Raw genomic sequence first — 52,372 nt, 5'->3', positions numbered from 1 at the left:
AATGCACAGCCATTTAATCTTACATGTTATTTGTATTTGTGGGCACTGTAACTAAAGGTCAATAAAGCTCCAATAACAGATAAACTTTTGAGGATTTGGGAGGGGTACTATCAACTGTTGACAGGTCACTGTCTTTTGACTTGACCTCTTCACTGTGTCAGTTAAAAATCAGGTCCAGATGCAATCTACATCTGTTAAAGAGGGACTATATGAGATTATAGGGTTAGTTTTAATAGACCTAAGAAATTGTACTTACAATATCAGAATTTTGATTATTTGATCATGAAAAAAAAGTTTGCAGTAAAATTGTCTGTTTAATCACTGCTTCCATCTTCTCAAATGTGAGAATTTGCAGATTTTCCTTGTCATTTCTGATTATACATTTTATTTCGTTGGGTTTTGGACAATTGGTTTGACAATAATGAAATTTAGAGAGAGGTCACCTTGGGCTCAGAAGCCAGTTTTTTCACAGATTTCTCACAGGAAATAATGATTAATTAAATCTCTAATAAAAGATATATGGGCCAACAACATCCAACATTTTTCAAATCTGCAAATTCAGAATGTCATGATCCTAATGCAATCTCCACCCAAGGGAAATATGGCAACATTGCTTTAATAGTCTTACAGAGTAAAGTGTGTGTTTATGCTGTTAGAGAGTGGTATCCTTTATACAGGACTATATTGTGACTTTGTTGTAATATTCCTCTAAATTCTTGTGGTCTCCTTCTCACTTAATGAAAGCACAGCAGTATCTCCTTATGCTGCAGTGCAGGGAGGGAGATACCTCAGTGTGTTATACTGACTGCCCAACCAGGCACTTACAGTTTGTTTGTTAGAGCTGGTGTCAAGGGTACAAGGATGGAAGCTTAGGCAGTATAAGTTAAGTAGTAAGAGCCTACATGATCTATAGCTGCTCATCTTTTATCCTGTCAGGGGCTTAATTTGGGTTTGGAAGAAATTAAGATCAGCATTAAGAAGTGAGTGATTTCATGCTTCACGTCGCCACCTAGTGGTGTCTGTGATGAAATGCTTCTCAGATAATAAAATCTTCCAGGAGTTCAAATCAATGTGGGAGTGGGAGAAGTGTCCCTCTTTGACTATGGACACACATCTGAGAAATTTCAATTTTAACACGTTTTATGTATGATATTTTATTAAGCTTAACCCTAAAGTATATGACTGAAAGTAGAATTAAATCTTCTGTAGTGGATCCCTTGCCCATTTTATCGTTTTATTACTGGTAATCCCAAAGGACCAACATTGGAAATTTTGATCAAGGAAATATTAAGATAAAGGAAATTGATGTTACAAATAAACTAAGCCCTACAGGATTTCATTACTGTTGTAATAAGTTTAAGTAGCCCCTCGAGCCACAGATAATTGGATACTTGGATATTTAATTAATTCATTCTTTGTACAAATATTTATTAATGTAAAACTGTTGTATGTCCTAAATTTGCTCTCTTATTTAAAAAAAAAATAAAAAAATATTGGAATCCTGTTATTTAAAAAAACACATTTTAACTTACAAAATGTAAACAGGACTTCAAACCTCCATACATGATGTATTGATAAAAAATGTATTATAATTCAATTTTATTTTATGGTAAATCCACCCAACGATTCCCATGATATTGCTGCAACAAATTCAGCGAGCTTTTACTGTTTGTTTGTGCATTTGAGTGCACAGAACACAGATGTGCAAAGATAATGAAGGGTAGACAAATTTTCACACATATCATCCAATCACTATAGTTTTCACACATTGTTGTATAGTTTGCTGGTGTAGTGGTGGCGCTTTTCTTAAATCCATCCCATCTTAAACAATGCTTTGTCACAGAAAGGAAATGGCTTTAAGGGCCAGAGGTTATCCTCCAGCAACATTGAGTACGGCGTGCTTCTTAGGCCTGTACGGCCCTCTGAGGGTACGTCGTCACTTTCCAAACAAGGAAACCATATTCGCGCTACAGCAGTGGTGCTTTCAAAGGCCGTCGGAAGAAAGACGAATGTAAATTTCGTATTCTTTTCCGAAGCATACATGGTAGCGTGGCCGAGCGGTCTAAGGCGCTGGATTAAGGCTCCAGTCTCTTCGGGGGCGTGGGTTCGAATCCCACCGCTGCCAGGAAGCTTTTCTGTAGACATAGACTTGAAAAGTAGGACAAATTTCGTCGGAATGTCGGGTGCGGAACATCACTATCTTGTGGTAATACAAGTGAAGATTCAAAGTCCTGCAAATAATAATTGGAACTATGGCAATAGTTCATAGTTAACTAGTCCTATAGTAGGTCAACACTGTAAACATTCCATATACTTGTTAAGAATGTATTGGCTTGATGGAAAACAACTCTTTTCTTTGAAATCATAACAAATATGCTGCTTGGTTTACTCCGAGGTAAAGGATGTAAAAACAATCTGAATCAGTGTTGGCTTTATTGGGCAGGTATATGTACATACACAGAAATACTCATACAGCTAAATTAAAACTAGTATATATTCACAATAGTGCAATGTGAAGAATGTAATGGTCATGAAGCAGGTATAAACAGTTTGCATTTATTTATGATTAAAAGTGATATTATTTACATGCTGAATGACATTGATTAATAATTACAGGTTTGGTGGATGTTTGAGCCACATGGATTTTGCACAGGGATTGTTTCTAACCTATGTGACAGGTTTTAACATTTCATAAAATTCACAGCATGTGGAAAAAGAACTGTTTTGTGTCTGGATGTTGTTGTACACTGCTTTGTAGTGGCTACCTGTGGGGAGAACAAGGTGTGTTAAGGGTGTGATGGATCTGCGTTGATGTTTCATGGCCTTGTGTAGAAGTCTTGAATAGTGTTGGTGTTGTTAAGTATGGTGATGGGCAGCAGTGTTGGGATTGTAATCATTTGTGTAGAGGGTGAAGAGCAGAGGGGACAGTAAAGATCCCTAGGGTGTGCCAGTGATGATTGCCAGGATGCTAGATGGGATGTATCCCAGCCTCGAGAGCTGTTCCACTGACAGCCAGGAAGTAAATGCAAGTAAGTAGGCCTAAGTAGCAGCCTTCATGTGTACTCACCATACAGTCTATGGTGAATGCATTAGATACTTGTACTTTACTTTAGAGACTGTTTTTATTTTCTGATGCTTTTAACATACAAAACCTAAAATGATTTTATAAAGAAAATTGCATTGTTATTAAAGGATTAACTACCCAGTGGTGTGTAAAATAGTTTTGAACTTTTACTCAACCACCAACACTCTACCACAAACTCTATATACTGTAGCCCTTTAATATAGATTAATTGAACATTCACATGGGGTCGTTCACTGCATAAGTGCTTTCTTTTTTCTATTTTGTTGATAATCCTTACAATACTTGGGAGTTTTTATATAGCCTAGGCTAATGTTGCAATGCTAACTTGAGTTGAGTAAAGAGTATGAATAATACAATTATACATAAAATGTTAGTTTTTGTCACAAATTAACCAAACATATTCAGACTTAAGTTCGGGGATTAGTTTGTAAAGTAGGTTTAATTCAATTGTTGAAAGTCCCTTTGAGACTAACCGGGCACTTTGAAGTCGGAGTTTTTGAAGTGCACGTGAATGCATCATAGTTGGACGACGGAGACGAGAGGAAAGAAAAGGGCAAGGAAGGGACCTGTAATAAATTCAGCCTCTCACTCTTGGCGCCAATCCGATTTAAAGAGAAAAAACTGCTTATTTTCTTTTGACATTTTCATCAAATTTGCAGTGAACCGCTGCTTCTCCCATAGCCATCGGTCGGTGCTATAGCCAGCTAGCCTCGTTAGCACATTATCTATCATTGTCATATTAATCTGGCCCCCTTCTTTCTGTCTGTAGTCACGATACTAATAACTCAGCAACAGTAAAGCACGGGGACAATAGAGGTGTGTTTCTCCAGGGACATCGATAAGACACAGCTGCAAAATGGGGGTGAGTTGTGTGTGTTTTGCTTAATGTCTACGAGTTGATACAATGAAATGTGGATGTTTTTGGCTCGTTAATGCGTGATGGTGAGAGGAGAGAAAGAAAGAAGGAAGGGGGGAGGAAGGGAAAGGAAGACAGACCATGGTGGATGAATTTAGTTGAAGGTGTTGGTTGGCACCGAAGCTTATATGGCAGCGTTAGCCGTCTAGCTGCCTCTTTATAGATTTGATAGCATTGTTAGGTTAGCACAAGCATACACATCGCTTTGTATGATATTTTTAGCATTATTACTGCATTGTCCTTGCCGCTCTACACAGTTAACTTCTCCTGATGCATGTTGTGCCATTGTTAGCGTGCTAGCTGTGTTAGCCACTTAGGAATGCCATACTAACGACGAGTGCTTTGCTAGCTGTAAACGTTACAGCTAACACTTTGTGTGTATACATTTTACCAAAAAAAGCAGAATGTTAGCACACCTGGTTATTATAAATCAAGACTTGTTCGATATGTGTGATGTACATATCGGCACCAGTCAGGCCTGTACTGCTGCTTTAAAGCTGGGTTAGTTGCCCTAAGTTTTAGCTAACGTTTGCTTAGTTTCTGTTAGCAGACTTGAGTTTATCCTTCACTTTCACTCCAGATGAACTAATGCACGTGTTTTCACAGTCCCAGCTCGGTTTGCAGCCTTTCTGTGCTTGGTGCAGAGTTAATGCCTGAAGTTGGAAAGGAAATGCATTCCTTTCCGTAGTAGTTACCTCTGCAGTAAGGTCTGGATCTAATGAAGGGATTTAGCTAATACCTTCTTGTTTGTTCAATGCTAGGCCATTAAGCATCAATGCACTTTGTCTTTACTGTAAACATGTCACAGACAACTTGATTAACATGTCGTTAGAATTCTGGGCTTCACGAGATGGTTTCAGGCTTTGTTGCTCCATGTAAAATGTTATACTGGCAGTATAGGGTTACAACTAATGGTTATTTATTACTGATTTATCTAAAAAATGTGAAAATCCCGAACAATTGTCGACAGCAAAGGCTAATTTAAGTTTTTTGTACGACCCATGCACAGTCCAAAACCATAAGGGATAAGCAGAAAATGCCTTACTTTGAATAGCTGATTCTTGACAAGGGACTTAAATTATTAATTTAAGCCAAAACACGTGTATTTGTCTGTCTGTTGCAAGGCATACATGCAGTCAGAGTAATTTGTGTGAGCTGTGGCTGCACCATTGCTGATACTAGCATCGGAAATCAAGCCAAGAGCAGGCTAAGTAAGAGTATCAGTTTCAGAGAATTTTTCCAATACTACAGTCCCACACAGAGAAAAATGCAGCATCAGCGATTTAAACACGGCTCAGTTTTACACAACATTGACAAATATTGGTAATACAAACTACTGATGTGAATTCAAATGCTCATTTTTAAATCTTTCCATTACTCTCTTGCCTTTGGTGTTATTTAAAGAGAGTAATCATGTTAATAATAGTAATATGATGATTCCTTATAGTAATTACTACTATTTGTTCTGCATGACTGACCGTCATTGGTTTCTCTTCCATTGATGTCTCCGATTTTACTTGTTCTTAGGGTTGAGGTCTGACCTGTTCTCCTGTGTTATTAAGTCTGTGTTGTTTTCTTGACATGTGTGATATATTGCTGCTGCAATGGAGGACTGCACAAAATCATACTTGAGTACTTAGGTTAATAAATAAAACAAACAAAGCTGCTCAACCCATACTTCTGATTTACCATGCTTCTTTAATTTCCACCCTTAAATTAACCCTGAACTTATGGCTCACACTTAATGAGTGTTAATTTAGCTTAATGAGCCACGTAACAAAAGAATAGCTATCAAATGTCATATTTTTCTATGTTGGACAAAAGCACAGTTCTCTGGGTTGGCTCTGTGATCTCTGCTTCCAGGCTTTATGAAGATGTCTTGTTATCTGACAAGCTTGCTATTTTATCCAATCCATTTTCATGTCGTATCAAGAGACCACACGTCTTTTGCTCATTTAGTTAAAGACTCAAAGAAGAATGGTATGAGGTCAAACCAGAGCCAGGAAACACTACATTATGTTAACAGCTCCAAAGTGGTGAAAAGGATTGGTTTAAATGTTTAATTGATCACATGAAATGAAGAGGAAGAAATGGAAAAGATTTTCAATAAATTATATAAAAAGATCTTAATTCTTAGATTATTACTGGCTATAAAGTCAGGGTGAGTAAGTACAGACCTGGATTACATTTTATTTTCACCTTTTTTTTTTATTAAGAAATTGTAATAAATTGTATGTAATTGATTGGTGACCTGATCAGAAAGTGAGTATTAGAGGAATTAATAATGTGCTCTGTCACAGATGTTTGATATATAATTCCTCTTTGCTTACTTTCCCCCCTCATTATCGTGTATTGCTCCTCATTTCTCTTCTTCTCTCTTCCATATTCTTTTTTCATCTGTTCCACATACCTCCATTCATCCCTACATTATTTCCCTTCTCCAGAGAAAGTCTAACAGAGCAAAGGAGAAGAAAGCCCGGCGCCTGGAAGAGAGGGCAGCTATGGATGCTGTCTGTGCAAAAGTGGACGCAGCAAATAAGGTAATTTTAGTTGCTGTTTGACATTGAGGCAACTTTTAAAAGGAATTCTTCACAACAGAGGTCGAGGTTTTGACTGCAAAACAAACGCAACAATATGCAATTTTGTAGTTCTGACTGTTGATAATGGTGTTCCTTTGATGCTAAAAAAGAATGCACCTTTGAGACTGTTAAGTAAACCACCACTTGGCCTTTTTATGCGCTGCTTCAGGCTTTTCTGAGGGTTCAGATTGGACGTTTTCAGAGCTGTGATTAGTACATTGTTAACTGTGATTTTTATCATTTGTTAAGTCATAGTTATGGTCATGGGTCAATGTAATCACACCAAATGCTTGGGATGCCCTCCTAACCATACACGTGTAATTGATATTCACATGACAGGAAAAGCCAAGTACAGTGTCCTATTTTTCTTTATGCATAATTAATCAGTGTTTTAAAGCTTTTACTTCTCATAGACCACATAGTGGACAGCTCCTGTAATTTGGAAGTGGACTGCAGCATTAGTAACCTTATTGAGGCCCGGAGGAGAGCAAAGCTCACTAACTCGCCTCGAGCTGAGATTTAGCCGCTTTCTCAACAAGCTCCTCACAAGCCTCCCTGCACTCGATACTTTTCTGTGTCACTTTGTCCCAAAATGGGGCACTCTGTGTTGCATGCTGTTTTCTCTCCCACCCCTTTCCTCTGTAGATGTGCCAACGGAGAAGGAATGTTAGAAATTCTCCCAAAGTGACATTTATATTTGTTTATGCTGTTGCCAACAGAAGATAATCTTGACTTAGGCAATTGTTTCAAATGAACAAATGGTGTATTCACTGCTTTAGGAAAACATTTAAACTCAGAGGTTTTCTTTGGCCCCCTAAAATGGAAGAAAGTTAGGGCATGATTACTGAACAGGCACCAGGCACAGGCCCAGGGGCTCAAGGGGTCAGATGGCCCCGAAACAAGAGCCCCATTTGTTATTGGAAAAGTCAAATGACTTTTTCAGTTGTAGGGTCGTCCTGGTTTTAATTGTGACACATAAATATGGAGTATCTGCTGATGCCAAGTCTGAACTGATGCATTTTATTTTCCCCCAGACGCAGCTGCATAGCTCACATGCCCAGGAGCCCAGTGTCTCATTATCTGCGCTAGAATAGGGGGATTTGTAATTTGAGATAACTCTCAGAGCTAAGGAAGAGCTGATTTTGTGGGCAATTATTCTGAGTGAACATTGGGGCTAAAACACTAATAGCCCTACCATTTTCCTGCCTGCATGGGTCCCATTAGGCCTGTTCAGGCTATCAAGCCTGTAGTTGAGCCTGAGGGGTTGGCGGGAAGGGGGGGGGTTCTGCATTTACAATTTTAAAAAGTTAAATTGTTCTGTCTTTAAAATGTCAATAATGCACACTTTTATTTTCCAGAGCAAATGGTGATGTTCCTCAATATCTTGATCTACCCAACCAACACTTCAACACAGTTTAGTTTGTTATCATTTAATACAAATAAAAATCCTTACATTTAGGAAGCTAGAATCTGAAATTGAAATGGATCTATTTTTAAAGCCACAGCCCCGGCATCTTTAAAAAGTATTTTCACAGTAAATGTCTCATAAAATGAAAAAGCAGACTTTCAAAGGGGGCCAGTGTAACATGCCGCAGGCATGAAAGGCGAGCAGCCTTGATGATTTTGTGTTTTTGAAAGTCTCTCAAGCTAATTTTGCCCCTTGTCCTCACAGCTTGACGACCCACTGGCTGCCTTCCCAGCCTTCAAAAAGTACGACAGAAATGGGTAAGCATTGCTTTGTACGCCTACAAAGGGCTTATTCAATATTTCATGAAATACATATTTGTTTCATTTTCTCCATGGGGGGCGGGGGGGGAGTGGGTCTGATGATGGTTTTTATGTCTGGTTTTTTTTGTTTTCTTATTCTCACTTTACAGCAGTGTGTCTCTACACTGTGTGTGTCTACACTGCTGTAAACACACGTTCTTCATGTTTTTGACCTTGTTTTCTTGTCATCCTGTCCAGGCTGAACCTGCAGATAGAGTGTAAGAGAGTGACCTCACTCAACCCGCTGTCTGTGGAGTGGGCCTTCGAACTCACCAGAGCCAACATGCAGACACTGTAAGAAGTCTTCTCTGTCATGCTTGAATTAAAAACTGTAGATGAGGAACACAGAGATGAATGGAGAGACTCACACAGATATGAATGGTAGATTACAGCTCTGGAAAAAGTGCAGACCAGCCAGAAATTCTTTGTGTGCAGGAGAATTGGAGAATGACATTACACAGATACAGCGAGAGAATTAGACTAAACACACTGGAACAGAGAACAAAGGAAATACAGACAGATTTGAGATGAAGGAAAGAAAATTACGGCAATTTATCTTCTCTCTTTGCCTGAATTTGAGTCGTGTTCAATTTAGCAAATGGCATCAAGTTAGTCAAACTAAAGAAGTTCTTTCATTTGAATTGACCTGATATCTCTTTGCTTGGCTCTAGGTACGAGCAGAGCGAGTGGGGCTGGAAGGAGAGGGAAAAGAGGGAGGAGATGAACGACGAGAGGGCGTGGTACCTGCTGGCCCGTGATGGAGATTCAGCACCCGTCGCCTTCTCTCACTTCCGATTTGATGTGGAGTGTGGGGAGGAGGTTTTATATTGGTACGAGTTTGTGGATTTAAGTTCCAGCAGTAGCTCAGTAGTAAGTATGCTCACTCTGTTCTGACTTGTTGCCTTGACTTTCCAGCTATGAGGTGCAACTAGAGAGCAGAGTGCGAAGGAAAGGACTGGGCAAGTTTCTAATCCAGATACTACAGCTCATAGCTAACAGGTAAAACCTACTGCTATGATCATGGCAATTCACTCATTTATGAAACACCCTTAGCTGCAGGACTATTCAGTTACAGCCAACACTGTAGACAACATAAGACTTTTTCTTTAGTTCTAGGAAGAGAAAAGTTGTTTTAGTTCCAGGAACTTCTCTTCAAGGAACCGAGGAGTCCCGGGGAGATTGTGCAAATCAGGCCAATGACGTATGGAGAAGCAATAAAATTAACTGCACTACACCACCAGTGCAGCTAACCCTTACCCTTTTAAACATGGGGTGTGAAATAAAACACTGCGAGTACTCGACCAATCAAAAATGATCAGCACTGCAGGCCCCGTCCTGAAAGGTCCTGGACCTTTGGAAAGTACTACCCCCCCGAGCAGGGACTTTTCAGGGTTTAAATCAATTACCCATGTTTAGACCCTGGTTCCTGCTATCAAAACGCAGAGTTCCTCAAAAGGTTCCTAGTTCCTGTGCAAAGTTCCTGTTGTCCAAAAGCACCTTAAGAACTGGTATGATCTTAGTTGTTAGAGTGCCATTTATAGGGATTTTAGATCTTTCTTCACAGAATTCACTCTCTTATAACATGAGATTTCCTGAGTTTAACAAGCAACCGCCATATTTAAAAAAAACAGCTCATAATGGTAGCCTTAAAAAATGAACAGTGAACAAATGCACTGACACTGAAGTTACATTCACTGTCTCTTTTCCAAGTCCGTTATTCTGATGAAAATGGGTTAAACGACAAAAATGCATATCCAATCCATGTGTTGCTATACCATCTTGGTATAATGTGTTGGCTACACAATATACAACAATGACAAAAACAACAACATCTAGCAGCCAGCTTTTGTCATGTCAGTGTTAGTATTGGCAGTAATAATGCACACTTAAAAAAAGCTCTTGAGGTTATGTTGTGTCCCAGTGGGCAGATCCTCTCATAGAGTCCCCAGAACAGTTGGGATTGAAAACACCTATTGATATAAAATGCATTATTTTCGATGTCCACTCTGGAACAATTTTAGAAGGAAGGAGATGTATTAAACATTTCTGTTAGACCTTAAAGCGTTTAATTAATGTTTTTGGAGACCAAGCACTTGTTTACAATAAAACTCCACAGAAAGATGTCCGACATCTTTCAGGCATGCTAAGCTGAGGCAGATGTATGTGTTACTTACATGCTTCCTTGCTCTTTCTGTCCAGTACGCAGATGAAGAAAGTGATGTTGACAGTTTTCAAACACAACCACGGGGCTTACCAGTTCTTCAGAGAAGCTTTACAGTGAGTATACTGGCTTTAAAATGTTTTTCCTTAAATATAGGGAGATAATCAACAAAACAACAGATGTACCCTCAGATTTTCAACACAAAGCTGCAGCGAGCAAAAGAGTGAGCAACTGTGGTCGAGCGACATAAGCCTTTTTTACACTGCGGTTCTGCCTCAGCGCCGCAATGAAGCTCCGTCCTCATGCCACCCTTGTCATTCTACATTGGAGCACGCAACGCCGGCGTAAAGCCACCCCAGTGTGTGTTTTTAAATAGCGTTCCGGCGTTGTGGAAGCATGCGTCAAATACACACACACGGCGCTGATCCACCCTGCTGGCTCTGTATTACGCTTATGCCTCTGTTACTACCTCCAATGCCGGCTCAGAGTTGGAACGACTTGACCCCACCATTCCACCTCTGTGTGTCTTACATGGAAGATGGAACGCAACAGAGACTTAATAATCCCGCCTTAAACTGGCAGTGTTAAAAGCCCTATAGACAGTAAGTGAAGAGACTGAGCGCCGTTAATGTAATTAAAGCAGTGAAACAGAGAAATAAGACATATTCTAAATGTTCACAGCGGTTACGCTCTTTAATAACAACTAACATGGCTACACCTCTGTACAACCCCGCAGGCCAACTGTGTCTGTCTGCTCCACCCTCTGTCACACCTGGAGCTCTTATACATACAGCAACGACATAGTGGACTGTTCTCATTCTCATTAGTTTCACTTTCATTTAGTCTGGACCTGCGGACTGTTGGCTGAGCTTCATACCACTGTCCTGTGATTGACGTCCAGAAATGTCCCAAACACAGCAGAATAATGTGAACAATAGAAATACAGTTGAAGGGCAGATCCTCCGCAGATACAGACCCCACCTCACACTACTGGATCACAAGTGATGATTAAGAGGAAATATTTTAGTATTGGTCTATACAATATTTGGGGGGAAAATCCTGCTCATTAAGCCTTTCATTACTGTTAACAATATGTGAAATGAGCTGTTATGTGTTTAGTGACTTTTTATCTGTACCAGCACTGTGAAGGTGGGAAATGAGAAACAAGAAAATTACCTTTTTTTTTTTTTTTTCCGAGGACTTCTATTTTTGTTGCCGTGGTATCGAAATAGGTATCGAGTATCGTTTTTTTTACTAGTATCATATCGAAGTTCTAAATTCTGGTATCGTAACAAACTTATATCGAAAGTGTTTTGATTGGATTTTATACTGAGTGCAGCTAACTGACACCAATCGTAGCTGCGCACGGTATAAATTCCAGCCTCTATAGTCGTGGAGCGCTGTCCTCATAGCTGGCATCTCGTGTGCTTGTGGCATCGATTAGAGGAGCTGTGGCTGGGGCTGCCGACACGTCCTCACTAGTAATTTTGTGCCAAAATGACCAATAATGGTTCGGATGGCTGGTTTATTGTATTCCTGACTGAGGGGACGGACTTATAATGAATCAGTGATATTTTTTTGTTGAAAATATATCATTTTCACCGGACATTATGACTGGGGGATTTTTAACATGCCGGACTTTAACAGATTTTACCGGTAAAAAAATGGCAATTACCATATAACTGAAACCCAGGTACAGATATGCAGTGTATTTAGGTATAAGCCTTTTAAAAATGATTCAAGCTATGATAGAAATACATCCAAAAACTAATTATAAAGCCTGTTCATCAGATTTTGGGGGTCAAAAGTCAGTAGTGTTTTTTAAGGGGTCACATTCCAAAAAAGGCTCTGAAGCTGCTTGTGTCTTTGATTTTACTCTGTGAAAAAAATATACAACATATAAAGTATCAGCTTCGTTAGGAAACATTTTCCTACAGTAGTGTTTTACTTAAAAATGTGCCATTAAATGTGGAAAAAGAATTTTGAGCGCTGTTTCTCACTCCATTTTTCTTCATCATCGCTAATGCACCTTTCTTTCCTCCATTTAGGTTTGAGATCGACGAGACTTCGCCAAGCATGTCCGGTTGCTGTGGTGACGACTGCTCTTATGAGATCCTGAGCCGGCGGACCAAACACGGCGAGGCCTCATCAGGACACACCCACGGAGGTGGTCACTGCGGGGGGTGCTGCCACTGATCCACCTCAGCAACACCTCTTATCATTGGTTAAAAGCCAGCAACTTTCATTCGTGGCTGTGTGTGAAAGCTTGAGCTGCCTGCTACTCTGCAGGTGTTTTTGAGTTTAAACGGTTGTAGAGTGCCGTTAAATATGAACCGATGGTGGAACACCTCGCTACAGATGTTGTCTCATTAAGGATTGAGATTTATGTGTTTATTTTTGTGTATTCCTGCTGCAAAAGCAGTGTGCAGTGAGCTTTCACACATAGCTTCTGTTGTTATTCCTACTTCTTGGTTTAATGCTCAACCATCTTTTCTCATTCTCTTATCCCAGTTCATTATGATAATTAGTAGTTTAAATTTACGATCAAGCTAAGGCATTGTTGACATTCTCTACCCCTGCAGTGAGCCTCATCTCAACCTGCTCCCATCTCCTTACGTGTTGTACATTATTGGATCATACTGCACTGCTACTTATATGGTTTGCGCCCTGTTATTCACTGCTGGCTGTATGCTTTAAAGGCCTATAAGTCATGCCCTCAATCAAATAATTGTGGATGTAAGCAGATATTAAGTCAGATTCTGTTATACAGTCTGGTTCCTTAGGACCTCAAACTGAGACTGCTAGCTTTTTTTACTCTCACAGGATTAAGCTAAATGAAGTCACATTTTGGTCCTAGAAAACCAGCCTAAAAAGCCCTGCTGTGATGTGATATCAGTTTTTACATTTGCAAGTTACATGCATGTAAGGCTTATGAGTTTTCAAACAAAAGCACTGCGGTTAGCGGCAACTGTAATGTTTTAAACCGGTCCATTATTCTTTACTACTGTTGCAAGATTGCAGTGCACTATTCTTCTTCTCCATTCAGGTGACACCTAAATATATGGATCGGCTCTTCGGCTTTAAATTGTTATGAGTGATGAGACAAGATGCCCAAGATTGCCTTTTTAAGTAGGCCAATTGAACTAAGTAAAAATATTTTATCTTACCATCTGTTTTTGTAAATTTGTGCCCGACCCTGAAAATAATCACAATTTGACCGTTTTGCTCGTTAAGATGTTCAACATGCTCAAACTGTCAGACCATATTTCCTTTAATTTTCTGCTTCACAGAAAACATGGCTTATTCGGTTCATGAAATCACTCAAATTTTTACCCTTTTTACCACCACCTTTTCTTGTTTCCATGCGTACAGATACAAATGGGAGATTCACCCGTCCGTGTTGTGTTATCACAGGCTCCACTTCTGTAAAATTGCATCCTCCTTTCCTCTCTCCTGTTCTTTGTGCCTCTGTTCCCCCTCCGTGTCCTAAAAGCGCTGAGCTGTCAATGCAGGCATATTTATGTTCTCATCGTTATCCACCTTGTAAAATTGCATCACTCCTGCTTGCCTCTTCGTCCACTCCGTTTTCAAGAGGTACTTATGATAAACAAGTTGATGTTGACGCTAGCTTTTGCTGTATTTAAAAAAACAAACAAAAAAACAACTAAAACCATCCTCCATCCCTTCCTTTACCTATTCTGTTAGCATGAGCAAATCATATTGATTTAACATGGATGAGGATTGGTTGAAGTTACCACTTCATTTTGGGGCTGTTTGAAGCAGATGAATGCTATAAACTCGGAGGAAGGAACGCAGATTGGCTGGATGAATGATGGATTGATTGTAGAGCACTGAAAGTGTTTTTTTTTATATAGTCATTATTCCTCTTCTTCTTGTCATTGTCAACCATTTTCTCCAGCCCTTGGTCATTAGCTTGCATGAGGAAATTTAATATTTTTTAACTAAACTCATGGTCAAAATCAGGATTACACAAGAGTAGTGCTGGGTCTGAACTTTGGCATCACTCTTTAAACACTTGTGTTGATCCTTGTGTGGTTACAACAGGATACTTAAATATTTCACACGAATCTCTTAACATCATGGCAAGCTACACGTGTAAAAGGGGGATTTGGAGCATCTTGGCGCAAAGTCAGTACTTTTGTATTTTGGTAAAATTGTGCTGTACATCTGCTGCCATGATGCTTGTAGGAATTCCTCCTAGATACCAGTCAACCTGGACAGGATGCTGTAACCACTTCACTCTTGTTGATTCCATATCTGTTTACAAAAACCTTCAGGGTAATATTGGACAGCTCTGAGTGCGAAGTGGCTGGGTCAAAAGCCTTTTCTAGAAACCACCATGAAACCCTTTAACCCCAGGACTCTTGTCGGATTGTACAGATTTTACTTGTGGGGCTGGATGTAAAGAATCCTGTATCCAGTGCGGCTGTGAGGGTCTTCAATTGGTGCATTTTGAAATGTTTTTTAAGGAAAGTTCAGCTTCAGATTTAGTACGAATTAATACCTGGTAGAAGAATGTGAAACAGAGCAGCCTGATATGAAAGAAATCTTCTTAGAAACACCAAAATCTGAAATAATCTTTGTGTTACACAAGAAGAAACTGTACCACCCAAAAAGCCTTTTGGATCAAGTCCAGTTCCTGGGGTGAAAGTTTCTGGTTGTTTCTGGACTGGGTAGAGGCAAAAAATATCCAGCAACTGGAGATGACATATCGGTGTCTCATGCTTGTTTGATCATGAACAACAAAAACAGTTAAACAACATATTGCTTGTTTTAGTGTTAGATTACCTTCTGATAAGTACAGTAAATCATTTTTGTACTACATAGGTTACAATAACAGGATGTTGTACATAGTGGTAGTATATCAACCGACTGACAGTCTCTCTCTCAGGTTAATCAAACGTAATCAAACCTCATCTGTTACATTTAACAGCCATGTTGTCAGTTAGCTGTTCCCTGGGTTGGATTGGCAGCAGCTCTGACCTAGAGTCAGTCTTTGTTTGTGTGTCATGTCATAGTATTTAGAGAAACAAGATTCAAGAGCATTTTCTAAAATTAACTTTGGTGTTTTTAAGTTTTATTTGTTGCAGTTATGAAAAGGCTCCTTATCTCATCTCAAATGGCATAAAAAATACTGTAAATATGACACAAAGTTGGAACTGACCCTAGATCAGTGCTTAGTTGTTACATTCATTCCAGACAGATGGGTTTACTTAAAAAAAAGGCTCATTGGCAGTTAAACTGCTTTTGTGAAAATATCTTTAGTTTGAAAATGAGCCAAAACTTAACCAGTCTATTTTAAGTCAGTGAGTGCTTTTATTTTAGAAAATTGGTTTAATACCCTCACAAAGTCACAGATTCCTCTCTTGGTCTTTTCTCTGTGTATATATAAGCTGTTGTGAATCCATCTTAATTTTCATTTCTTGGCCTTTTACAGGTAAAACACTTTTTTTAAACATGATGTTAAAAGAAAAACTCCATGTTTGAGAGTGAGTGTTAAAGTCCTGTCCATAAACGACAATGAAAGGGAAAACTGAGTCATTATGCCTTGTCAGTGTTTTATTTGTATGTTACAAATAAAGGAAAGTTGTTTGACTTTTCAAGTGATGCCATTTCGTTTTTTTTTTTTTAATTATGGTGTTTCATTGTCTTTTTAAGAGATTAAATAGGTTAATAGTGAATTAAATTTCTGCCCTGAAAACAAAATATTTAAAAATGGTATGCTTAAGCATGATAAAAATGGAAATAGCAGATCAAAATGATGTAAAAGTTTGACTTCAGTCGATAGTGAAACACCTAGAACTATGACATGTTAAAGCAACAGATACAAAATTATAAGACTGAAAATTATGAGCTTAGTAAGCTGTCATTTTAGAAAACTTTGAGTTATAATGAATATTTTGACTTTTCATGAGTTGTTTTTATATTATACCTAATTTTTTTTTATTATCTAGGTAAAATGGGCTTCTAATTAGTTACTCCATATTTTTTTCATACACTAAACTATGGGAATCATTAACTTCTTTTGAATAAGTCATGTCTTCTTTTTATGCAGGATTCCTGTGGAACTATTTTGGATTCCACAACATCTAATGGGACCCTTTACGGTGTTGCACCTAAACCGGAAGTTGTTGGTACATCGCTGCAAAAAATGTTCTATCTAAGCGGAATGAATGGATGTTCTGATGCACTAAGGTGCCTTTGCTCAAATCTGTCCAAGATGACATGAATCTTTAAGCTCATAACTCAACTCTAACGTTCTTGTCCTCCACGATTTCCCTCCTCTGGTAAGTGCATGAAAATGTTAGTCGAGCTATTTTCTGGGAAAACAAATTGTCAGGCTAGCATAGCTTAGCTTCCACTGATTCATCATGAAGTGCATATTCATATTTGTCCACCAGGAATAGCGTACACAAACCCATCCTTAGCTGTAACGTTCTACAGTTAGCCTAAACAATTTTAAGGTCAATACTGCCTAAAAAGAATGCTAACCACCTTAGCTAGAAAGGTAGTTATGTAGCTAAATGCTGATGGGTGAGAAACTGAATTTAGGCACATTTTAACTGTAGAATATCTTTAATCCTTTTTGGTCCGTGGACCAATCTCCACAACCTTACAATCTCCACAACCTTTAGCCAAATAAACAAATTAAAATAAGAACTACACCCACAGAGAGTAATGCTTTGCAACTAGTAATGTTTTCTATGCCATCTTTTGTTCTCAGCAGGTCAGTGTACCATGGCAACAAGGATGAAGCTGAAGCTGAAAACTGTGTTTGTGCTCTACTTCATGGTCTCCCTCATGGGTCTCATCTATGCCCTGATGCAGCTTGGTAAGTGGTCACAATCTAGACTTGATCTGTTCACATAGTTTGAATACTCGAGGGGAAAAGAGGACTAAAAGTGAGTAGATTTAATTAAACTAATGTATGGTGACCTAAATGTAGGTTTCAGTGAAAAAAAAACGATTGTTTTGACAATAACAAGGGTAAAGACTGAAATTATTCAGTCCTGGCATACAATTCAGATGTTTAGGATAAGAACTTGTAATAAGGTTGGAAAAAGTCTATTTCATTATTCCATTTTGTTTCTTATTAGGGAGGGTACATTTTTTATTGCTGATATTTGGCAATATTGGTAAACAAACAGACAAAAAACAAAAACAAAACGGCTATCATATATGCAAGTTGTACAGGCAGTGAAGTCCCCTCTTGCTTGTGTGCTTTAAACTATCATGCCTGTTACATCCCCAACACTTTGCAGGTCAGCGTTGTGACTGCACAGAGCATGACATACCTAAAGACCGTACCATATCTCGGCTGCGGGGGGAGCTGCACCGTTTTCAGGAACAGATGAGGAAGTCGGAGGCGACTAAACAACCCCAGAAACAACCGGCTAAGCCCTCCCAGCCCACCATCTTTGTCATCACCCCGACATATGCAAGGTAGACTCATCTCCTCTTTTCTTGTGCCTGCTTCAAATCCTCCCCTCTGTATTCCTGTCCAAGTGTCTTTCAAACACAAACACCCACTTTCTATCATTTCTGTCTGTCTCCAGGCTGGTGCAGAAGGCCGAGCTGACTCGTCTGTCCCAGACCTTCCTCCATGTTCCTCAGCTCCACTGGATTGTGGTGGAGGACTCGCCACACAAGACGCCACTGGTGACTGACCTTTTGGTGAAGAGTGGCCTGACCTACACACATCTACACATGCCCACAGCCAAGGACCGCAAACTGCAGGAGGTCAGCAGTTTGTAAAAAATATCAATCACCGCTGTTTTCTTTTTTTGCAGTAAAGCATTCAGTATTTTTCCTTAGTCAAGTATTTAAAATTTGGGTCTAAATGCTTGATCTGCACCTCAGGGGGACCCCAGCTGGCTGAAGCCTCGTGGAGTTGAGCAGAGGAACGAAGGTCTGCGGTGGCTCAGAGAAGACAGAAGGGCTCAACCAGGAGGAGACAACCAGCAAGGAGTGGTTTACTTCGCTGATGATGATAACACCTACAGCCTGCAGATATTTGAAGAGGTAGGTGTTGGAGAGTGATATCCTCAGCAGTGGGTGGGTGTGAAACACGGACTGGGGCTTAGTTTGTGACTGATGCCTACAAATCCTACAGCTAAGGAACCGTCCGTTTTATATGTACCATGATTGAAAAGAATAAACACACGTCTTTTTTCAGATGAGGAGCACCCTGCGAGTATCAGTGTGGCCAGTGGGGCTGGTTGGAGGGATGAAATATGAGAGGCCTGTAGTTGAAGGAGGAAAGGTAGGTGCTGTTTATATTATTGTTTTTCATCTGTTGAACTGAAGGAACATTTCTAAGCTGGGAAGCTGGTGTTGATGTTGTAACCACTTAGTTACTAAATAATTCCCTTGACAGAATAATGTATGTCTTTTTTAATGTTTCTTCTCAGGTGATTCGCTTTCATACCGGCTGGCGTCCCAGTCGCCCCTTCCCGATGGACATGGCTGGCTTCGCTGTGTCCCTCAAACTGGTCCTGACCAATCCAGATGCTTGTTTTGACGGAGAGGCACCAATGGGTTTCCTCGAAAGCAGCTTCCTCCAGGGACTGGTTACCATGGATGAACTGGAGCCCAAAGCGGACAACTGCTCTAAAGTACGAGGTTCTACATGCGTGTTAGAGAAAGACTGAGGGCTTTAGAGGATGAGGGAAATATTATTGAAAAGATAAAACATTTGTGTTTCTATTGAAGAAAATGGTTAAGGCTCTAATTTAATTTAATTTTCTAATTAAAATGTAGCATATTCTAAATCAATAAGGTGTATCATCATTATGCATCTTTATGCCCCTTTGTTGTGTGTGTGTTTTGTAGGTGCTGGTGTGGCACACGCGGACAGAGAAACCGAAGATGAAGAGAGAGGATGCTCTGCAGGCTCAGGGACTGGGTTCAGACCCTGCAGTGGAGGTCTGATAAACACACACAATCACACACTCTCACACACACACACACACACACACACACACACACATTGTAAAGCGTTCTCTGTTGTTTAATGCTGCATATGTAACTCCGCGTTGTAAATACTGTAAAACAGAAAAATATCTGTTAGAGGGAACATTGAAATTGACCTTATTATGACTTTGTTTTTGTGTAAGGTAGTAAATGAACTTGTGTGTATATATTGAGTGAACGTGTGTTGTAACAACTGTGCTGACTGTATGTTGGTGTACATATCAGGGTTTCTTTTATTTTACTGAGTAAGTTAATTGCCTTTGTCCAGCAGGAGTGCGGATGAGGGCTGTTTTTGTCTGATGGGGGCGCTAGTGTTAAATTTTGCAAAGCCACCGTGCTGGTCAACCACTGTTACACTTTTGCTTACAGCTGGAGGCATGATGCATCTTACTACAGACATCAATACAAGTAGAGTTTCACGTTTGATTGTGCTTAATGTTAATCCTGCTGTATAACTCATTCCAGTTTGATATTAAGAGTAATACCAGGTGGGCTCTAGCCTCCTCTGTTTTATATTTGAATATGATCTGCATTGAAGATTCTTCTTGAATGAATTCTTGTGGAGATGCAGGTGCAACGGAGCACTTAATTCATGCATGGCTTCTATTTTTGCGTGCCAGGTTAGCCATATAAACAACATCATCATAGGCATGATAATTATCTCTATACAGCCTGCTTGTCTAATCCAAATGACTGCTTTTGCTATCAGGGTAATAGTAGATCGTAGAGCAAAGGTAGTAGAAAGGTGCATTTTTGTGACAGTAATCAATATTCATGACACAGAAACCCCCACAAAACTCTCCAGTTAATTAAGGAATATGCTAAATAGTTGTTGCCTTTTATTAAGAGCGCCCTCAAGCACCTGTGTTGCAGACACAACTGTTGCAACTTAGCAACACTGTGCTGTAACTCAGACACAACAAATACATAAACACAATGGTTCCACACCGTGTAGCTTTAGCATAAAAGCTCAGAGCTCAAATGTTGGTTTTCAATAGTGTCATAGCACAACAACAAGTAGTCTTAGCAAACTTTTTGGTGTGTATATTTTTAGTGATGCTTTTTAAACATATGACTTGACTTTGAAGCCTTGACTAAGCCAACAACACCACAGAAGCTCATATTGATTCCTTATGCAATAATCAAATTCAAAAAAGCTGTCCATGTTACATTTCAGCTCTTTAATGACAAGAATAATATGTTTGAAAAAAGCTTCAAATATAAATCGTATTGAGCTGTACTTGAGTGTCTTCCATTAAATTCTCAGCAGTTGGAAGAATAAACTGCAAAACAACATTATGGCTCAAACAAGTGCTTCTCAGCTACTGTTGTATGATATTGTAAAAACATCTAGTGCCTGCTTAGTAATTAGTGCCTGTAAGTCAATTCTTTACTGGTGTATAATGTATTTATTATTGTAATATTGTTCCTACAATGTGATCATGTCTATCCTTGGCCTTGACAATAAACATAGATAATGTAAAGATGTTCTGCAATTGTATTTTGGTCTCTTTTTAACTTCTACTCCAACTCATCACTACATCACTGCTGCTTCACTTCGGCCTGCTTCAACATAATTAACTCACTCACCTCCCCAGCCTCCTGCTGTATTGGCGTTTAGTGTGTGGAGTGTGTTTCTTTAAACACGTTTTCATCACACACTGGAAATCGCGTTTCCTAAATGTCAACTTTTCATGAGCTGAGGAGAACAACTTTGTAATGATGCAGTCCAACTGTTTATTTTTAAATATCTTTCAAATGAGGACGTTGGAGAACTCTGTCAGCCCTTAAAGAAATACTTGATGAACACTTTAATTTATTCAAAAAACACCTGCCAATTGTTGAAATAAAAGGTTACGCAAACTAAATAAACAAGCTAGCAGGCTGTGTGAACGGGGGTTTCACAAAGAACGTGCTCACACAGTCAGTTGGACCCATATCAAGACTTCAGTACTCATATCTACTTAGATTACTAACAAAGCAGTCTCTTACAATTTCTTATGTTCCTGTACTTTAGAATTTAATTAAAGAGAAAAATAGATCTACCGATCACAATACAGATAATATTGCCTGTCAGGTTTAAGACTGAATTGCAACTATAAAAGAAATCTATACTCATCAAACAGTTGGAACTGGGGTTCCTCCCCTGCTTGGGCCGATAGCGAATCAGACCTTATTAATACGACAAATGTTTGGTGACTTAACTCTCTGGGTATACCCTGATGTTTCTGTATATACTGTAGAAATGCAACAGACTCTGGTGATATGCAAATCTTTGGTTCAAAGTGACTCCGAAAATTAGGAATAGAACACAAAAATGGATAACTGAATAGATTTAAATGAAATGTACTTTGTGGTGCCTTCAGAATTGGAAAATGACATAGCAACAATCACCATGTCAGAATCATCTTCCAGTTGGCTGCAGATACTTATGGCGCTGTCTTTTGTCAGTGTCTTTTTCTCTACAACACATTTTTGTTTATGACCCAGACTCGTTTTTTGAATTACTGACTCAATGTTTAGTTTGAAATTCACCAACAGCACATCTGTTCTCTGAGTGTGTCAGGTTATACTTAGCAGTGTCACACTTTACAGACTTGTCATACAGTATGTCTGTGACTTTTATTGCTTTTGTCTATCTCTTGACTGTTCTTCAGTATCACCACAGCTAAATCGTGACTAATCGTCCAACAACAGATCCAAACCCTCACTTGTCCGGGCTTGTCATTGACCACGGGGAACATGCTCCCAGCGTCCGGCATTGTAATCACTGATTACCCACGTGGGTGAAGATTCTCTAACCTCAACACAGCTGCTGTTTTTACAGGCCTTGTGATTGACAGCTGTCCCGCCCTCTAAGTACTGAAGTTGCCTGCTTGGTGACTATATAGGGAGTGTTATGGAGGTGAGAGTCTACCTCATCAGCCAACACACACACAACAGGCTTGTTAGATGAAGGTGTACAGGGAGGTGAGTAAGAGGAGCTGAAGTCATAGATTTAGACACGCACCATCTTCTGATCCAAAATGATTCATCCATTGACACACATACACAAAAACCTGTGGACTAGACTACTTGTCACACTAGAAAGTACTTTTATTACTGTTACTTTAAACTATCATCATGTACACTGTCATGCTTTCACCCTGAAATAACACTTATCTCACTCCATTAAATGTGTTTGTGTGTTCTCCTGATGTCAGTCCTGATGTCACTTCACAGTGGCACAGTATGTGTGTGTGCATGTACAGATAGGTGTGTGCGTACTGTACATCCTGGAGCTGACTTGTGAAAAACAGGCATGTAGATAATTACCCAACACACACACACATACAGCGAATGGCTTCCACTCCCTGTACCACCCAGACACAGTGTTTACCATCCAACACAGTAAGGTAATATTCTGTGACAAAGCTTGTTTGTCTTTTCTGCACACACACACACACACACACACACACACACACACACACACAGAGTACTTTCCATAAGAATATACCAGCTTATCAGTAAAGAGTAGTGTTTCCTTTTTTCAGAGGCAGCAATGGTGAATTTTATATGCCAAAAAATAATCTTAATCTAAATATCTTTAACAATTTTGTCCATAATTAATTCATTTAAGTCATAAAATACTGATTCCATGAATAAGTAAGGATAAAATAAGTATTTGTTCATAGATGTTTGGAATTATATGATTTCTTAAACCGTTTATATACAGTTTTTCATGGGTAATTTTAATTGTAGAATGTTTCTACTCTTACACATATCTTGGTTAAAATTAATTTTAAAAAAAACAAATTGAATGGTTCTCTATCAAACATTTTCTTCTTCTTTCTTTGAATGTTCATATTGAAACACAATTATAAGCACAGTTTAGCCAAAATATCAATATAACTGAAAACTAGCTAATAATATAAGCTCATTAAAGTATTTTTTCCATTTAATTAAAACAAGCTTCAATCTTTATTGATTTATATCTATTTTTGTGATGCTGTGAGGCTGTACTTACCCCAGTGTTGTTTTTTAATAAATGCTTACTTTAGCATGCTAATATACTCACAATGACAATGTTCACGTGCTGTTGTAAAGTAAGTATTATATTTACTGCTCACAGAGAAGAAATTGTTCTCCATAAAAAAGAACCTGTAAAACCATAATCCACTGTAATAAACAATCAAGATATGCCATGTTAATTACTGAGCTTTAGAGATGCTAGCAGGCAGATTTATGTGCTTTTGAAGAGACAGGCTATCAAATTTGACTCTGTTTCCAGTGTTTATGCTAAGCTAGGCTAATTGGCTGCTTAAATTTGTTTGACAAACATGAAAATTAAGTGCTCCACAGTACATGTTAACATTTACCCATTCATCTGCTTATCCATGTACTCATTCATACAAACATTCAAAAGCTAACAAAAGGCTACCTTAGAGCTGCTACACGCCTAAAGACACTTCAACATGCAGACAGGTGGAACATTAGGCAAAACATCAGTATAACTGAAAACTGGCTGATAATGCAGTATAAGCCCATTGTATTTTTCCTTTGAAAAAAAAGCTTCAATCTCAAGACTTTTTTTGCTCAGTTTATCTTTTCGCTCAGATTCTTGCAGATGCTGTGAGGCTGTACCTACCCCAGTGCTGTTTTGAGCTAAATGCTAACTTCAGTATGCTACCAGACTCACAATAACATGCTCACATGCTGTTGCAAATCAGGTGAAATGTTGTTGACCATGTCCACTTTTTACTGTAGTTTTGGCCTTAACCTGGTGTTATAACAGATAAGGCTAATGGGAATGGTATTAGTTTAGCTGCTATCTAGGAGATGTGCAGTAAGCTAATATGGGTAAGCTTAATGCTGATATACTTGGCAGGCTTATATGTGAATGTGATGGGTTGAATATAGGTTTGTTATGTGTTGATAACTCCCTTTAGTGTAAACAAAATTACTTGAAGAGAAATAATGAATGTTAATAGAACCATAGAAAGAAAACTGTGACGTCTAAATATAAAACCTCTACATATATTGTCTGCTTTGAATTGTTATGGACTGTTGAACTCAGTCTTTGAGGTTATTCCTGAATTTAAAGTCCCATCTCTGTACCCTAGGACAGCATTAGATTAATGATTGATAACCACTGAAAGCAGAACAGGATGATTGCTTATGAGAGATTTTTGTCCTGGTATAATCAATTTTGTGTCATAGAAGGTAATGTATATTAAAGGATGTAAAGAATGGAATGTGTGGTTAAGTAGAGATTAAGAAAAGAGCCAGAGAGAGTGAGAGAGAGACAAAGGAACCCTCACAGAGTGCTATGCTGCATGTGTATGCGTCCTTTCTGCATGTGTGTATTTGCTTTGCTGACGACAGAAGTGCAGGTTTGGGCAGGGTGGGAGTATGACGCTGTGTGTGAGGGGAGTATCCTGAGCTCCCAGCTCACAGTCATTCACTAACACACACACAGTTACAAACAAGAGATATTGCTCACTGGTGTTCACACACAGAGAGAAAGGAGACAACAGCAAGAGAACAGGTAAGACCTGCAACTTATTATCGTCTAAAAGTTTATATTCTGTCTGTTTTGCTTACAGCTACAATTTGAATGTCTTAAAATATGATGATCTTGTGCCCAGAAGTTAATTTATGTTAGAAAAGAAGCAGCTCTGTTGTTTCTTCTTACAAAAAATTGAAGCATTTTACATCAAATATGATTTTTGTTCAGTGAGATCAGTGTTTACATGCTTGCTGCTATCATGATAATTCTGTTGGCTTGTATACATTTTTAACTTTTTATTCACTTTTTTATGCACATCTTCAGTTGTCTCTTGTGTCCTTCTGCTTCCTTTTCACCTTCACCATCTATTTACTTTTTTTATTTTACCCCTTGTTCTATAACACGTGTCTCTGTCCTAAATTTGTAGTCTGTAGATTTTGGACCCATTATGTAAGCTGTTACCCTGCTACACCTTTTTTTCAGTTTATCACTGCACAGAATGTTATTATCTTGATTACTCTAGTTTTATCTAATACAACTAGTGTTTAAGCTACTTTTAATGTTATCCAAACAACCAAATCCTAGTATGTTAATCTTTAGGCGCTATAATTCAGTAAAGATATTTAAAATAGTATTTTAACATTCTGGTTTCCAACAAGCATGCTCACAAGCTATAACACAAGGGTAGCGCTGCACTTCTCAGCTTTTTAAGGTTAAGAATATACATGTATCTTTGTATAAATATGGTCTGCTTTCTGAAACAGAAAAATCTTGCACAAAGATCGATAAAGACATTAATAATAAAGCTTCAGCCGGACATCTTTTTTGGTTGGACTAAAAACAGGTGTAAAGACTGTTCTTGGCCCATTTTCTTTTTGGACAATGCCTAGTGCCCTGTTGGCTGTACACTAATTTACATAGATACTAATATAAAGGGTATCATCTTACGTTTACATCTGACATACAGACAGTATTAAAAAATAGTGAACTCACTATAGGGAGTCACTGCTCCAACTGAAGAAGTAGTCTGTCAAATAAACCACCTGTTAAACCATAACCTTTTGTTTTCACACTTTAGTATACATTAAACAAGATTGTACATGTTATTTACTGAGCTTTGTGGTGCTAGCAGGCAGATTTTTCACCTTTGCACAGACACAGGCTGATCTGATTCCCCCTATATGCTAAGCTAATCGGTTGCTTGCGTTAGTTTCAACATATATGCGTAACACATTACGTGTTTACCACTTAATGCACATATTCATTCAATCATTCATTCATTCAAAAGAATACAAGGCTACCTTGGAGCTGCGACTTAGCGCAAAGACACCTCGACAGGTGGAGCTAGAAATTCAACCGCAGAATAGGGGATGTATACCCTCGGGTATCGATTTTCTCATCTCTCGCAAGAAAGTGAATGCGTATTTTCCTATTCCACTGAATGTGAATATTCCACACTGGTTTTCATAGGTACCACAGCTTTAGTTTGCTAAAAACCCTATAGGGTGAAAAAATATACCATGTGTTAAAAATAAATTAGCATGAGTGTGATCTATATATATGTAATAATGTAATATAGATACTGCAAGGGAAGATGAAAGTGCACTCAAATAGAGCAGTATTTGTGCAGACTTGTTTCTTATATAAGGTTGGATTGTGTAGGATTTAATCACTGAATCAAACTCTGTTCTCTCAGTAAGTTGAAAACATAAAGCATTTTAACTTTCAGCGACAGCCCATTGCATAATGTATTTTACACTTCATTACTGATGAAAACTAACCTTCTTTGCTACATTCTCTCACTTATATTGTCAAAACTGATCAATTTGATCCTATACCCTTTTTACATTTTTGAAAATGAGCCAACAGTAGGCTGACCTTGGCTTTGAGAGATCAGGAGTCAATGTGAAGTCATTGATTTTGTCTGCTGTGCAGGCTCCAGCTGGTTAAATCAGTGCCAAAGTCTAAGTCTGTTTGTGCTTATATGTTTGTCTTCAGTTGTTAGAACATTGTGTCTTTAACTTTGACATTCAGTTAGCATCACAGCCTTGATAACACTGACTTTGACCTGCAGCACAAACACACACACTTTTTTTCTTTATAAAGTCTAATACCTACTTGAACTTTGGCTGATATTAATTCTCTGGGAGCTACTATAGGATGATTAGAACTGTGTGTAACAGGAGGACCCAAAGAGGGTGAGGTTTAGGGAAGGATTACGTAACACTATTAATCTCTAATCTCTCTTGCCCATATCTTGCAGAAAAGAGAAGTTCCAGTAAAAGAGGGAGCAAAAAGAGACAAAATGACAATTGGCAAGAGTTCCAGGAAAAGTTCTGTGCGGAGCTCCATTCGGGCACCAAAGTTCCTGGATAAATCAAGCGGCTTCTACGGGCGCCTCGATGAGCCTGAGGTTGCTGGAGAACTGGAAGAGGTGAGGGGAAAAGAAGTGGAGGCGAAGTGGAACATTACAGAGGGCAATGTAAGAAAGGAGATTTCTGGGGCAGATGAGAAGAAAGAAGCTGATGTGTTTGGATTCAATGAAGGGATGATGGAAGATGACGGGGAGACTCTCCTCCAGAGGAATACCAGCCGGCGTAGCAGCAGGTGGAGAAGAAGCTCCAGGAGGAAGCAGAAGGAGGGGCGATTAGAGGAGGACACTGCCCGAGATGAGAGACCCAGCCTGGGCACAGAGAGTCAGGCTGACCCGCACGTCCTGGACGACAAAATGGTGACGATCGAGATAGAGATAGAGAAACTGAAGAAGACGGAGGAAGAGAAAGAGAAGGAAGGAAGAGGGAAGGAGTCTACGTTTGTTCACTTCCCGGTGCGGGAGGATGCGGACGACCAGGTCCTGATCAGAGACAAGAAGAGGGGAAGAGAAGAAGAGGGAGAGGAGGAAAGGAGGATGAAGAGGGAGCAAGAAGAGGGGATGAAGATGGTAAAGAGGAACTCGGTGAAGAATTACCGCAAGGTGAGAGAAAACAGAAAAAGAAAATAAGAGCCTTCCTTTTGTTTCTATCGAAGAAAATTACCTTTCGCTTTCTGTCTCTAACATTAACATAAATTCCATTTAGCTTCACCCAACCTGGTTAAACTTTAAGCCCCTCAAGGTTACACAACTGAGTCCACAAATTCGTAGAACAGAGGGGTAAAGTTCTTCCACATCATCCTTCACAAACTGCACACTGGGCTATTAATCACCATGGAAACTATCTTCTTAATTATAGACTTCGACAAGGTTCAAGGTACAGCAGCCATTGGTGCATGTCACCATCCCATTAGATAACTTCTTCTGAGGGGATTTTTCCTTCACGTCACTTTTACAACATGAAATAATGAAACGGGAACAGAGGTTTAACTCACAAGCTTTTAGCTTTAAACTAACAGCAAAGTGAAAGTACTGCATGTACCTTCTCATGATTCACAGGCTCCTAGAGATTTTCTGCTTCCATTAAACACGTGCACTGAGGTGACATTCCTGTGCCTCCTATATCGAGTCCTTTGATCAGTGGAACGAAGTAAGGCAGTGTTGACCCGCCTACTAAAACCACATCATAAAAACATTCCACTGCTGTTAGCCAATCAGCTCCACCTTTAGTCTTCAGAGTCTGACCTCCTCTTTGATAGAGTAAAGAAATTAAGTTGTAAACCTGTGTTGTAGTAATATATTGGCATGTATTTAAGGTTCATTCTCGATAGCTAATAGAATTAATAAAATTACTACTTACTATAGCAGCAGCCGAATTGCTCTGAAAACTTCTGCTTATAGACTTAACACACTTAACCAGACTCATGTAAAGTCCTTAAACGTTGTCCCTAGTTTCCCTTTAATCAGTATTAAACTACAAAGTTATGTCTTGGAAACATCCAAGGAAATTATAAGACGTGGTATGGTGAATGGGAAACGAATTCATAAGTCACAAGACCCACGTGCATCTCAGCACCTTTAGCCACGCTAGCTGCATGGCCCAGGGATGGCAATAGTAAGTTTTGACTTTATGGCTCCCAAAGGATGAATCCTAATGAATTTGGTGTGCCCTGACTTTTCCTCCTCATACTTACTAAACTTCACCATGTTGGCATTGGCATTTTGAGCAAGTAAGCATGCTGATATTAACGTTTAGCTCATAGCACTCAAATCCGAGCTTTGTGGAGCAGCTTGGAAGGCAGGAGACACTTATGCCTCATTTTTACTGCATGGCACTGCTCTACTTTTTTGGTCAGGTACTACTCACAATTATATTACTCACAGCCGATAGTAACCCCCCTCAATGTAGTTTAACTGATAGTTGATACCGCATGTAACTGCAGTAACATCATCTTTAACATGTCACAAACACACATCTGCCACCATGGCTTGGTTTTGCTGGCTGCCATTGTTTAAACTCAGCCATCTATCCACAACTTTTGCTAATGGAAAACAAACAAAAACAGTCAAATCAAGTCGCAGCATGCAGTGGAAATGAGGCCTCAACCTGGTTTCCACTTAAATGTATTCAGCTTTTGTTCATATTTATAATGAAATTATGTGATGGCCATTTAAATCTATATCATGCTTTCACTTCCGCCTCCTTTCTAGCAATCATTTTCAGGTCAACCATATTGCTCTGTTTAGTATGTGGATTGCTAATCTTGTTATCCTCTTGCTCCCATCAGGCCTTGGACCGAGCCTTTCGTCGGGGCTGGGAGGCCTTCATCGCCAACCTCTACAGCGTCACGCTCACGCCTGTGACATCATCCTCACAGCCATCTTCTTCACCTGCGTCAAAGAAGAAACAGCAGCACAACTCGGTGCTGGCTGAGTTTCGGTAGAACTGGAGAGCGACTTGAACAATAAAATGAATCCCACTTTAGTATTTTACTTATTGAAATCATGACTACAAAGTCTTCCTATTACTGAATTGTGATGGACAATCTTGTGTGTGACATTTACTATGCCATCAATGGGGACATTTACAGTCACATGGTTAATTGTCATACATAAGGCCTCATTAATTATGTATGTAAGTTACTGAGTCTTAATCACTCATAAAGTTTACTGCTTTGTCTCATCGTCGTGCACTTTAATTTGCACACACACTGCAGGTATAGCGTGTTTTTATGAAGTGTTGTAGCCAAGCTGTTGATTTTACATTGAAGTCAATGAGACTGGCTTGAACAGAAAAGTCTGGTCTTATTTGACTGAGTTCAGCTGCCTCTGGGTTCCCTTCTACTATGTTTCTGATTTCACACTGTAATGCTGCATTGCAAGAATGTCTTAACATCTTAAATTCTTAAATCTGGTCCACTATTAAGAGCTCGGCCCACAAATAATCTTTGCTTCCTGTGGTTTAGCACTATGACCCTAATGTGTTGATGTGTAACCAAAGGAATGGAATTTTCCATCCGTATTGCTATGACTGATTAGTGGACTTAAAGTTGTGGAAATATTTATTTCAGTATGTTAATCAGTGCCATTTATTGCTGCTTGGCAGCTTATCAGTAATCAGTTTTAGTTAAAGACAGGCGGACAAACTTGTGATTCAACGTAGCACACATACATTGACACACACATTTGTATGTTAATATTTGTAGGGAAGTATGGGTTTTTACAAATGTTAGCTCACTTAAATGTGTTTTTTCCATCAGTGTGTGCACACAAGATAGAATGACTCGAGAGAATGGTAAGATAGTGTTTAAACCTCACTGTGTGTTCTGGTGAAGGTTATTTAACCTGAAGGGACTACACAGGAAAGTGTCTGATTGTTTATGTAATAACAGAAAGAAAGAGAAACATCATTAGTTATAGACTATTTATCAATCTCCGTAGCATAAGAGTGTTTTGATTGTCACCATTACAACAGTCATTGCTACTGTGAAGGTCAAAATAGTATTTTTACAACTTATTTTAGTAACAACATGCTACTGGGGACAAGAGGACATAACTTGCAACAATATAAATGATTCAGGACATTCTTTATTGTATAAATGGTCGACTCTTGTTGAAATTCTAAATTATATGCTTTAAATAGGCCTGCTGTAATTTCCTATTAACCGCTATATATATTTTTTTGTATTACCTCAAGTGTACTCAATAATTCTTGCAGACAAGACTGAATAAGTGGGAAAACATATTGTGGTTGTTAATAATGATTGTTTAAAAAAATGTATTAATTTTTTATAAACAATCTTTTTGTATCCTTATAAATTTGTATTCAAAGTAAATAAAGACTTAATTTATTGTACAGGTTTTGTCTTCATTTGGTTTCAGGACAAAAACAGTAAAAATATATCTGCCTACATTTTAAATCACGGATATCAGAGTAATCATATGGATGAATCTGGATGATTTTAAACATAGAATCTTATTATCATGTAAGGACACCATTAAAAATATTCTGAATGGGTTGAGGGTTTAGCAGTTATCTGCTTAACTCAAATATAGAATGTACATAGTTATATAATTCAACTATTCTAATAAATGCACTCTTACACACCTTAACAAAGAACCTTTAAGCTTCTAAAAGTAGTCTTAATGCATTAATATTGATGTTATACTTTAATCTAAGACTTACATGTTTTAGCTTGGCCTTTCTGCTTGAAGTGTTTTTACCCTTTAAGACTACATAACTTCTCGATGTACGCTTCTGTAGATGTTAAAGTTAGTTGAAGTTGTGCCATAAATCACTACTCCGTGTCTACAGGAATGACAACAAAAACACAAAACTTCAAAAAAAAGGCAAAAAACACACAATTGGCATGGGCAGAGCTGTTTGCAAAAGAAGACTGACTTAAATCAAAATAATGTGCATATGGCAGAACATTAAATAAGATATAAAGCTAAGGACATACATGCTAGGTTGACATACAATTATCTACATTGACTATGTTTGTGTATATGCTTGTGCTCCTCTCTAAATATATGGTATATATCCAATGACAAGTGATACAAATATTATTAAATTAGAAAATGTACCAAGGAGCAGACATATGTGTATGTTTCTGAATCTGTTGGGCGGTATATTATGCATCTGTGCAGATTATCCATTTATTGCATTTTGTATAACTTAAGATATCAGTAAAAAAGTATATTGAATAAAAAACACAATTGTAACCTTTACTTCTGAAAAAGCTGATGTTGACAAAGTAATTTGCATAACATGGACTGACAGTCTGTTTGTCTGAATGGCTGGCGATTTTAATACATTTCTTTGCTGCCACCGCGTGGACGTGATAAAGACCTTTTCTTAACGGAAATGACGTATAGATATAAAGTCTGCATACTCTTTTCAAATTCGTCTTCAAATTAAAGCTTAAAATCCTCGCGCCTCAAAAGAAACACTCAATGTGTCAACAAAACAATATTTGTCGATTTAAGTTTTAAAAAAGTTATATGTAGGTTTTCCAAAGGTTAAAGTCGTTTTCCTGTAAGTGTTTGCCGGGTGGGAGGAGTCCTTCAGGCCGGACATAAAAGCCAGAGGGCTCCGTCTGCTCGTCCGCTTCCTCTTCACCTCTCGCTAAGGTAAGGTTATGGTAATGCCTTTGAACACTTAAGTGTAATCTTTTAAATTGCAATTCCTAGTGTAGGCAAGATATTTTGTTGTCCTTAAAGTATGTATGCAATTGAGGTTTAACATTTTAACTTGCATATAAGCTAATGTGTCGTTTTAGCTAGCGGCTTATGTGCAGGGCAGCACGGGCCACAACTTCCCGCAATCCTTAACCATCCACCAGCAAAACACTTAAGTTTCATCTTATTAATTATTTTAACAAAATCGATAACCAGTTTCCTGAATGCTGCACACAGTATTTGTTGGAATTTTCTTTACATCGAACTAGGGCTTAATAAACAAGCTAAAAATGGCCGCTTCTGGTTTTTCGTGGCTGTAAGCAGCGTCTCTCAATGATGAGAATTTTCACAGACCTGTACTGAATGACAGTGATTGCATTTTATTACTCTGATGTGAGACGCTTTTAAGTTTATTAAAATTTTTACCGACTCATGCCGCTCTGAACACGCTGGTCAGAGTGATCACGTGTTAGCCGTAGGGTGTAAACCTGCTAGCAAAGTATGCTAAAGCATTCATGTGCACTTGTTTTGTAGATGGCGAAGGAAGATCCAGTAACTTCAAATGTCAATGGTAAGTTCTCTCAACCAACAGGCTTTTCTACGATGTTGGATTGGACATGCTTTACATTGTAAATAACGCACTTGGAAATCTTGGATCCACATGCTACAGTGATGTCCACTTTGAACTCTCTCACTGAAAATATTTGAGGATACCTAATCTCTCTGAAACTTCTGAGTAGCATAAAGCACATTAAAAAAGACAGCATGAAGTTAGTTTAAACCCATGTAATATTTTTTTCCCCCCCTCTTGTCCAGGAATCCGAAGACTTGGGCGAGTCTCCACAAAAGGTAATTAGAAAACCTCAAAAGTCTACATGTAGATTATCACCTCATGAGTATAGTCTGCTCAGCCTTTGATTGGCTCTGTGGCTGTCCAGGAGCTCAGTGCTGCAGTGATGATATCTGAACTCTCTCTTACTGAATCAGCCTTTGAAGAAACTTCTTTACCAGATTCTGAGTAGCACGTGGGTTCTAATGAACACACTATAAAAGGCAATAGTCTTATGGATTGTATGATAAAGTCTAAATGTGCTTTTTTGTTTTAAAACTTAAAAGTTCTGTGACTTATTTGAAACAATTTGTTCTACTCAGGACATAAAGGCCGATTGAAGACTAAGAAAACATGAAGGACCTTTTTACAGGTGAGCTGAATTAAAGCGAAAAAGATCTCTCAAATTCAACGAGGGGCCCAATTTGATGAGTTTTCAAAAGACAAGCATATGCCTGACTTTTGTGATGCTAGAATTTTAATCTGATCAGCCCCACATATACTTGAGCCCACATTTAACCCCGATTTTATGGCTGACCAATTTGTTTTCCTTTATAGGTTGGGCTTCATTGTCTGATCACTGAACTCTACTAAGCAACCAGTCTGTGCACTGAGGTGAGTAAATGATTTAGTGAGAGCTAATTCAGCAGTGGGGTTTTAACATGATGATTATAACTAATGACAAGCATATGCCTGATTTATGTGATGTCACCCTTTAATCTGACTACCCACAATCAAACTCCAGTACAATTTTTAGTTCTCAAGCATGTGACTAAATTTATTTTTTTTTTTTGTCTGACAGATGGAGCTTGAATATGTGTTCAAGGAAGGATGCCATGGGGGCATTTGAACAAGTGAGTCTTTACAAGAGTTCATGTGATTGTAAAAGTTGTCAGAAATGCCTTTCCTACCGCATTAAATGTAATTTTATTAAAATGTTGGCGTTTGGTTTTAGCATATTTCTGTCTTCTATTAAGTCTTACATTTCAAACAATGAAATTAAAGGAAGTGTTTCTGACTGTTTGAAAGGATGAAATGGGGTAAAACCCATCAAACATCTGGACGACTAATGTCACATGGCAATTTGTCACCAAAGCCCTGATCAAACATTTGAATGTGAATATGCCACAAGGCTACGGTTGAACTTTACTGAAGTGCTGATTTCTCTCTCAGAGCCTTTTTGTTTGGATACTTGGAAGAGGAGGGCACACTTTGAGGTCTCCATGGTAAGTTTTCAATCGGGTTCTTTTTCTAAAAGAACACAAAGGGTTAATTTCCTCTCATAATGCAGTTCCAATGATGATGATACTTAGCTCACTTTGAACCGATGTGAAACGACACGAACATCTGAGTAACTGCATTTATTAAGAACCTCTATAGTTAAACTTGAGTTTGTTTTAAATTCACTTTTTGGCTTTCAACATGTTTTGAGCAGCGTATCTTAAAAAAAAAAGTCCAATAAATTAACTTGTCTATTTACAGATGATTCATTGACTGCTTCAGCGAGATGACTGCTGTTAAAGGTAAGACTCCAGAACTCCTGTAGTAATGCCACAAACTCTTAGACCAGCTGAAAATGATGAGATATATTTGGAATCTCGTTCGTCTGAACTGCTGTTGAGAAATGGAATATCTGACATCAGTGAAGGTCAACAGTTGGTAGTAAAACACTGAAGCCATTTTGTGCTGAGACCTGACAGTTTGTCTCTTACAGGTTCTTGGTTTGTGACATGCATGAAGATGCTGCAATCATCCCTCCAAAAAGTTATTTTGACAAGGTGAGTGAGACCATTGCGGAATTTTATAAAGGCCTGATTGACATGGCGTTTTTAAAGCAGGTTAACTATTAATCTAAGCTGCATGCTTCCATCATGATGACACTCGCAAACGTCTTACGCTTTGTGTAATGCCAGAACCTGAAAAGGTGAACCCACTGGTGTTACCTTGGCAAGAAGGGGAAGACCTGTTGGGGCTACCAACAGTCTGAATGGAAACAAACTTGATACCATTGTGTCAAATTTGAGATGCTTGCTAAATCACTTTTTTTGGCATGATGGTTATCTTCTATTAAATTTAATGCCATGATCTGTAGTGATACTTGTATCTAACAAACAACCCTTCTGCACCCTTTAGGAAAAATCCTGCAAAGAGCTTTCACCTGGAGCCACTGAATTCCCGTGAAGGATCCTTTTCCTGTCCAAGAAGTCCTGGAATTACAGAAGCCTGTTAGAGTTGAGGTGGGTATTTGGTCAGTGCATTCAAAATTCTGTCAATCCTTAAGCAGACTTGATGAGTTTCTTATTACCGCCCCAGTCTGAGAATTCATGACTGATTGGTATCCCCTCTGATCACAGAACAATGAAGTAAAAAATCTGTCCAACTGATCAAACTGGATTCACTAACACTGTACAACTTGTTGCAGGTTTGGTGATGCTGTTTACCTTAAAGTCTGGAGCGACGCACCTAGACTTCTACAGGTAAATAAAGACTTTGTGATGTTTCTGGGATTGTGGGAATGATGAGGGGAAAATTCAGTCATGGGGTGTTCTTCACCCCTAACCCCTCCAGCAGGCCTTCCTCCTGTTGACCCAGTGTGGCGCTGAGGACCCTGAGAGCCCAATGCTTAGGTGTAAGGTGACCTGCTGGGGTTCTGATGGAGAAGTTGAGCTGGCTGCAAGGGCCTGACTGAGATGCAACACTCTGATCTCATCCCACTAGCAAAATCTTATATGTGCAACCTGTCAATAGCCAATAAAGTGTCTAATTTATCCCTCTTTTGTCTGGCAGCATAAAGTCAAAACAAACACGACAACATCTGGCCTATGTTGGTGAGTATATAAACAACACTGTTTGAACTGGGAGAAAATGAGTTTTTGAAATGTAGAGCCTTTAAATTTATTAACCCTTACAGAAGTGATGAGTTTCTTATTACCGCCCCAGTCTGAAGATTCATGACTGATTGGTATCCCCTCTGATCACACCTAGTAGAGACTCTTTTGTACTTTTTCCATTGTTAAAATTCTAAGCGTCTTGTGTTTATGGTTTCTTTACAGTGTAGCCAGATCATCGGCCTACTGTTTCAGCAAATTTGGTAAGAGTTTAAAAAGTGAATTTTAAAAGCTTCTAGAAGTGATGAGTTTCTTTTTACCGCCCCAGTCTGAAGATTCATGACTGATTGGTATCCCCTCTGATCAAACTACTTTAAAAGCATATATTTAAAAAAAAAAAAAAAGCATTCTGTAAGAAGTTTTTAAGTGTCTTGTGTTTATGGTCTCTCTAGAGTCCAGCTGGATCTGCTTCCTCCTCTTGGCCTTCGGTAAGAATGAAACTAAGAATTTTAAAAGCCTCTCGAAGTGATGAGTTTCTTATTACCGCCCCAGTCTGAAGATTCATGACTGATTGGTATCCCCTCTGATCAAAAAGGCAATCATACATTTTCTTAAAAGTAATGCTTTTTGCCACTTTTTAAAATTAAAATTTCTTCCTTTACAGAATGGATGACCAAGCAGTCATCTTATGCTGCCAACACAACAGCCAGTTCTGGAAAGCGCAAGGGATGCTTGAATAGAAAATTTAACCTCTTGGCTACCATAGCATGTATCAAGCTATCTGACTAGCTTAAAACTTGCCTTTCTTGAATTTCCAAATAAAGCAATGTCAAAATGATGCATTCTGTGCTCCATACTTCATTCATTGTTTATTCTTAATTCCTGAAACAGTTTAGGTACTTTAGGTTCCCACACCCAGTATAAAGGAGAGTGCGTGGTAGAAAATGATGATGCATGTGCTGTGACATTGATCTAGAAGCTACCACTATCATTACTCTGGTGGAAATGTATAAATATACAGCCTTGCAAATTCCCACATCTGAGGGAATAAAATTGATGATGCAAGTTAGGTTTTATTTTAATTGCTAAAACGGTGATCATTTCTAAGGTCTCAAATGGAGGTCTAGATCAATTCTTTATTCTAAAGTAGTTAACTGACTTTTTGGGCAATAAAAACAAGTTACCCTCAACAGGGAAATGTGTTCAGATGATGGCAGGCCTCAGATTGGAGTGATCTGGAACTCAGTCTTTTTGACAGGTAAATTTAGAAGCTATGTGAAAGCGGCTCATCACAAAACCTGTTAACATCTGTAACATTTATTGACAAGGAAGACACAAATCAGGAAACCATTTGACAACTATGTATAAAAATGGAACCAAACTGCAATCAATTTATTAAATCATTACACCGCATACTGTAAACAGGGTTTTTGTATGTAGATTAACAATGTAACAAATTGGCATTCATTTTACTAAATAAATCCATCCAGGTGGGGTTCCTGTTATTGTATATTGACAGCACCAATGTCTGTTGCATGTCACAGTAGCTCATGGAAGAGAAAAAGACACTTATCACTGGAATCATGTCAGAGCTCTAAAACATCCTGGACAGACACAAACTCAGTCAGTGGTGAAGATCCTTGCAGCAATATCCTCTAATAGCCAGTCCACTCCGGCTAGCAAATTATCTCCTGTTACTGCACTGCAACCAATGATACACCAGTGATGACTTTTGATCTGATCTAGGGCCAGCGCCTGCGGAAAAACAGAACACACATTGTGATTTATGGATTAATTCAACTGTAATCTGGCAAACTATTTCATAAAATTGATATCAATGATATTAAAAACTGTAATCCCTCACTTCAGTGATAAATGAAAGGTCACTGTAATGTGGATTTAAATCTCACCTCTATTATTGCTTCTTTTGACACGGCTCCTGGCAAGTCCTGTTTGTTGGCAAACACCAGAAGTGTTGCACCGGCTAACATCTGCATGGAGGACAGGACATGTTAACTATACAGTCTGGTATAATAATGATACAATAATGATTAAACATGACGGAGTTCAGCTTCAAACATTGCAGGAAGAGGAAGGCTCCTTTCCTAAAACCCATCACAGTCTCATTGTGGCTTGAGGGGACCGATAATGGAGCACCACAATAGAAGATTTACAATTAACTACTAAACCCAACACGTGCTTCCCCATAGCTCCAATTGTGTGTGTTTTTGTGTATACCTCCTCCTGTAGCAGTGAACTGAGCTCCTGCCTGCAGTCATCCAGTCTGAGTCTGTCTGCGCTGTCTACCACCCACACAAGTCCATCTGTGCTCTCAAAGTAGTTCCTCCAGTAGGAGCGCAGTGACTTCTGACCCCCTACATCCCAAATATTCAATTTAAAACTAGACAACAAAGGAGAGAGAGGTGTGTATGTGAGGAGCATGGAGGAAAATATAGCAGGATAATTGATCCTGGTTAGGAAAATATATGGATAAAACTGGCAGTTCAGTTACAATCAAATGAATCTTCAAAAACGGCTGACACTTTATCAAAATAATATTTTTACAACAGAAATAAAATTCAGTTATGTACAGACGGGAGACTTAAAATTAAAGCACATACAGTAATAAAGCCCGCATGTTGCAGTTGAGGACATTACATTGGAAACATGTAGGGTATAACTGCAACATGCAAGTTAATTTTTGTGTACAACCAGAATTTACATAAATAAACCTTTTTAGTAGACAATACAAGTTCTAATTTGTTGTACTTTACATAACTGTTTCTACAAGGTGCTCAATATGCAAAGTGACCACTGCTTGTAAATCCTGAACAGTGTTTGAGATAATGTGTTCAAACTACAGCTCATGTTGTCAGCAGACCTTTTGACTCGTCATAGTAAAGAAGGCAAAATTGAGTTACTCTTAACATTTATGATGGCTCTATTCTCGTGTCCCAGTCAGCCAATGCAGTTTGAGCACGAGCCAACATGAATAACAGGACCCTGGGACTGAAAATGCTAAATTGAATCCAGCCATCTTTAATTATTCACAGCTCTGTGGTTTTCAAAACGTAGAAACGAGAAAAAAAATCTGTGTCATATACTCTAGTTTATTTTAAGTCAAAGCTGTGATATACAGCGTGTATGCGCTTACCCTCTGTGCTCCAATGTTTTGATGTTGAAGCCAAGTGTTGGGGAGATGGTGCTGACGTCCTCTCCATTAAACTTCTTCAGGATAGTCGTCTTCCCCGCGTTGTCGAGACCTCTGCACGAGCCGGGTTAAAGATGAAGAACTAAAAAAACGGTGTATTCAGTTAATTATAATTACTTAATAATTGAGTTTAACTTTATCAAGGTACAGTGTGTGTGTAATAGCTAGCAAGGTAACGTTAGCATGATATGGCACTAAATAAGCAAAAAAAATTTCTCCACCATACAACTGTTATCCTATAATATCTAACCATACGTGAATACCAATTGCTCCTCGCGGCTCTTATATTACTGACACTGATATAGTAATAAAGACATTAATTAATGAATGCTACTTGTTCTCCAGCTAAGCTAGTTATACTGTTAGTCAGGATACAACATCAGCAATCGCATTTCCCGCTCCTTCTGCTTCATCTTCTTTAAAATCGTCAGCAAACCCATCGTGACGGTGACCCGATCAACTACAGATCTATTAAATAGTCTGCTTTTACTGCTCTATAGTTTTGTATGAAAGATATTCAGCATCCATAAGCAGCATTACGAACTAGGAAGAGGCTGTTAGTGCTTATCCCGCCCTATATGGTTTACAATTGGACTGTTCCATAAGGCGAACCGTGATTGGCTGTGGAGACGTTTGAAGCGGGCTGATTGGTCATCGGTATTTTAAGGTGTGGCTGTCGTGTGCTAAGCTGTTCGTTCGTATGGGTTTGCCGCCCTCGTGTGTTTCTCGAAGGAATTGCAGATTTGATTTAATCAATCTGGGGATCTGCCTGCTCGTTGCTAAAAAAAATAAAAAATAAAAAAATGAATATGCCGAATATAGACTGTGGTTGTTAAAAGAATACAATTAAATACAGAGAGGAAACAATAATAATAGTAATACTATTAAAAAAAACAAAAACTATAGCATACACAATTCTACAATACTATACCTTTATCCATAGCTTTCAACAACACAGGCGTTTTTGTAATTAACCATTGATAATAACAATTACTAAGCTATGACAATAATGTATTTCAAAATTTTTTTTATGTTAGCTGTACAATTTTAGGATCCCATAATAAAATTGATAAAAAGGTTGAAAAACAAATTCCAAAATCAAGTCCAACTTTTTCACGATTTAGCAAAATTGTAAAATAACCAAGGATTCATGCCGGATTAAATTTTTTTTTATATTTACATAGGGAATTTTATATCAGCACACTTGTAGCCTATCTATTAAGTAAGGGCTGAGTTTATTGCTTTGTGAAGAAGAGCACCATTTCTTCCCGTGTTTCATCATTTCCTGCTGAAACCCGGTAAAAAGCTGTTGGCGGCTCTCTGAAGACTTGGTTGTATATTTCCTGGCAAAAGCTCTTGAGAATTTCCCTTACGCGAGGTGGGCGCAACCTTTTTCATAATATGGTCATCCATCCCCGAGTTGTTCCTTTCCCAGAACATATTTTCCCATTCATTCATCGTGATATGTTCAGGTGCAATCGAAAATGCTAGGTTGAAATTTATACTGGAGTTGACCATTCACAATGAGACAATAGCTCAGTGATATAAAGGGAAATGTTCTTGCACAATATGTAATGTAGACCATGTTAGATTAAAACGAACAGTGGCATATAAGTGTGGCCTGTAAACAAGACTAGGCTCTATAAGATGTTGTTTAAAGACCAACTGCATTGAAGGGAAAAATGTCACATGCTAGATTTGGGTTTTTTGTGTGTGTGTGTGTGTGTGTGTGTTTGTTTAACTTGCTGTTTTTTGTCCTTTACGTAAAAAGCAACAGGCTACTTTTATCAACCGCTACATGTTGAAACATTTCTGATTGAAGCGGCACGTACTTTGAAAGTGAAAGTAACATACTGCATTTGAACGCAGCACAGCCCCTGCTCAACTTGCTTTGCAATCGGTCAATTTAAAATAAAAAGAAACTGAAAGCAGACCCCGCATCAAGTTGCATCATCGGCAGTCTGATGCCAAACCTCCTGTGCTCTAAAGCAATCAGGCCGTTCTGAGCGCTTCATTCCAGGCGACACATTAACAGACTCAACAAGTCACCAAGCAACCACCAGACAGACTTTCGTTTCCATTACCTATTTAGCAACCAGCACTGTTATTTTCCCATCTTGAGGCATTTAAAGTTTACTTCAAGCTGCAGAGGACAGCGCTGGTTGTGCGCCTACTTCAGGATTTGAATGGCGCCGGTTCTACCTGAGGACAGGCAGCACGTATGATTCGGTCTGGGTGACCGTGTGTCGGCCTGCTGCTGGAGACAAGATGTCCCCGTTATACATGGAAACTGGGTACGAGCCTAACAGCCCCGGCTCCCTGTCAGCTGAGGAGAGCAACAGCAACAACGCTGGATCGGTAAGAACCTCTACTCCATCATCAATCAACCATAATTACATCATATTAAGACTCTTAGTTTGTAAGTGTTTTGTTTAGGATATCTGAGCTAAAATAATAAAGGGCAACTCTTGTACTAGAAGTATCATATCACATGTGAATATTATAAAGATTAGGCTATAATCCATACGTTTATGGAGATTAATGGAGAAATGACCCAAACTAACCCTTTCATGATTTTATTAATATTCTATTGCTTTCTTCTTTAAGAATCATGAATAAAACTAATATTACTATCATCCCACCACGATATATATAATCAATCAAAATCTGCTTTTAACCCTAACCTTATTTAAAGTTTGATCAGTCAATCGCCTGTTGATGCTTTGGGCTAATTGCAAAGTCTCAATTTTGGTGTGACCGTGGGACATATCTTGCACACATTTCGCCTCTTACTTGTTTTACTGTGAAATAACGGCACAAATCCCGAAACGACTTAAAATATGACCACGAGACACCTAAAAGTAGCCAAAATTAATGCAAAGACAAAAAGGTGCACACAAGCATTCCTTCCTACCTCATAATATGCTTCCTGTCACATTTTATGTTAATTTGCTTAAGAAATAACTGTCTAACACAGTGATCGAAGACATCACTGTCTGTTAGGTGCAGCCATCCTGAAAGGATCACATGTGTTATAGGGTAGCTGTCAAAAAAACATGATAATCTTCTACTGAAACTTAGTTTGATGTTCATTACATTACCTTGTTAATTTGATGTTGACTTGGCTCCTAATTTTAATATCACGTGCTACAACACAGCAACTTCCTACTTTAATTGAGAGAGCACATGTAATTCATGTGATAAGTTTAACTCATGATCCGTGTGATGGTTGAAAACTTTCAAAACTTAATTCAGTATCAAGAAGTCATACGCCTCTGCCTTAATGGGAGATTTCTTTAAGGAAGTAGGAGACTTATGCACTTAAGAAACACATGACTGTGTAATTAACCCTGTGAACCGTGTCTTCTGCATTAATCTTCACAGGAGAGAGAAGGAGAGGGACAACAGGGGGGAATAAGAGTGACAAAAAGACAGGAGAAGAACAGAAACGCTGCAAGGAAGAGCCGCAAAAAGCAAACAGAGAGAGCGGACGAACTTCATGAGGTTCGAAACAATCAATCCTGATCTTCATTCTCTCCTTTGCTAGTCTCCTTCCTTACAACATCATTCTGTGACACATACAGACTGTTTGACTTTGTGTGTCTTGTGTAATGTAACAGCATGCTCAAAGCCGTTTCTTGTAAATACTCTGACTTAGGAGAAAAGCTTTCCCTCCCACTGCACTCCCTATTGGCCCATCCTTTCACACACACACACACACACACTCACACACACACAGTCCCGCTTCTTTTTTTTTCTCCCTGTGGAGGGTCAAATTCCACAAGTGGTGTTCCATAGAGAAACAAGCTCACACACACTATGACCTTTCTAAAGATCTGATTGGGTTTAATTCAGCAATATGTGTCCTGACATGTCCACCATTTAATAATACTGTTATACCTCTGAAAAAGCAAGAGGAAAGCCCTTCTCTAACGGACTTTGTGAAATACGCTAAGAAAATACTTTTTACAAATATGGTCTTAGAGTATAGTAAAAGTGCAACCTTTAAAACAGATATAACCACATACAGACATAATCTTTGCTGTTACTGAGCTATATCATTCATTTAGAGTCATTGCAGTTTTCTGTTATATTTTCTTTTTACAAGGAAAATTAAAAACAACATTAAGGAATAGTCTAACTTGCCAAGAGTTAGGTGACAACAATGGTAACACTTATATATCCATACATAAAATATGAAGATACCACAATCGGCAGACTAGCCTAGCTTAGCATGATGCTTGGATCTGGGGAAACAGCGTAGCTCTGTTTAAAGGTTACAAAATGTAACACTTGTTATTCTCGCTAAGTTACAAGTTATATCTCAATTGATTAACCTGTACGAAACAAAACAAAAATTTCCCAGGAGTCACTTCTCCCAGCCAGGAAATAACCTGCTGTAAAAGCGCAATATGTCTTTTTTACTCTTCTGTGTTTCCACGTGTTGAACAAACAAGGTTTTAGGTGGATTCTGTGACTTTTTTTATGTTACCAGTCTTTATGCTAAGCTAAGCCCTGCTTTAGCTTTATATGCATTGAGAGACACGAGACTCTGATGTGGATCACTTGATTTTTAAACTCTGATAAACTGCTCCTCGATCATATCTCCGACCAGCGCTGTCTCCCTCCCTCGTCAGTTCGGGATCGTCCTATATTAAAAAATCAAATTCTCTCTCTCAGTGAATAAACACAAGCATGATCTGTCTGTATTTCCATGCACACTCTGCTCTAATGTATAAACTACGTTTACACAGCTGGAGTGACATGAGACAAATAAAAACGATTTTTAAGAGACACAGCAAAAAAATGTTAAATCAGACAGGAATGACAGGAGAGGTCTCCCCGTATCCATGTGATCGTTGCCGTGGATATGGGGAGAGTGGGCGGTAGGGGCTGGGTGTGTTCAGACCTGTAGTTTTAGGGGCAGCTGTGGCTCAGTGGTAGAGTCGGTCGTCTTTCAATCGGAAGGTCAGAGTTCCGATCCCCAGCTCCCTCAGGGTACATGTCGAAGTGTCCTCTGGCAAGACACTGAACCCCAAATTGCTCCCGGTGACATAGCCATGTGAATGTGATAACTGATTGACAGTTGGGCACTTTACGTATAAATGTGGGTGTGAATGTGATATGTAGTGTAAAAAGCAGCTTTGAGTGGTAGCAAGTGGACTAGAAAAGCGCTATTTAAGTACAGTCCATTTACTATTTAGTTAAGGCTGTCAACTTGTGATCCAATCACGAAAACCAAGCTAATTACAGTTTGCTTTATTGTCCTCCTACATCAAACCAAACTTGTTATAACCAGTCGGATGAGTTTTTACTTGATTTGTGAATTGGTGGGTGTGTGTCTTTCATGTCAAAGGAGTCCAGACTTTCACTTTCTTTCTTTCTTCTTCTCTTTCCGTTCTGCTTACTGCATCCTTCACAATTATTTGAAGAAGGCTTGTTGCCACAAACAAAACCACAGTCAGTGTCAGCAGTTCATGGTTAGTGTGAAACGTAACTGCATAGAACTTGTGCTTTGACTGTGACTGTGACCTCTTTGGATTATTTATATTTCAGATTAAAAATACCAACTCTGCATTAATCAGCTGGGACTCTCTCTAGGTCTCCGGTCATGCTGAACTTGCAGTACTGTCACATAGAAACAACATTTCGGTTCTCCTTTGAGGTTTGGACTTACACCACTCATCATCCACTCTGTAGCTGTTGTGCTTTCCATTACAGCACTGGTGAAGAGTTTGAAAGAAGAGTGTCATTAGTATTGCTTGGCTTCAGTGTTTTATTAAAGCACAAGTCAGGCCTGGTGTTGATGTATGTCTTTAATCAGTTTTTATGGCTGAAGATGGCCACTCTTTGGGATAATAAAGATAAACCTGACTCAACTCAACATTAACTATTAGTCATTTCTGACCCTCTCTCTTTTCTACCACCTTATCTCTGTCTTACCCACCTCTTGTCTTTCTCCCTTCCTCTCCCCAGGAGCTGCAGAGTCTTGAGCAGTCAAATTCAGCCCTTAAAAAGGAGATTGCCTCGTTGAGAAAAGACCTCCATCTTTACACGACAGCTCTGGAGAGCCATGAGCCAATCTGCCGCCTCAAAGCCTCTGCATCCAACTCTACAACCTTCCTCTCAGTTTCCCCTTCAGCTGACTCTCAAACCGGCCCTCCTCAAGCATCAGGCTCCACTCAAGCTACTGCCCCCTCACTCTCTACCTCCTTGACCTCCAGCTTTGGTCTTCAAACCCTTGACCGTATTGAAAGCCCTCATCTCTCATCTTCAACACCTGCTCCAACAGTTACATCATTAGATCCACCTACCAACTTGTCTGCTCAGCTCTTCACCTCCTCCAGCTCTCTGCCTTTCTCTACAGTGTCGTCTCCTCACTCTTTGTTTTCCAAAGATCCTCCATCCCTAATCACATCAAGGAAGACAGAAGCGGCGCCTGTCTGCACCAGCCTTATTTCAAGCCCTGTACTTCCCAGCTCTCTCACCACAGCTGCTCTGACTCAATCTGGGCAAGGCACCATCAATGAAAGTTCTTCAGTGTCAGCAAATGCTTGTTTCTCTACACGTCATCCTTGTGCACTGGATGCCTCCATAGTGAAACAAGCCTCTTTTCTATCTCCTACGTCACATATAGTGCCCCCTTACTCCCCAGAAAATACAGGTCAAGCAGGGCAAGGTTTTCCCATGAATATGCCCCAGCATCATCCAGGTAGCTTCAGGGCAAAGCCAGTGAATTCAAGTCCGAGGTTTTTTCTTTCACCATCAACTGTTCAAGATCCTGCTGTTCAGTTGCTCCAAGTTACTCCTCAGACAAACCTGGAGCCATCTTTGGCCTCTGCTAGTGCCTTAAAGCCAAGTTCTACTGGACACATTACACCCAGTTCTACATCCCTGCTTTCCCTGCTCACCAACCCGAGTCCCCTTAGTGTGTCTCAGACTACCTCCAGCAGCTTTGAAGCACCGCTCCCTCATACCCCACTCCCGCTGCAAACTGTGGGTGATCCTTCAATGGATTTATTCCTCTGTGAGCTACTGGAAGGCAATGAGTGGATACTACAGTAAGCAGGACTAGTAATTAGCAGCACTACATGCCTCAAAGCAAAGAAGACACACATTCCCTGTGCTAGAATGGATATTTAACTTATATATTTCTATATTTTGAGCAGTTAAATCTTGGGTGATTCCAACCAAGTGGCATCTGAGGATACAGTCTTTTTCTAAAAGAACTTAGCCGCAGCTTAGAAGTGAAAACACAATGCTTAGCAGCTACAGCAACAACTGTAAAATGCAAGTGTTGATGAGACACATTTATACATCTGACATCGGTATGGAAAATTGAAAATGAACTAAGGGCAAAACATACTGTATGCCCGGGTTGTTGCTTATATTCACCCCTTTGCTTCTTAAAGGGATACTGTAGAGCTTTAGTAAAGCAAAAAATACATTTATAAAATTCTAGCTGAGGATTCAGAGACTGGAGTTATTCTGTCACTGACTTCAATGAATGAGGTACTTGCTTTAAAGTCCCTGGAGATTAAATGTGAACCAACTATGATATAAAATCCAGCAGCGTACAAGTTTTTCAGTTTAGAAAAACTCACAGATAGGTGTTCTGCTTTCCTTAGTCCAGATATGAAGCAATGAAAAACAGATTCAACATTTCGGAACTTAACTTTTAAGTTTAGTCAGGGCGGAGTACTCACTTCCCTGCAACTTCAAGGAAATGTCATTTTGAGACCCTTCCATCTGCACTTATGATATGAACATATACAAAATGCTAAAGATACCACCCAGTCCTGGCTGCATATTGCACTCATTATGACTCAACTTTATTCTTCCTTTTTTAACTTTCCTTTTTACCTCATTTAAAATATATAATCAAACAAACACGCTCCTCACATGTTTTGCTGCTACTGATAATTAATGCATTGCAAATTTGAATCCAAGACACAAGTCAGTCAATTTTGTTTGTTACTTTTTTTTTAAGGCTACGGTTATTTTTCTATATTTCATATGATAAAATAGATTTACCTCTTTTCTTCTACACTTGACTTAATAAAATTGCATTACTTCTTTTTATTATTATCTTTATATTCCAATTAAGGTCCCATATGAATCATGGTTAAATTAGGTCTTATAACAAACTTTGATTGAAGAAGGAATTTACAACCAGAGACAGCTGGCAACTACACACGGCTTCAAACCGTCAGGGAATACAAAGTGCCCAGGTTAAATGTGTCTGTTGGTATGTAGTAATTTGATTAATGCAAAAAGTTAATAGTTTGGGTATCCGTCAATGACTGTATATAAGATGGACGACGTCTCCATCTCTCATTGCTCAAAATTGAAGCAAAAACACCCCTGAGACAGGCCCTGCCATTTTGCGCTGGAGCCAGAAGGGTGGAGCGGGTGGAGCCAGAATAACAGCTTCTTGTGTTTGTCTGAAGCAGACTATCACAGAAATGGAAACTTCAATGACCGTAGTGATTGTTTTAGTACGTAGTTTAGTTACGTCTCTCCTCGCCGTTCCTCCTCCACTTTGCACACATCGGCTGCAGGAGCTGTATTTGTCAACTGAGCTGTCAATCATCCATTTTACAGCATAAAATAACTGTTAAAAACTATGAGATAAATTAAAATTAGGACATAAATCAGCATGATAAGAACTAACGATACTGACAGAAACCATGTATGACAAACATTTATTTGACGTGTATTTTGATTTTATAGTTTGACTCATGTCCCATCTGTTAACATGGAGGAGGCGGGCGTTATGACCTATACTGCAGCCAGTCAGCAGGGGGCGCTTGGCTTGAAATGTTTTGTCTTCACTTTTAGGGAGCAGCATGTCGTCCATCTTTTTATACAGTTTATGGTATCTTTATTATTTATCTGTCTTATATATTGGTATCAAAGTGCATATTCTGTAATATATTTATACTTGGGGGGATTTTGGAGGCATATTTTTATTTCTTCATATATTAGTTGAAATTAGTTGAAATTCTATTCACACACAATCAATCAATAAATGAAATGCTTTGGAAAAAAAAACCTACATAGCGTCCTGCACAACAATGTGACAACTCTACACCCTTATTTGCAGTTAATACACGACCAAATTCAGAGGGACACTTCATTACAGAACTCATACTGACGGAGATCCAGGGGGCTTTTTGTATTGGATCGACTACTGTACGAAAGTTGATTCGTTTTTGAAAAACTAATTGACTAATAAAAGTAGATGTATTTTTTTCCATTAAAGTGTAGCTGGGCTTCTGCACCATGACTGTATTAACAGATAACAGCTGTATTCTTTTAAAGGATGATTTATGTAGGTCATTCTGCTTTGTACACTATATATACTGATGCATAGGAAATGAACGAGAGTTTGCTCAGTATAGGAGTTTGTTGTTTTGTGTTTGGCTTTCATGGGACCGTTTTGTATTTATCATGCATTAGAATATATTTATGCTGTAATACTGGCAATGGCAATGTTAATTTCAAATAAAGACATTTCATTAAAAAAAATTTCTTTCACTTTTTTTCAAATTGCAGTTCTGTTCTATATGTAATGTTATAATCATATACTGTATATTATTAAGACAATTAAAACAAAGCTGAATACTTTTTGAAAAAACAAATGTACAATCACATTTCTTGTTCTACAAATGAGACAAATGCATTAGAAACAGAATTCTCCCATCATCAGTCCAATACACTCAGTTGTTTTGCTGCCACAGTCTGTCTGGTACGACGGGTGGCTTATGGTTCCTAATGCAAACTTTAACAAACAGGTGTTTTTTGTCTTTTGCGATGGCTTCTCTAATTGTCTCTCCTCTCTACCACTGTAGTCAGCTCCGTCTGTCAGAAGCCCCTTTTACACAGCCAGTTAAAGAAGGGACTGTTATGCCTCTTTTACGCCTTGCTGTGTAAAAGGTACAGAGGTGGAATAGTTGTTCTGCCATTAAGCCGGCAGCAGAGGTAGCAGAAGCCAGCAGAGGTAAAATTGGATAAATGGCAGAGCCGGCAAGATGCAACAGTGCTGTGTGTGTGTATGTGAAGCTCGCACTTATTATCACCTCTTTTGCCTCCGCATCTCAGTAATAGTGTGTAAAATCACATACCAGGACACCAATATGATGCAGTTAAATGCAAAAGTATAAACAGATGATTCTGATTCTGTGCAGACCCTGATGTACAGTGTGTGTTAACTGGAAAAGCTCAGGACAATTATTCTGCTTTGCCTAAAACAGGCAGTGAAATCTATCTCAATGCGCAAGTTAATATGAGAAACAGGCCTATGAGCTATTTGCCCTTTTTGGTCAATGGCAGCTGGCCAGAGGTTGAGACCTCTGAGAAGTACGGTGAGTTAGTCTTGTTGGAGCAGTTAAAAGAAATTCTTCTTGAAACTCTACTTATTGACTTAAGACTGCTGCCTCATGAGTAATGGCCTTTATTTGTATAAAGAACAGGATGACACCTTGGCGCAGAGAAAGTGTTATTGGAGGTCTTCAGGACCTTTCAATTTAGGTAAAAGTGGCAAGTTAGATTCTAGTCAGACTTGGAATTATTGCCAAGGAAAGGGTCATTGGAAAGCTGAGTGTCCAATGCTGAAATCAAAGCACAAGTCCCAACCAGATAATCACCCTGTAAAACCTATGGCCCTTTTGCTAGGTTAGAGTGTGAAGGCTGAGGCCAAAGCTGCAGTTTAACAGCCACAAAGACAGCTGCTGTTGTTTGCTCAACCTGCGGCCTCTCCTGAGAAATCCCCTGTGCTCTCTCCTGGAGAATCATACCAGTCTGATGTGACAAAATAGGTTGATCCAGACTACAAGCCCTATGTCACCAGTGCTTCTGTATCTTTAGCTGGGAGATATATAAAAGAGAGATACTGGAGCTTTAATTTCTTTCATCTTGGCATCCGTGTTGCCATTCTTATCTGACACTGACAATTAAGACGTTCTATTGGCTAGCGGTATGGGTTTGACAGTGTTACCTGCTTACTCATATACTCATATGTTATTTTCAGATTTGGTTAAAGTAGAAGGAGTTCAAGTTATTCTGAGGAAATCTGGCACACTTGTCAACTCAAAGGAAAACCAAACCAGTTCAGTAAACCCGCTTCCTTCCATCCGACTGTGTTGGTTGGTTACCCAAATCCAAATGTGGTTGTATATAGTGTATCTTTGCACTGTTATGTGTCAAACTAATAGATACCCTGCTGCTTACTCCTTGCTCAACATAACCACCAAGGCATTCCTGAAAGTCTTAACCCAGTTTGTTTCTGTCAGCATACTCAAGAAATAAGCCTCCTCAACCAATAAGTCTAACAATGTCAATGGGTTCAAGAGACTTTAGTATAAGGCAGGAGAAATGGCAAAAACAAAGAGAAAATTAACAATCAACGACAGCTAAAGTGCATGTTTCTAGACCAGGTGATAAGATGCTAGCACACCTTCTAGTGGTGGTCTCTTCTTTTCAGACAGGGTTTTTATGCCCTTACTCTGTGGTTAGACAAATCTGATGCCATGCCAGGGTCTTTTCCAGATGTTAGGAGTAAAGAATCGTATAACCTCAGGTGGCCTTTCTGAAACCCGTCTCATAGACCATTATATCTATGTGGGGGACTCAAAAACCAATTAGCCACAGTTTTCTCAAAAGAGTCATACTTAGCTAAAGTCAGACATGAAATACATGTTGGAACACGAGTTTGCAGAACCCCTGAGTTCTAGCTGGATATCCTCATATGTGTTAGTGAGCAAGCAACAACAAACTTTTATAAGGTGAACACATTGTAGCAAAGTGAATAACAGCACAAAGCCAGACTCTTACCCACCTACCGTTATAGAGAATTGTGTTAATCAGGTGGACACGGCGATGCTGGTAAGCAAGTTTGACCTATTGAAAGATTACTGGCAGGGTCCCCCTGTCAAAAAGCCTGTTTTGACAGGGGGACCTGCAGGATTGACAACACTAGGGCTGAACAATTAATCAAGATTCTATCAAAATCGAGATATGGCCTACTGCAATGATCAAATCACAGAGGGGGCTATTTGTTACATTTTAATTGTAATATTGTGCTGCAGAGATGTTCTGGCCTACACATCACACACAGACACAAGTATCAGATACTGTATCTTCGTTTGGTACAGATCCCCGCAAAAATCACACCATAATCAATGAAAATAAAACAGAGGTGATAAAAATGCATGTGAATTGAAAAATGAAGTGATAAATTATCAAATGATTTGATATATTTAAAGTTGATTTGATTTGATTGGAACAGTTGTGATTTGATGAAAGCAGAGCCACTTTTTAAAATCATTTTTCCTGTCTCATTTTTATCATCTCTATTTTTGTCAATTAATTTTTGTTACTTCCGCCTTTGAACAACACCAATCAACATTGATTCTTGCGATGGTGACATCATTAAACACTTAAACTACCAGAAAAAAACCCAGCAAGGATCCCGCACGTTGGCGTATTTAACAGCAGAACAGCTTCTTGTGTTGGTGTGAAGCAGATGTTCACAGATATGTAAATTTCAATGACTGTAGTGATTGTTTTAGTTACGTCTCCTCTCGCCGTTTTTCCTCTACTCTGCTACTTGAGAACAGATCGGCTGCAGGAGCCGTATTTGTCAACAGAGCTGTCAATCATCATTTTAACAGCATCAAATAACTAATTAAAACAGCAGGATAAGAACTAACTATAATGACAGAAACCATGTTTGAGAAAAATTTATTTGGCGTGTATTTTGATTTTATAGTTTGACTCATGTCTCATCTGTTAACATGGAGGAGGCGGGCTTATGACCTATACTGCAGCCAGTCAGCAGGGGGCGCCTGAAATGTTTTGACTTCACTTTAAGGGAGCTGTCATGTCGTCCATCTTTTTATATAGTCTATGGTAAAAACACAAGCTCCCAGACTGGAATAAGTTGATGGCAGTTTACTTGA

At 39.0% G+C, this 52,372-nt stretch overlaps 5 protein-coding genes, 1 long non-coding RNA gene and 9 other non-coding genes across 16 annotated transcripts; 14 read left to right on the top strand and 1 right to left on the bottom strand.

The window, feature by feature from the left end:
* The first annotated feature begins 2,043 nt into the window (after positions 1-2,043).
* On the top strand, positions 2,044-2,125 carry trnal-aag (transfer RNA leucine (anticodon AAG)). Its single transcript has one exon. It is a non-coding gene; the product is annotated as a tRNA-Leu (tRNA).
* Positions 2,126-3,627: 1,502 nt separating this feature from the next.
* naa40 (N-alpha-acetyltransferase 40, NatD catalytic subunit) lies at positions 3,628-16,125 on the top strand. Its single transcript, XM_069672823.1, has 8 exons — positions 3,628-3,947; positions 6,446-6,541; positions 8,253-8,305; positions 8,546-8,641; positions 9,019-9,177; positions 9,263-9,346; positions 10,547-10,624; positions 12,557-16,125. Exons 1-8 carry the CDS (start codon positions 3,942-3,944, stop codon positions 12,702-12,704), a joined length of 720 nt encoding a protein of 239 aa, XP_069528924.1. The 5' UTR covers positions 3,628-3,941; the 3' UTR covers positions 12,705-16,125.
* Positions 16,126-16,695: 570 nt separating this feature from the next.
* b3gat3 (beta-1,3-glucuronyltransferase 3 (glucuronosyltransferase I)) lies at positions 16,696-20,993 on the top strand. 2 transcript variants are annotated; one of them, XM_069672089.1, is made up of 8 exons: positions 16,696-16,816; positions 17,257-17,361; positions 17,792-17,972; positions 18,086-18,269; positions 18,390-18,551; positions 18,706-18,792; positions 18,941-19,144; positions 19,362-20,993. In XM_069672089.1, the coding sequence occupies exons 2-8, from the start codon at positions 17,268-17,270 to the stop codon at positions 19,458-19,460; spliced, it is 1,011 nt and encodes a 336-aa protein (XP_069528190.1). In that variant the 5' UTR covers positions 16,696-16,816; positions 17,257-17,267; the 3' UTR covers positions 19,461-20,993. The 2 variants fall into 2 exon arrangements, with proteins under 2 accessions (XP_069528190.1, XP_069528189.1); XM_069672088.1 differs by having other exon boundaries at positions 17,254-17,361.
* A 3,981-nt stretch (positions 20,994-24,974) lies between these two features.
* On the top strand, positions 24,975-29,805 carry LOC138600363 (uncharacterized). Its single transcript, XM_069671737.1, has 4 exons — positions 24,975-25,029; positions 27,254-27,721; positions 27,776-27,964; positions 29,650-29,805. The coding sequence occupies exons 2-4, from the start codon at positions 27,296-27,298 to the stop codon at positions 29,803-29,805; spliced, it is 771 nt and encodes a 256-aa protein (XP_069527838.1). The 5' UTR covers positions 24,975-25,029; positions 27,254-27,295.
* Positions 29,806-32,432: 2,627 nt separating this feature from the next.
* On the top strand, positions 32,433-37,023 carry LOC138600894 (uncharacterized). The gene is made up of 15 exons (XR_011308769.1): positions 32,433-32,494; positions 33,077-33,113; positions 33,359-33,391; positions 33,695-33,744; positions 33,930-33,986; positions 34,174-34,225; positions 34,545-34,597; positions 34,854-34,894; positions 35,086-35,149; positions 35,505-35,608; positions 35,794-35,848; positions 36,159-36,199; positions 36,425-36,462; positions 36,652-36,687; positions 36,864-37,023. It is a non-coding gene; the product is annotated as an uncharacterized lncRNA (long non-coding RNA).
* Positions 33,491-33,565, top strand: LOC138601662 (small nucleolar RNA SNORD26). The gene has a single exon (XR_011309156.1). It is a non-coding gene; the product is annotated as a small nucleolar RNA SNORD26 (small nucleolar RNA).
* On the top strand, positions 34,663-34,727 carry LOC138601661 (small nucleolar RNA SNORD29). Its single transcript, XR_011309155.1, has one exon. It is a non-coding gene; the product is annotated as a small nucleolar RNA SNORD29 (small nucleolar RNA).
* Positions 34,944-35,013, top strand: LOC138601663 (small nucleolar RNA SNORD30). Its single transcript, XR_011309157.1, has one exon. It is a non-coding gene; the product is annotated as a small nucleolar RNA SNORD30 (small nucleolar RNA).
* Positions 35,238-35,363, top strand: LOC138601669 (small nucleolar RNA SNORD22). Its single transcript, XR_011309163.1, has one exon. It is a non-coding gene; the product is annotated as a small nucleolar RNA SNORD22 (small nucleolar RNA).
* On the top strand, positions 35,653-35,723 carry LOC138601666 (small nucleolar RNA SNORD31). The gene has a single exon (XR_011309160.1). It is a non-coding gene; the product is annotated as a small nucleolar RNA SNORD31 (small nucleolar RNA).
* LOC138601668 (small nucleolar RNA SNORD31) lies at positions 36,278-36,347 on the top strand. Its single transcript, XR_011309162.1, has one exon. It is a non-coding gene; the product is annotated as a small nucleolar RNA SNORD31 (small nucleolar RNA).
* LOC138601665 (small nucleolar RNA SNORD31) lies at positions 36,494-36,568 on the top strand. The gene has a single exon (XR_011309159.1). It is a non-coding gene; the product is annotated as a small nucleolar RNA SNORD31 (small nucleolar RNA).
* On the top strand, positions 36,718-36,792 carry LOC138601664 (small nucleolar RNA SNORD31). The gene has a single exon (XR_011309158.1). It is a non-coding gene; the product is annotated as a small nucleolar RNA SNORD31 (small nucleolar RNA).
* Positions 37,024-37,562: 539 nt separating the features above from the next.
* On the bottom strand, positions 37,563-39,970 carry arl2 (ADP-ribosylation factor-like 2). Its single transcript, XM_069672102.1, has 5 exons — positions 39,786-39,970; positions 39,354-39,464; positions 38,438-38,600; positions 38,110-38,190; positions 37,563-37,954 (listed from the first exon to the last, which is right to left on the bottom strand). The coding sequence occupies exons 1-5, from the start codon at positions 39,848-39,850 to the stop codon at positions 37,820-37,822; spliced, it is 555 nt and encodes a 184-aa protein (XP_069528203.1). The 5' UTR covers positions 39,851-39,970; the 3' UTR covers positions 37,563-37,819.
* Positions 39,971-41,442: 1,472 nt separating this feature from the next.
* Positions 41,443-48,900, top strand: batf2 (basic leucine zipper ATF-like transcription factor 2). The gene is made up of 3 exons (XM_069672520.1): positions 41,443-41,768; positions 42,795-42,914; positions 45,387-48,900. The coding sequence occupies exons 1-3, from the start codon at positions 41,679-41,681 to the stop codon at positions 46,473-46,475; spliced, it is 1,299 nt and encodes a 432-aa protein (XP_069528621.1). The 5' UTR covers positions 41,443-41,678; the 3' UTR covers positions 46,476-48,900.
* The last annotated feature ends 3,472 nt before the right edge of the window (positions 48,901-52,372 follow it).

The sequence above is a fragment of the Semicossyphus pulcher genome, unplaced genomic scaffold, assembly GCF_022749685.1.
Source record: "Semicossyphus pulcher isolate SPU_LCO1_2020_fin unplaced genomic scaffold, fSemPul1.0.p SCAF_21, whole genome shotgun sequence".
Classification (NCBI taxonomy): Eukaryota; Metazoa; Chordata; class Actinopteri; order Labriformes; family Labridae; genus Semicossyphus; species Semicossyphus pulcher.
This window is presented reverse-complemented; position numbering and strand designations above follow the sequence as displayed.

Coding starts and splice junctions, on each gene's coding strand:
- naa40 (XM_069672823.1), top strand. Junction 6,542..8,252: donor AAGTGGACGCAGCAAATAAG/GTAATTTTAGTT, acceptor TTGTCCTCACAG/CTTGACGACCCACTGGCTGC. Junction 9,178..9,262: donor GGGGAGGAGGTTTTATATTG/GTACGAGTTTGT, acceptor TTGACTTTCCAG/CTATGAGGTGCAACTAGAGA.
- b3gat3 (XM_069672089.1), top strand. CDS start 17,268: ATGGCAACAAGGATGAAGCTGAAGCTGAAAACTGTGTTTGTGCTCTAC. Junction 17,362..17,791: donor CTATGCCCTGATGCAGCTTG/GTAAGTGGTCAC, acceptor AACACTTTGCAG/GTCAGCGTTGTGACTGCACA. Junction 17,973..18,085: donor ATCACCCCGACATATGCAAG/GTAGACTCATCT, acceptor GTCTGTCTCCAG/GCTGGTGCAGAAGGCCGAGC.
- LOC138600363 (XM_069671737.1), top strand. CDS start 27,296: ATGACAATTGGCAAGAGTTCCAGGAAAAGTTCTGTGCGGAGCTCCATT. Junction 27,722..27,775: donor ACGTCCTGGACGACAAAATG/GTGACGATCGAG, acceptor GAAGAGAAAGAG/AAGGAAGGAAGAGGGAAGGA. Junction 27,965..29,649: donor CGGTGAAGAATTACCGCAAG/GTGAGAGAAAAC, acceptor TGCTCCCATCAG/GCCTTGGACCGAGCCTTTCG.
- arl2 (XM_069672102.1), bottom strand. CDS start 39,850: ATGGGTTTGCTGACGATTTTAAAGAAGATGAAGCAGAAGGAGCGGGAA. Junction 38,191..38,437: donor GTTCACTGCTACAGGAGGAG/GTATACACAAAA, acceptor TCCTCCATGCAG/ATGTTAGCCGGTGCAACACT. Junction 37,955..38,109: donor CAAAAGAAGCAATAATAGAG/GTGAGATTTAAA, acceptor GTTTTTCCGCAG/GCGCTGGCCCTAGATCAGAT.
- batf2 (XM_069672520.1), top strand. CDS start 41,679: ATGTCCCCGTTATACATGGAAACTGGGTACGAGCCTAACAGCCCCGGC. Junction 41,769..42,794: donor ACAGCAACAACGCTGGATCG/GTAAGAACCTCT, acceptor TAATCTTCACAG/GAGAGAGAAGGAGAGGGACA. Junction 42,915..45,386: donor GAGCGGACGAACTTCATGAG/GTTCGAAACAAT, acceptor TCCTCTCCCCAG/GAGCTGCAGAGTCTTGAGCA.